We start from the raw sequence: 72,089 nt of genomic DNA on the forward strand, positions 1-72,089 counted from the left end.
ATCAGCTCTCCAGCAAGGAATGGATCTGTTTACAAGACTTAATGTGGAAGGGATCGATCCCACTGCCAGAGTAGTAAAACACACATTTGCTGCAATAGCACAGAAGCAGTTTGCAGTTTACCAGAAGGAATCATTTACTGTACAGAGCTGTTACATGCCTACAAATGTAAGTTGCAGGACCTAGCTCAAAATTTCCAAGTGTACAGAAATAAAATGTAAGTGTTGTGTTTATATTCCATGTTGGTCACTGAGATCACAAACATGATCGGTCACTGAAGAAAGAAAGAGAACAAGCAGGATATTTTATCTGCATTTTCATCTAGGAGGGCTATTGCTGTTTTGGGAGATAAAGAGCAAAACTGAAGTGTTTGAAAGTGGTCCCCAGGATAACTCTCTCTCTCCAGGTTCACTGAGCATCAAAAGGATGCACCTGAGCTGGTGCTGTGATTTGCTAACGATGCAGGCTGGAAATGGTTAACTAATAGCATGGGGCTAGGAACTCAGCATTCATCCCTGGCACAAGTGCTTCAGGAATCATGCCAGGAACCAGTAGCTGAAAACCTCACTAAAAACAACAGGACAACACTATTAAATGCCTGGAGTCTTAAATGGTTAGTTTGTCAAGGTGACACGCTTGTGGTCTTTATTGAAGTGCAAGCTGAGACACATCACATGTTATTCATAGAAATGTGTCACTGATGCAGTTTGTGAGCATTTATGTTGTCATTACAAGAACAAAATGTTATCTGCATAATTACAAAGTTATATTCTGATAGGGATTCTTATTTAAGCCTGTTACATGCTCCAGCAAAGCAGAAAATCCCTTACTGAGCACCGTTAATAATGGAGCATTAAGAATACACTGTTTTCTTTTCTTGCTTTATATATATATCTATTTATTTTAAAAACAACTGGGTTTTGGTGCTTTCTAGGATTTCTCTCCCGGGTGCTGGAGAGATCTTTTTCCCTGGACCTGGCTACAAGAAGGAATGTCTCTACAACCCTTTCTGGTAACATTCCCTATGCCTTCCTGGGACCAGCCCTCTCCCTCCCACCGCAGCAGGGCCTGGGACAGGGATTTAGGTGGGCGATGGAGTGAAGGGAGTTTGTTAGCTCTGGGGAAAGCGTGTGGCCCAGGAGAGGCTGATAATGTTCAGAAATTGCTTTCCATGAGGATTAAACTCAACTTTCTTGTGGAGAAATTCATGATATGATGACAAAGGACTAAAATACCTTTCATTTGCCCCCAGCAATCTTATTAGCAGAGTCCAGTGAGGTGGACATGTCCTCAGGTATGTCTCAAGCATGGTCTCCCACTTAGGCAGTGATGGTGGGGGTCTCCTGGGAGTCCTTCTTGGGGGCTGAGAGGCCCTTTCAGGCTGTGCCAATGTGTGGGGTCCTTGCAGCTGATGGTGACCAGCTGCTTGAGAGGTTCCTCCAGCAATGTCTGATGGCCTCAGCCACCTGAGCTCCAGACCCAGCCCTGTGCTCTCCAAACCCAGGCAGTAGAGGTGCACAGACCTGTGAATGAGTTTGAGAAATACAGAATGACGCTCTTTGAAATGAAAAGGGAAGGAATGGGGTGTGAACCCCACGAAGGGAAGTAGGTGAGAAGGGAGGCAGGAGGGAAGGGCAGATGAAGTAACCTCTGGCAATTAAGCCTTCCTGGAGGTAACCCCGCTCCCTGGGCAGGACCTGCCTGGCTGCTCCTTCCACTGCTGCTGCACAACAGATGCCTTGGCAGAACAAACAGCCACTGCTGATAAAAAAGATGGCCACTATCAATCAGGCTTTGCTTGTTGAGCCACTGGGGATTTGTATCTGGAAAAATTGTGGAACTGCTCCTCCATTTAGTGCTTCACTTAATGCAATTTGCTGCTTGGATCCATGGATGCATCTCCCAGTGCTGTGGGAAATGAGTTTGTCTCTCCAGTTTTGTTAAAGCACAGCAGTAAATTAAGCAAATTAAAATTAAGTAAATTTTGTGGTGTTGGTCTCTTCTCCCAAGTAACAAATGATAGGATGAGAGGAAATGGCCTCAAGTTGTGCCGGGGAGATTTAGATTGGATGTTAGGAAAAAATTCTTCACCGAAAGGGTTGTCAAGCACTGGAACAGGCTGCCCAGGGAAGTGGTGGAGGGATTTAAGAGATGTGTACATGTGGTGCTTAGGGACATGGTGTAGTGGTGGACTTGGCAGTGCTGGGTTAACGGCTGGACTCAATGATCTTAAAGGTCTTTTCCAACCTGATGATCCTATGAATGCAGAATCAAACCCTCTCCCGGGCTGGGCACTTGCAGAACTGGTAAGTGTAATGTTAGCATTGTGTGGCTTTATTATGGACACATGCACACTTGGATTTAAAGGCCAGTGGCTAGACTGAGCAAACATTTAGTGCGGATGGGAGGAGGGAAAACATGTCTTGATTTTGCCAGTACAAAGGATGACTAATTACACCAGGAACAGCTGTGGTGCACTTGAAACTACAGAAGACCAGCTGATTCCTACCATGCTTTCCCAGCCAACCAGCAACACCTGAGACCTGCCAGGTACAAACCAGGCTCTGTGCTTTGTCCAAGTCATTAGAGCTCCACTTGGAGAGAAGTGAGCAAGGAACAAGCTTTGCTTCACTGCTTAAAGAGTTACTCAAAAAGAACAAAAAAAAAACCCCAAAAACCTGGAAGAAATATTTCAGTCCAAAGTAATATTTACTTGGGTGCTTAAAACTTTGTAAAATGCCCTGAAGGTCACAAGCCATTCATCCTGCTGTGTATTTCTCTTTAAGAAGGTGCTTGTAAGTACTACTGGAACACATGTGTGATGAAGGGTTGCCATGGCAAACAGGTTTTGGCACTATTTAAGACAGAGTTTTATTGCGCAGCAGAATAAATAAGCATGTTAAAGCCACATACAGTAACTTGTTGGCACATACATTAATGCTCCCAAGGGCTGCAATAACTTAAGCACCCTCCCTTTAAACGTTTTTCAGCGTTTTTTCTTTTTTATTGACTACATGCATTTAGTATTAGGGCTAGGAATGTCCCATTTCCACCCCCTTTTGAAGTGAGTAATTGAGGCAAAAAAGGAGGACTGTCTAATAAATCATAAAGGGGCATTGTGCACAGACAAGAGGGGCAATTTTCCCTTTCCTAACGTACATGAGGATAAGCCAGCGTGAGACCTGGCTGGGTACTGAATCCTGACTTGCTCCCTCTAGACATGGGAGTAGATCGGCGTGTTTATATTTCTGATGGAGCCTGAATAATCAGAAATAGTTTCACACCATTTTCTGCAGTTTCTGTCTTGCTCTTTTGTGCCAAGCCAGTCTTCTACCACATCACAGCAGCAAGCTAGTTACTTCAGCTTTAGTCATTTTATGAACCACCTGTTCTGTTCCCAGTTTGGCTCCCAGTTCACACCAGTGAGTCCTGTCAGGTCTGGAAATGCTCCCAGCTTCGAGGAAGTGCTGCAGGGAGGCAAGAAGCAAATCTGTGCCTGTAAGAGGGCTCAGGTTTGCGGTGCTCTTAAAGGTGAACATAAATTACACTTTATAATGAAAGCTCTGGTTTAAGAAGAGTTATTAGTGTATTAGGCTGGGCTTTATTAGCTCAGAGGTTTTGGAGCCATGTGGGAGGTGTGACACTGGCTCCCTCTTCTGTGGGAAGCAGTAACTTTTCTGGTTTGGAGAACTTTGAAGCTGCCAAAAGCAGGCGAAGCCCCCAAAATCTTCCCCGTCCCCTCCCACCTCGGGGACATGAGGTACCGCCAGCTGTAAGGCAAGTGGCAGTTGTCCCCTCTCCTGGGGTGTGAAGGGTGGCTGAGATGTTCGGCCAGAGCTGGCAGGAATTGTTTCTTGTGAAAACCCGGGGAACTGGGGAGTGTGATGGACTGAATTCTCTTTGTTCTATTGGCAAGTAAGGACGTTATTGGGGAAAAGCAACAGAGAGTACATCTCACCCTAAAAGAAGACAACTGCAGTCAGTCCTGGCTCCCATTATGCTCAGAAAAATCTGGTTTACATATTCCCTATGGTTTTAGGATGAAAGCTGTAATGTCTTTTCCTCTTAAGGGCCCTTTTTGCCTCTTGCCCTGTTGCCAGGATGACCCCACGGCCTTCAGCAAGGCTTGGGCCGATCATCAGAGCTCCTTGTCTCCCCTAAACTCACCCAGCAATCGCTGAAGAGGCTCAAGCCTCAGGAAATGGGGGTGGAAAGAAGAGTTGATTGTTTTATGAAATGTACATGTTTGTAATATCGCATGCTGATAGGTTCATTATGAATTACAATTTGCTGAATAAGAGAATTCATGAGGGAGGGATAGCGCATGGAGAGAGAGGAAAGAAAAAAAGAGAGAGGTGATTTTTATGCTTATAAAGGCATCTCCTGGGCATAACTGGGAGTTGAAGACCTACCATTTCCTTCTAGCTGTTTGGATTTGCTTGCAATTAAAGCCTAGTGGAGCTGTCAGGGGCTGTTGACAAATATATTATAACCAACTTAGGTTAAGCGAAAGTTACTTAAAATTAATCCATCGCCGCACAATTCTCCTGTTTCACTTCAGAAGAATGTGCCAGGAGGAATAAGTACAATCCTGACCACGGTCGGAGAACCTCCTCAAGGTGGAAATTTGCAAATAGGGCTACTGTAGTATGTAATGAGAAGCTGCAGGGCTTTCAATTATCCCACATAGTCTGTCTCTTTGCAACTTGACTGACAGCTAATTATGCTGGTGCCATTTTTTTGGTGGTGGAATTTAATCTCCCAGATGGAAAGCAAATCAATCTGCCCATTGCTGCAGCTGAGGCATACTTTGGCTCAACTTTAATTTATTCTCCTAAGCCTAAGAAGGCTAGTCATTTCAAGGTACAAAAATATCAAATTTCTTCTGTTAACCAGGCTGGTGAAAAAGTGTGGAAGAGTTGGGATTTCGTAGGCTACGCTGTGAAATGTTGTCGCTCCTTCCTTTGTATTAGGAAACAGCAGTATCGTCTCCCCTTGATTCCTGTTTGTGGAATCTGACAAGGAAGAAGCATTTATGAGCGAGTTGCTAGTGATAATGGTTAAACATGAGTTGTGGAGGCATTAAGTAGGATTCTATGGAGGAATGAACTAAATCTCTGAAGAACTCGACGCGAAAAGGAATCGGTGGCAATTTTCAAGCACTTTAGCCAGTGTGCGATAGCCCGGTTCCCATTGGGTTTCATGCCAGGATATAAACACAATCCTTCTACTTACCTGCGCTCTTCAGGCCTATCAATTATGCTGCTTCCTCCGAGTTGCTGTTACAACTTTAGGTATTACCGTCCTCTGTGAAACCATCGTAGAGCAGAGTATGTGACTAGTTACCACAGGCTACAGACTTCATCTTCAAGTACCCTGGCACCTGCAGTTCCTCTCGATGTTATTTTTCAGGCTAGAAAACCCAATTTTAGCTAGGCTCAAGGGGAAGGGAGCTCACAAAAACTTGGTGTTAATGAATGCTGGAAAATTGGAGCCTTATCTTGCTGCAAACTTTGGTCTGTTTGGCTAATGCTCTTTCAGCCTGCATGTGGTACCTATGTTTTGTCTGTGTTGTCCCTTTTGGGGTACTTTCTCTGAATTCTTAATCTCTCAGATTATTGGATGTATATACTCTGGTTTTTGGAGAGTTTACAAATAGAAATTCTGATTCCCGCTGCGCCTTTTTACTGAAAAAAACCACAACCATTTCTAAAAGTGCTTTGCTCACACCTAGTGAGTCCGATCCCACTCTTCACACTTGTACAAACACGTAGTGTTCTACTGACTCTTCCTTTAGTACCTTTGGAGGCTGAAAGATTACAAGCTCTTCTATCTAACTATTAATATCCATCTTTTTATATTTTCATATATGCATTATGTTGATGCTGCTCCTAATGAGCCCTCGAATGACATTTTATAACGATGATGAAATCTTGTACATGGAAGCATTTGTTTGTGACAAACCTCTGGAGAACAGATGTTCTGACACCGTCCCATCAGCGCATTCACTGCTACAATGGGATGGTTAAGAGGGAGCCTGTGCAATGCCCTCGCAATTTGTAGCAGAGGCGAGAGATCATTCAATAGATGATCGGAGTGCTAATTCATCTAGTCTGTGAGACGAATGATCGGTACCTGGGGAAAAACAGCGCAGGAGCAACTGAACGTGGGCTTGGCAAGTAACATCCTGTGTGTCTTGTAGCTGACGGTTGAGGTTATAATGCCACTTAAAGATCCTAGCTGCAGGCGTTTCTTTGAAAATGTACGTGTAACAAATGGAAATCCAACATAATCTGGAAATCACCAGCTAAATGGAGCATTATGAGGAAACCCACCGTTCTGCCCAGATGTCAGACTTCTCCTTGTAAAGTTCTGTAGATGCTGGTGTGTCCCAATGGCCAGAAAATGGTGCTTTGTCCAGGGCAACCTTGCTTTACCCAGCGACGAGTTTCAGAGCACGGTTGTAAGTCAGGTGTGAGGACAGATACCACCTTCAGGGCAGGGACAGGGGCAGACCCCGAGGCTCTCAGACTCTCTAGGTGGATGCAATGGTTTTGAGGTTGGTACCCACGGGCAATCAGCACTGTCCATAAGCAGTGCAGAAGTACGCTAATGCAGAGGGAGGGGCTGTATTTGGTACACGGGCAGCTGCATTAGTCATCAGGTCCAGATAGTTTAAGATTTATTCATCTAAAGATAGATTATTTTTTAAAATAAATCCATAATTTATTCACTTTAATCAGTTAGAACAAATATTTGTTCTTAATTATTCGAGAAGTTTAAATACAGATGATAAAATATCCAGTAGAAGACCCAAGACCTCTGAGCCAAGCCCAAGGGCTGCAGTGCCATCTTGCGTAGTGCTTGTCCGCCTGGCTGAATGCGGGGGGCAATGGGGTCCCCAGGCTGCCAACAGGGATCAGAACGGGGAAACGGGGAAAGTCTTCACCGTATTTCCATACCTCCCATCAGGGTTGGCCCTTGCTAGGCCACCTGACTTTCACTGATGCCCCAATCTCTGCTGCAGGGTGCTGTACCTCTGAATTTGCCAAAATGCTGAATCTAAACTGAAAAGTTGACATCCAGAAAGGAGCTGAAGGAAACACAGCAAGATTTGTTACTGACTCTTACATTAATTGTGAAGTATGGAGGGCTGATTTCAATGGAATGTAACACGAGACTGAAAGTCCAACCTGTCCATCAGTGCACTAATCCAGAGGATGCATCCGTGTTACTGTTAGCAAATAATCTGCCCTTCCCACATGGTTTTAGAAAAGTAAAGGTTATACAGATGATGTTGTTTGTTGCTTGTGTTTTTTAGGATTAACAAAAATAGACTTCAGGAAACAAGGATTGAAGGAGGCAGATGAGCTACAGCGTGGTTATGAACTCTTCCTCTTTGGGGGGAAAAAATGACCCCAAACTTGCAATTTTTGCTGACTTCCTCCATGGGGCACAGTACCGCTTCTGTCAACAGCTAACTGTAGCTCTAACCCAGCCTGGCCATGACTGTGGTAAGGTAATTATATCAACAAATCGTAGAGGCTGACAACTTCAAATGAGGAAAACTTCGGGAGGATGATGGGCTGCAAAATTAGAGGGAACTTTGAAAGTTACACAATTTGGTGCACCCTAAGGACAGTATTACCATGAATTTTCTCTTCTACTGTGGAAAAAGTCAGTTAACTAAAAGCAGAGTATTAGTAGAAAGCAGGATTTGAAATAGTGAATTGAAAATGCTGTTGGCCACAAAATGCTTTTAACTTTTGAAAGTACTGAAACAGTTAAAGAGAGAATGTTTATTTTAACCATTGCTTTCAGAAAAGATCTGTAATGGACTCAGCAATAAGAGAACGAGCTGTAAAGGCACTTTCACTGAAATTTTTCCATACGTGGTCTTCCCAAACTGTGATTAATTTATTTTTTTGCAAATGGAGCTCGCACATTTGGTTGTAACAAGCAAAATGCTAGGGAGATTCCCAATGTACTGTTGTCCTGGCTGCACTGCACGTGTTAGCAGGAATTTCTTCTCCTGTTTTTCTTGTTATGCATGTAACCTGATATGGCACTTTTTAGGTTCTTGAATATATGCCACAATCTACTCAGGCTGCCCCACGTGGCCGAGACCAAGCTTGTTCTGGGATCTCTGGCTTTCTTGACAGAGCCTTCTGGATTTCAGGACCCTTCAGGCTGCGGAGACGTGGGCAAGCAGTGACCGAGGGGCAGGGCTGTGTCGGAGACAAGCGCTCTCCTCTGGGCAGAGTCACCTTGCTACGGGTGCGGTGGGGACCAGATGTGTGCTGCTTCAAGGCCACTTGTGGAACGGGCTGGGTCAAAGTGAGGGAATCATGGTGTTCTCTGGATGTGCTGAGGGTTTATGGGGTTTTGAATGAATGCCAGGAAAGAGGAGGATGCTCTGGTATTTGTAGAGAAGGGGAATGTAGTGATGTCCCCAGGAGACCAGCTTCAACACTGCAAATGATCTTACGCAGGAGCAAAACACAGTCCATAGTTACAATAATGAGAACAGAATTTATGAAAGCTCTCAGGCTGTGGCCCTGCCTGCTGTGAGAAGTGGAGCTTTTTCCTTCTTTGAGGCAACGTAAAAAGTCCTTGTAACTGGTTTTGGACACACTGGGACACGGTGGTGAGAGCTCAGAATCTCATCAGGTGGGAGATGTTCATGGCCCTTTATCTGCAAAAGAACCTGAATCCAAAGCAAGCAGAGGGCACCTCACAAGTGATCCCAGTGAAATCAGCGGAGCTGTTCGTGGAGCCAGTGGTGAAGCAAACAGATGAGCTATGAGGGTAGAAGCAGCAAGTCTGTGTGATTTCAATTACAGTACAGTTTGCTGTGGGATGTTCTAGTTGAAAGAGAAAAGTTGACCCTCCTGGCACAGCATACCAGTGTAAAAGACAGATTTGTTACATGCCATTGAGGCTGTACTTTTAACTACTTTGAAAATACTTGTGGACAAATGCTTTTTTTTTTTTTCTGCTGCCGACATTAAAATTTTGGGACTTTAAAAAAAGTGAGACTTTATATGGTATAGTAAATTCTACAGTGCAAAGAGTCCAAGAAGCTGTCATCTGTACTCATTTTGATGTGCACATTCCTTCTGTGTTAAAAAAATCCCCTTCTATGCAGGGAAAAATTAGAACCCTTCTCGCACCAAGTGTTTCCTCAGGTGCCTGCTCAGCCGTGCATTTTCCTATTTGTCAATCCTTTTAGTGACACCTAGTGAAATTTCTGGAAAGTGCAGTTTCAGTTTTCTTTAAGAATCGATGCAACTGCAGTAACACACACTGCACAATTAAATGCTGGAGTGCTGTACCTTATATCATTTATTGCCGCTTGAACGCCTGTATTTGAAGAATAATACCAGATGTATTTTGGCCATTTAAAAACTTCATGTTTGAGCCCATAGTATGGTCAAAGATGTTACGTATTTGAGGCACAAAATTAATTTAACTCTTTCTTCCTTCCAACTTTGTGTATGTGTTTAGAATAGCAGTTTTAAATTTTGTCTTCTGTTGTTCCTCCACAGCAGTTCACCTGAAAGCTGCAGGTACCTGGACTTCTAAACAACAACCTGAACTCTTGCAGGAGCTTAAGCTACGCATTTTTAATATTTGGTATTCCTGAGCTTGCTGAAAAGTCAGTCAGATTCGATCCACTCGTTGCTCTGGATCAGTCCGGCGTGGAAGTGAAGTACTCTTTCATCAGCAAGTGAAGTTTTCAACAGAAATGGAAAACGTATGCCTACTATCTAAAAAGGAGGTTAAAGACTTCAAAGGAAGAGCTTCCTCTTCAGAGCGAGCGTTCATATGCAATAGCTTTTGAACATGTAACCTCTTCTTTCTCAAAGCACAAAAACAAGTGGCTTCCGTAAAGGTTTACATTGGTATGGATTTCAGCTGTGCAAATGATATGGCAACCAATGCAAACCGGGCTCATAAATATTTGGGGGGAAAAAAAAACCAAAATGGCTTCAAACGGGCCAATATTAAACAACTGGAACTAGTTCAAAAAACCTTAGGCCTTGCTTGAGCTAGAAGCTCCAACCTCCTGAACTAAACAGCCAATTAAGTCAGATTCTGACCAGGAAGATCTGAAGCACCAACTGGAAATAGACCTGACCGTGAGCGTCCCTGGGCATGCACACCTCCGGCCAGCCCAGGTAAGAGGCCAGCAGCTCTCAACACGTTTCCAGGCTGCTGGTTCAGATCCGGTGTTTTATCATCCCTCTCACAGCTAACTTTTCAGAATTTAGAAAACAAAGGCTTAAAGGGAAAAATTAATTCAAGTACACCAACAGCAACAGTTCAAACATTTTACTAAATCAATTCACACAATTTCAAAATTGTAAATATAATTAAGGACAACAGGGTTTCTGTATTTTTCTTCCAGATTTATCATTAAGACAATAAACAAACACAAATTAGGTTTATAGCATCTGTTCTTTTAAAAAATGAAAGGAACGCCACTCGATGTATTGATAAAGCACCACAACACAGTTACAAAATAGGGTCGGCCTGTTTCTTTCACAAGTAAAAGACTACATACTCCTAACAGCTTTCTGCTTCAATCCATACTTCATTAAAATAAAACTATAAAATCTCCTAGATTACACTAAGTTCAGACGATGCCTGATATACAGTGCATTAACAGCAGTAATGCCAACTATCAGTGCCAACATAAAACATTTTAGAAAGTATAAACAAAACAAAAAAACCCCAAAACAAAACAACGAAAACCCCACCTTTATTCCCCTAGATGAGCAAAATTTAAAGTAAGGGATGCTCGGCTTCACAATGAGTTAAGGATTTGGGGAGGATGATGGGCAGAAGAGGGGGCTGGAACTGTAGCTTTCTAGGCTTAGTTGGCATCTAGTTTGGCCATTTCCTGCACATATATTCCTATACTCTCACTGTCAAAGAGCACGAAGTACACCGTCTTGATTGAAGAGGACATTGTTGACACAAAATAGCTGGAGATGGCTTTCAGGATCAGCTGAGCAGCTGTTTGCTTTGGGAAGCCGTTTCTAGAAGGAGAGACACACAAAAAAAAGAAAGAAAATCAAGACTTGCTGAACAAGCTTTTGATGGTACAACCTTGCAGGGAATGCTCCAACTTTCCTCTACCACAGCATGGTAAATAAAGCTACAAAGCCAGCGTTTACAGTCTGAATTAGAAGCTACAAGTCTGTTTGTTTACGCAAGACTTAAAATGTTCAAATAGAAGAAAAGCATTCCCAAAATATGAATGCAGAGTCCACACGCATTCTCATTTAACAAAGAAGTAAACCAATAGCCAGCCAGCCTGAAGTATTTGGGAAAGCAGCATATACGTTAAGAGATGTCCTGAAACCACTGAAGAAAAGGAGAAAGGGCTAGAGACTGTGCTAGACAATGAAGACACAATGTACAAAATGGTTTTGCCACTATTAATGGTTAATAACATGGCACAAAATTTTAAAAGTTACTTGTACAGCCTTGCTGCAGACTGAAAAGGAAGAGAACATGAGTTGTAGTAGTCCAGCAGTGAGAAACAACACTGGCAACACCGTGCCCCTTCGAACATGGCAGAAAAAGTGAAGCAGGCTGAGCGAAGGGGAGCAAGTCTGCTCTCCTGGGCCACAGCGAGCCTTGTCTGGCCAGGTCAGTCTGACTTGGCTGGGCTTGGGAAGCCAAGTAGCTGCGTCAGGGCTGAGGCCAGGCCCAAGGGACTCAATGGCTTTTCTAAACCAACCTCAGCAACACTTCCAACCCTCCTTGAGGCCTTTTTAATTATGGGCTGATTCAATGTAAGTACAGTCCTAAGAAAAATATCCTGAAAGACATCTGCTTGGTATCAACTGGAGAGATCTAAAACTGAGGTGCCTTTCTACTCCTCTAGCAATGCCTGAAGAGGCTCCTGCCTCCTTCTTCTGGAGAAGCCACAGACAAACAGAACAAACCTTGCTGCTTTCTCAGGTGACTAAACTGTGCAAGACAATGTCAGAGCTCAGTGCCTAATCTGGGGACTCTTCTTACAAGGTTTTTCACATTTTTATCCAGCAGCCATTGTCTGAAAGTTTCATCTAATCTTAAAACAGGTCAAGCACAAGTAGAACAAAGAACTGAACAAAGCCATGACCTGAACTGTGAGTTTTACAGGTCATGGCAAACTCCTGAAATTACACTTTGAATGTGGCCTAAGCTTTGCTGTGCTATTACCCATGACTGTGGTTTTGCCCTAGTCAAAGTCTGAGCACTCCCTGAGCTGCAGTGATCAGTCTGACAGCGATGGGACATGATCACTGTTGCGAGTAGGACCCAAAGAGAATCTGAAAGAGCCTGCTGCCTGACATGCACTTAAAGATATACGATGGTCAATGCTCCCTGTTATAAAGTGTGTACTATTAATACTACTACTAATTTACAGATTACACAGATGGCCGAGTTTCTCAGTTTCCTCAGCAGTTCAAAGGAGCTGAGCTAAATTCACCTCTGGCACTAACAGGTGCAACACCACTTAGCACTTGCTCACTGAAGCACCAAACTCGGATAATAAACTGCTGTTGTACTCTCCCTCTCATTACATGCTGCAAGACACAAAATGAGAAAGGCAACTGCCTGTGTCATGGCCCGCTTACTGCACATTACCTTACCATAAAATACACTCCGAGAGCAATTCTGTGGTAGTGCTGCCTGTAATGTGATATTATACATGCTACCTGAAGATAATGCTTGTGATATTTCAAAAATGATGACATGAAATAGCTCATGCTGTTTCTTTCTTTTCTGAAAATGCCCAATTTTTCCCTTTACTGAAGAAGAAAAAAAAGAAAAAGGCATTGTGAGAAAATTTTGTACTCTTCCAAAGCCAAATGAGCTGGTCAGGAAGAATCAGCTGTGTGACAAGTTAATCAACTGAGAGCATAGGAGCTACTTCCTACCGCCAGCTTACATAGAGAAAAAGACACAGGCTCAGCATGCCTCCACGTTTGATCACTTGCTAGTTACTTATGAATGCTGTATCCTGGCATATATTGAACAGATCTTTGAGGAATTTTGCTCCTGAGCAGGAGTTGTCATGCAGGCCAGCATCAAAATCAGGGTATACACCATTTCTGAATTGCTCACAGGGGACTCCGAAGTCATACAACTTCCACTTCAGTAGCGTTCTGGCAAGGTGGTGATGACAGGGCAGATGACAGAAGAATGGCCTGGTCAAAGGGAGGCATGCAGAAAGGGAAGCCAATTAAAGTAACTTGTTTAGGACCACTCTCTCAAAAGAAAGGAAAGGGACAGAGCAGAGCAAGCAGAAGAAAGGTGCTGACCCAACGGTCAGACGTGGGCTGCAAGAAACAGAAGCCTCTTGCATCGATCTACTGGTGTGAGTTAGATTCTTGTGAAAAGGCAGTTTGAGACTTTAGCCAAGTCAGAGCCCCAGAATGAAATCCCTGCTCGGAGGATGATTCTACATTCAACCCCTAACTCCCCTTTCCCTGTTCTCCTGCTGGCCCTACCAGACTGAACTCCAGGCTACCTTTGTACAGCACCCAACTTGTGCTTTCCACAAGTTGGCTGTAGCTGAGCATCTGGCCCACTGAATGCTACAAGCATGCTATTTTATTTCCCCCCGTGATTTATTTGAACTGCCCTCATGTAATCCCATTCCTCAACTATAAAAGAGAATGAAACTGTTTATGTGGGTTTATTGGGTGATGTCTGCTTGACAGATGTCTGTACTAGAACAGCTGCATACATGTGGTGTCTTTGGCATTTGCAGTCTTTAAAAGCTTTACTTTTATTTTTTTTAACGCTTCTGACTTCATAAAAACAAGTAAAGAGTATTGTCAGAATATATTCTGTTCTCTCCAAAATTAATTTATGCTTGAATATCTGTAATTAAGAGAAAAAAGGGAAAATACACCACCTCATATTTCTCAAGGCCTGTTGATCCCTCTCCATCTTTTAAAAGCACCACTTCAACTGCCTTGAGTGAGAATGACGTGCATATACCAAGTTGAGAACTTAGCCACAGACCTTGCCTGTCAGTAACCAGGTTTCATAACAGAATGTGAATCTCATGATTACTCAGAGTTCACCACCTTCCAACACCAATCAACTACTTCGCAACAAGGGCTGGGAGCAGTTCTTCACTGGCAGCTCTCCAGAGAAGAAAGGGCTCTGTGGAAGACACTTCACATAGTCTCTCTTCTACATAACCAATTCCATCAACACTCTACAGTCTGTGGAGGCATACAGTTTCTCCCAAAGAGCAATTCAGAGCTTCTCTTCGTACTGACAACCTGTGAACCTGGCGGCTAATTCAGCAGGTCACTATAAACCCTCCGCTATATTTCTCTACTGTTCTACAAAGTAGGCTCACATTACCTCCTTAAAAGGACACCCATGCAAATTCACCTTATCTGGAGCTTTGTCTGATGCAAGTCGCTTAAATTTATTATCCGACTGAAACTTCTACTTCTTTATTGTCATTCACCCAAAAGCTCAAATAGCGCTTTCTGCCCTAACCCACAGAGTATGCAGGAATTAATCTAGTGTTGCAACATTGCACAATGGGAAGAATATTCTTGCTGTACACCAGCCAACTTCTTTCATGGCAAATTCAAAAGGGGCAGTTGTTAAACACTCAACTGTGTAATTCAGCCTAGCTTTGGCCCTTGGTCTTCATACTGAGCCATCATTAAGGGCCAAGTGTTGCAAATCTCCCTCCCCACTCCAAACCCAAGAGCCCCAGATTAAAAGCGCAGTCAGTATTTAGACTCTTAAGAACGTGATCCAGCTTTCAAAGGCACTGAGCACCCTGTACAAAGCCAGAGGACCTTAACTTTAGACTTTGGCTTTCAAAAGCTTTGGCAAATGCTTTTAAGGCCTTTTTTTTTTTCCCCCCAAATGAGTCCCACTATGTAAACTGCATGGAATTCATGTTACAATTTTGGGTGAAAGCTTGAAGTGACTCTGCAAATCCTGAGAATTGAGACACTTCAGGTTTGCTGCTTAGGCAAACACTAAGACATGTCTTGTGGCCATCCTCAGACATACATTGCAGTAAGTGTAATTATGCACTAAAACTAGGTAAAATAGATCCCTTTTCTTTATGTTCTCCTCCCCATCCCCAATTTATATGAACAAATTTTAAGTCTGAAAAAAGTCTTTTTAATATCCTCTTAAAAAGTTTGTTTTATGCTCTTTAAGCTATTTGCATGCTTTAAGATTCTACAGGGATCACTACTAGACCTGCCAAAGTTGAACTAGAATTCAGGAGAATACTGCAGGCTCCACACATGGCTTGAACGAACCTAGAAGAAACATTTTTATTCAGGGAACCGATTTAAACGAACAAGAATAAAGTCAGCATTGTAGCAATGGCTTTTGTACATGAGAAGGGACTGGAACATATGAAGTGGCACTTAGAAAATGTGACCTATTTGGCATCAAGTATCAGGTTTGTGTCCGAGCCTTACCTGCCACTGCCAATTGAAGGAAATGCAATTGATTTCAGCTTCTTTTCATCAGCCAGAGCCAAGCAGTTCTTCACCGTCTTTTCCAGCAGCTCCTCGCATTTGTCCGAGCCCCAACCTGGGCTATTACAGTGGATCACAAATTTTGCAGGCAATCCATGGCCAGCACTGACAACAGCTAGTAAGAACCGAAAGTGAAACATAAATGCTTTCCTCGGGATTAAAAGAGTGCATATGTGATTAAAATAGCAAACAATTGACAGACATTCCTTTAGCCCCTGCGAATGTTTTAGATTACAAATCACACAGCCTTCAAATATAACAACATGATTACAGAGACTTTGTATTTTCCATTTCCAGCTGCACTTTGCTGTGGTAATTTATAAATCATAGCTATAATCGAGCTTATTTTAGAGAGAGCAAGAATTCATGGCTGACATCAAAAGAAACACATTTATATTGGGGATCGTGCAAACTTGTGTAATGTGTAAGGAAAAAGGCAGTAATCTGTTAGAACGTAAACCAGTTCAAGGGATGATCTTGCTTTGGTTCAGTTTATTGCAGAGCTCCAGTAAATATCAGGATGCTGGACAGTCGCACAGCGTTACGACTTGTGTGACCTTCGGCTACTCCTGCTAAATACATAGTTTGTTTAGCTGGCTCCTGATCACACTGCTGCCCAGACTGGATCAGTTCAGAGCTGTTAGTGCTCTGCAAACTGGTAAGGAAGGCTGGGAAAGAAGCAAATTAAGATTTTTGCTTTATTTCCAGCTTTGTCTCTGAGTAACTGTAACGACAACATTTTGTGTGATTTCAAGACGTTACGCCTGGTCTTATTTGGGCTTTTTTGTGTATGGGTCATCCAAGACCACTTAAACAACACTGGTTTTACTTTATCTCCTTCATCACATTCCTGACAGATGGTTGGAGAGGATGCCTTTATAGATTTAGAATGTTTGATTCACACTGTTGATATACGAACAAGCAACGCCTTGTACGTACAAAGACACGAAGAAGAATTTTTACCATGCTAATCATAGATTATCACCACAATACTACCACGGATGTGCGGGGACTGTGCTCTGCCTGCCAGAAAACAGGATAAGAGGATCACTGCCACTTCTGAACTCACAGCTCTGTGATCGCAATTAAAAACTTGTAACTTCGGTTTGTTTAAAAAAAAAAAAAAAAAAAAGAAGGGTAGAAAACCACCCTAATCACAAACTGAGGGAGGAAAAACACCTAGTTGAAATCTCAAGAGCATACACTGAACCTTCCCGAAGAGGCAGCCCCCTAACACGTACGCTTTGAGATATAATCATACAATGGCCACGAAAGTGTAGGTATAAAATGGCAGCTTATGTCTTCAAAAACAATAATAAAAATACTGACTTTTTTTAAAAAAAAATTAAGATCAGGTTTGTAAAGGTTCTTAGAGGCCAGAAACCCTCTACTCTATGCTGGAATGTTTATGAGGCCTTTTGTTATTTAAGTATGGTAGAAATAACTCTTGGAGTACAATCATCGCATATGGATACTATCCTGTAGCTTCTGCAGGAAAGAGAAGACAGACTTTGTCATATGGCAATCTGACTGGAGGATAATCAGACGAGTACATTTTGAAGGACAATGGAAACACAAGCATTTATGTTCTTATGGGTTTGTAGATTCTCAACATGTTGAATAGCCTCACTGTTAGGCAATGCTAATTTGTCATAATGTGCAACTAAAATGTTGGCAGATTCAGGATACATCATAAATCCAAGAAAAATCTATTAAAAGCAGCTGACACATCTCTAGTCAGATGTGAAATGTGGGTAATATCTTCATCCTGAAAGAACAAAATACTGTATTGATATGCATCACCAACTTTAATATTTCTCAGGGAGTGTTTTCTAGGGTAGTCATTAATTAACTCATTAGGATTCTGTTGAGGACAACTGTTAATTACCAAGAGCAGTTGTCCCTTACTTCAAATGCAAATGTTCTGAAAGGGGAAGTAAGTTACGCTTTTGCTGTAGAAAAACAAAGACAGAACCCATAGACACATTCTGCACTAGTTACGATTATATTCCCAGTAAGGATCCTGGTTACTGGTAGATCAAAGGGATACCTGTATAACTGAGAAATTTGGAAACTGGGTATCTGTATGATTAAGAAATTGATGTGGATTGATTATTTTCTAGAAGAAATACCTAACAGCCCATTTCTGCCAGTGTAGCATAGAGGTCCCCATGGGGTAAGACTGCCAAGAAGCCCTCGGAGGCACTGATGGCTGAGAAAAAAAATCTTTTCTCCCCAACTTGCAATCTATTGGTAAACAGTTTGGTCTGGGCTGATAAAGAATACTGTACAGAAGTAAGAAAAAAACCCAAACCCCTCAGTAATTGATTCTACATATTTTTGCAGAACAAGAATTCCAAGAAAAACTTATTAAAAATTTCAAAAAGCAAGGGAAAAAGCCAACGTATTAAGCACCAGAAGTAAACAGTTGTAATTTTCCCTGTCAGAGCTGAAGTCTTACATCTCCTCTTCAGCTTCAGTCAGAATTCGTTTACAAAACTGTGCACGCTGTATTTATTTTTATAGCATAAACACAGATGGCAGAATCAGCCTTCTATATGAACAACATGTATCAGCAATCTCACAGATGGTGTAAAATTATATATTGTCATTACCAAACTTTATTACTCATATAGTAGATTTTTCTCAGATATTACATAAATTTTGATAACTAGGCATCAAAAAGTCATAAGCTTTTATAGTGATGATTTTGGCACTGATTAAACAAAGTACCCAAGCATATGCTTAACTTTAAGCACGTGCTTAAGTTCAGTGAAAGTCAGCGGCACTTCAGCAAAGCAGATGTTTAACAGAGTTGGACTCAACTGTTCTGAAAAATAAGCACCTAATTAATTGCTTTTCTGGACTGTGCCCTTAATAATCAACATTCATTGTGCATACGTGTACCTGTGAATAGACTGATTTTACTTGTAAAATGACATCCCTACACCATTTCCCAGATGCTTTGGTAAAGGTTACTTAAGATGCAACGTGTGTATTTTAACTGGGGAATACAAATGTCACGTAACCCATAAAAGCTGCCTGCAGACAGCATGAACCCAGAGTTGCAGGGGAATGAGCTCGGCTGGCTGACTGTGACAAAGACTGCCACAGACAGCGAAGCCAGTGCCTGCGGTGTCATGTTTGCAGGTTTCCGAAGCGCAGAACCTCACCTCCAGCTATGTCCAACGGCCCGTTCTTTTTGCGAAGCTCAATGACAGCTTCCACAAACTCCTTGCCGCCTTTCTTTTCCAAAGTGCTCCCTGAACAGAGAATTGTTATTTTACTCCTCTGATCCCAGGTATCCACAGCAGACATGTGACTCATCATTATTTTTTTTATTACATCATTCTAGAGTTTTCTGCCCAAACATTTTTTGGGGACTGCAAAGTAAGATCTAAACCTTTTGGGACTTCAGAATTAGCTAGTCATTAAAAACAACAACAACAACAACAACAAAAAGAAAAAACCAAAAAAGACAACCCTAACAACCCAAAAACCTCACATCGGTATCCCTTGCTAACATTCTCTGATTTTAATGTCAAAACATCTGACATGACATCCCTACCTCCTTCCTTATCATGAGCATCTGTTAGTGTGAAATGTTCCAGAAGAAGGTGCTAGCTGAAGCGTGGTTGAAGGTTCATAACTCCTTCCCCTAAGATTCATTTCCCCTCTCTCTTACAAATTGTTTTAAAGAGCCATTTGCCACAATAAGAATTTGAAACTCACCTGATCTTGGTCCCTGACCCCAACAGGTGGCACCAGGAATGAAACAGTCTCGTGAGTGCAGCGGGCTGCTTTACTTGGTAACTGCCCAGCTTGTTGAGCCACCTTTAACCAAGAGGAAGAGCCTCAGAAATAAGGAGAATCTCTAAGGAACATATTCCTCCAATGAACTTCTCTAACTACAGCTAAGGAGCTGGACAAAGTCATTCTGGGAGGAGGAGAGCTGTGCAGTGTTTCAGGGCAACCAAAAGGTATGCTGTTTGCAAAGGCAGTCCATCACTAAATGGTTTAGATCTTATTTTGCAGCTCTGGATTTAAATATTAATGTATAAAAAACAGCCCAAGAAAGCATTTTCCTAACTACATAAGCATCCCACACATAATTTTGCACTGTGCATATTAATTATAAAGGTAGATAAGTAAAAAGCAGTGATATCATAAAGGCTCTGATTTGAGATATTACTTTGGAAACTGATTTCCAAAAAATTCAGAAGTAGGATCTCTAGACATTTATTTGGTGAAACCCCTTACTTTCACTGATGAAGAAAGAAAAACCGCATTTTCTGATGGAAGTGCACATACTGTATGCTCAAGGAAGCAGAGCCTCTCCTCCAAGACTCAGTAACTAAATAGGGTTAGAGCTCTCAGAACTAAGAGGACTGCAAAATGCTTTTGTTTTCATACCATTGCTAAATTTCTACCAAAATGAAGATTAAAAGTTGAAAACAATGCATTTGTTTGTTCATTCAAAAACTAACGCTGTGACCCTGCCTCTATTTTGCTATTGGCAGTTTATTGCTTTTGGGGTACAAAAGCTGAGAACAATTATAAAATGCATGCCTTTTGTTTTTTTCATAACCAATTCACAATGGGTGTTGCCAAAAGCTGGGTTGCAAGGTCAGACCATGTAGATCAGTGTCATTTGCTCTTTGTGCTCATTTAAGCTTTTTTTATAGAAATACTTCGGTCTAAGTTTATTTAGACAAACTCCTCACTAAGAATTTTCTGAAACTTGAAGTTACCTATCCCTATGCAACTGAGTGGAAGGCACCATCCTACGAATCTCTTCGGTAAGACAGTAATGGCTTTATTTGTGGCAGCAAGGTGTCTTAGGAGAGTGTGCTAGGAAAGGAGATGCGCCTCAGAACTGAGGTGCCTGGGAATGGGCTGCCCTGAAAGGCAGTGACAGGGCAGACAGCAGGACATGCGGTGCCCCTGGCTGAACCCGTCCGGCGGTGGCGGACCCAGGGTATTATCAAATCACACGACAGAGAGGGGCATGCAGGGAAAGGAACAGTCTTCTACTTTAGTTACATTCTTATTGTATGTATTTCCATATCATTCCTATGTATATTTGTATATATTCCAGTTATATTCCCCTTGAGTCCATGAACTCGGATCAATCCTAAACCCCATGACATTCATAATCCTTAATTTCTCGTTTCAAGGGGAAACATAATTAAGCCTTGTGCAGAACCTAGGAACAGAAAAGATCTATTAAGTAGGTCATTTCTTTGCCATTGCAAAGCCGTTGTACATTTAATGGAATTTAGCCTAGTTTGGTTTAATTCAGTCCAGAAGGATCAGCTTTTTCCCTTCTACTGGGAATTAATTTATAATTAAAAGCAACGAACAACCTTGTCAGTTTATTTCACTGAGTTCTCTTCTTGCAGATCTGGTACAAAGAAGAGCAAAAGTAGTATTTGGTATGAATCGGTGAGGTTTTCTGCATTTACTCCTCAATTATGTTGTTCTTCTGATTAATAGTGAAGGCTTATATTGAAATTTTATTTCAGAACTATGTTGTAAATTAGCTTCATCTGGGAAAGGACATACTGTATTTAACCATTTTCCACTACATTAGCGAGTTTCTTGATGGAAGTCTTGCTTCACAGCCTCAAGGTTAGTAGCTTATTTGCTCACAGGCATAAATATGTGTCACTCCCATGAGAATAAGATCATTATCTCATGCTTTCCAAGCAGGCATTGGTATCAGTGTTGAAAACAGCGTTAGCAGAAATTTAGGCTCTAAAATTCTCAGGATAAGCCCCCAGTACATTTAAATTGTTAGGGAAAAAAAAAACCCAACAAAAATAAAAAAAAAATTTAGATGGGTAAAAGTTAATCATTGGAAGCTAAGCATTTGTGCACTTCTATTCTTTCTTACAGCAGTCAGAGGCAACAGGAACCTACGCTAAGGAACAAGCAGTACAGCTTCAAGACACCATTTTCTTTGCAGGGTAGCAAAGCATTTCTTTGTCAAAGGGTAGAAGACAAGCACATTAGCTAACTGGGTCCGACAGACTTTAGAAGTATATTTTTCAGATACAGGGTATTATGACACTTCTATTTGAATGTCTCTGCACACTGTTTAGCCAGCCAAGTCTCAGCTGTTCTTCCTCCAACAGGCTATCCGGGGCTACATCCGCCTGCGTGTTACTCGGAAAGTAGCCCCTTCAGAAAAGGCGGGCAGTGTAGGACATGCCAGCTCTGCAGCAGGACGTGTGTCCCTCCGAGCCGTACTGAAACAGGGCCTGGGCATGGAGGGAGACCATTCGCATAGCGACGATGAGACTAAGATGAGTGTAGAACAGAGGCTGGGATCAGGTGACTTTTTTTTTTTTTTTCCAAGCATGGTGGGCCATCACCCTTACCAGCAACTTCTGTATTCAGCCCAAATTCTGATTTGCCTTCTCAAATTACCAAGGCAGTTCAGTTAAAGTACTGCTACCCTTTTACAAAACCCTTCAAAATACTGTACGCAGAGAGGGGTATCACTAAGATAAGAGTTACTCAGGGAACACTTGAGATACTGAATTAAGATGTCCGTCATGTTTTCTATCATGCCTTCTCTCATCGGTGTAGCTTAGATGAGTGACTGCCTGAAAAATGTACATAATGTCACTAGCCGCGTGCTTGTGGGCGGGAGGACTGTTGAGCTGGGCTATGAAGGTAATTGGTCCGTAAGGTAAAACATGAAAAAACTGACCAATCTTAAGAGTTCAGAAAATACAGATGGGCTAGATCCAGCATGTCAGATGTGAACATCTGAAACTTGGCATGGAGAGGGTGTACTGGAACTGGTTAGAAATCTAAAGATCAAGACTCGAACCACATTCAAAACAGGCATTTAACACGTCAAACAAACAATGCAGTAATTAATTTTCCTTGGTCACATGCCTGCATTGAACGTACTGTTCCTGCACTTCAAATTTTGGTGGTGCATTCTACTGTTACTTCTGAAAGTCTGATTTGGTGATAAAAATCAAAAATGCCTACTGAGTTTGCAATTATTCATTTCTTTTAATTATCTGTCAGGACTGCTGGAAGTGAGAAATGAATGCAAATCTGCATAGCTACAACAAGCTTGTGGCTGCTGATTGACCATGCACACACATACAAACTCCGCAGCACTGAACTTTCCATTACCTACTTCACCACCGGTGTAGAAGTCAGAGTTTGTCGGGTGAACGACAGCATCACTGTCGATCGTGGCAATGTCAGCCTGTACAACTTGCAACTACAACAGGTAAACAGATGTATATCAACCACGTTGGACAGAGACCCAGCACAGGCTCTACATTTACACATGTACCAACGTCCATATTTTCCTACCTTTACATCTCCAAACCTTGCGCCAAAGGAGTATGCTGAGTTGTGTGTGCAGGTGTGTGTAGAGAAAGGGGTGTAGGGAACAGGAGGAGGAATATTGAGTATGACATGATCAAATAAATGTTAAAATGACAAGTCAGAGCAATCACACGAGATCATTTCCAAAGTTTTAAATTCAGCTAATACCCCATTTCACTTTGCAGAAACCTAAAACAACCAGTTCCCCACAGAGCATGACACTAAAATATGGAATCTGTTTAAAAAAAGAAATTCAGGATCATCAAGCCAAACAAAATAACTAGTTTCTCCATTTTGTCAGCATCAATAAGCTGACAGGCACTACGATTCATCGCTGTGTTTCTAAAAATGACAGTCTCCTTCACGTGGAGGAAACCATGTATTCGCAGGCAGGGTTGTAATGAATTTGCTTTAAAGAATACAAATGACTGATCTTGTATTTTAAAAGTAAGGCATATTTGCTAATTAAGTGTTGGGATGGGTGAGACATATGTAAAAATATACATGTTTTTGATTACCAATTTAAAAATTAGCCTTCTTAAATCCTTTTCTTGTTAAATTACATATGTACATTCCCATAGGAAATGCAGTAGTAGAAGAATTATGCGTTGTATTCCATTAAGGAAGTTTTTTAAAAAGACAGCAGTGGGTATGATCAAGGGAAGGCAGTAAGTAATGCATAAAAGTTAATTTTTCTTCTACTTTTGCTGAAGAACAAACTTTTGTTGATGAAGGATTTTTTTTTTTTTTTTGTCCAGTCTGGAACAAGATAGGAGCTTTAAGAGCAACACACCTTCTATGACAGTATCTACAAGTTCAGTGTTGGTATAACGTCAGTACTTGTTTTCAGCTGCATGTGAAAGTTACAGGGAGTAATTTAAGCATAATGGAAACAAATTATTTGACTGAATTAAATTTGAATGAAATCAATGCAGGAAAGATTTTGGGATAGTTAATCATTTAATCATTTCTCTTTAAAAATTTTATGTCTAATTCTGAGTATCAGAAAAAACCCTGAGATTGCAAATAGAATGGAGAAACTGCTTATTTTGAAAACAACCTGACAAAAAAGTATTTTAGTCCTCAAAGTATTCAAATAAGAAACCCCCCAAAATAGCTAACAGTCACATATGATCATTATGGAAAAGAATTTAAAATTTTTGTTTTAACTGAAATCAACTTGAAGACTAGCAATAGCTGCAAGCATTCAGATTTGGTGAAAAAGTCTTTTGAATACAGTTCTTCAACAACACAGAACCTGCAAGATTTCAATTTCTGCTCTTATTAAATGTCTGAAGCCCTAGAGAGTAAATTCTGGGTTCCATAATTTCCATGTGACCGTTAGTTGTGTCAACCCATGCCCCATTTACCTAGGTCATCTTTAAGGTCAATGTCAGCATTGGTAGGATTGATAATGGCCTCCACCTCGAAGCCGGCTAAATTACTGATTTCACTGTGAATAAGGTTCAGCTGAAAAGAAAAGCATGAGGTGGGAAATAACAGGACAGCTGGGAAATCACAGAGAAGCTGCAGAAAAGTGAGCTTTGCAACACAGATGGAGATAGCATCACTGCAAACAAATATGCAAAATAAAAGGCAGGTCTTAAAGGAGGGTTATTATCCAAAAAAAATTCAAACACAAGACTCAAACATTGTTCACACTGGCAGGATATGAATGTACCTACTAACAAGCTCTATTTTGGCTTTATGCGGACCACTATTTGGGGTTCTTTATTGTGGCATTATAAGACAGCATTTGTTTCTCCTCAAAGTATAGATGAAGGACACCCTAATCATTTCTTAAGCAGCAACTACAGGAATGTGCCATGACCGTTCAGCACTGAAACTGGATAAAAGATGCTGCTCCTCCTTCTTTAAGCCCACAAACATGAGCACATCTTGGAGAAAGCACACACTTGTGTCCAGTGATTCCTCCCTCCTCACAAGGGGACAGGTTTCTTTTTCTTTCCTTATTAGTGGTCACCATATTCTGTATTGCAGGCACTTCCGTTTCCATCTGCACAGCTCTGCTGCCTTTGTGAACGGCTGGTGACCTACTGTAAGCAGGCACTATTATGTGGGTATTGCTTCTAGTTTTTATTTTACTTGCTTTACTTCCTTTGGTCATTTATGAAAACAGAGATTTTAACCCCACCCATTAATGCCTATTATCTCCTCTCATTATCATCCATGTATTTAAAGCACGATTCTCAATTGCTGTCTGAATCATTACAACATCGGGCTTTCTCATGGGCATACAGCAATGTGAGGAAGTTAGCACAGGTATCTAGAGATGAACTTCACATCCGCACTACGACGTCTTAAAAGAATAAGAAGAATTAGTGAAATATGAGGAAGTGCAGATTTCAACTTCTAGCAACACATTTTGAGCAAGACTTACAAGCTAGTATATAAAATAAGAAGTCAATGAAAAGACCAGCCATGGTAACAAACTGATCCTGCCATGTCATAGTAGCGAGGACTGTTTTTTGGAAATGCTTAGAGGTGTAAAGTGATAGTTCAGTTTGCTTACTACTGACAGTTTGGGTGTCTCATCATAGTATGTGACCCACCCCACAGAAACAACTCCGTAATCTGAGGCAATCTGATGTGAATGCCAAACTGAGCAAAAGCCAAAACTGCAGAATGCTGCCAGGTACGTGACGAAGCTTTTAACCAGGGGTGTGTGACACTGCTTCGTAGCTGATGCTGGGAAGTCTGATTCCACATGCACCAAGTTTACTACTGCCAAAACTTAAAATAATTTAAAGTGCAAAAAATTTTCCGGACTCTTTCATATGGGAAAATACATTATCTACTTCATAAATTATGCATCTATCTACAACATGCATTTTAAATGATCGTTTCAGTAGCTGATTAGGCAATATGGAGAACAACTATTAAAGAGAAAGTTCTCATTCATTTATGCAAGTCCTAAAGCCAGCTGCAGTTAAGCCAGGGTTTCCTTCTAATCCGAAGCCCCCTGGGTTCAACACATATACATTCAGCCATGGCAAGTTATTTCATCAATAACTGAATTTTGTCTCTTCGTTTGTAACCCACATTTTGTAAACTTAACTCTTCAAATCTTCTCCTTGCGTATGTTAGTTTGTTAACAGGGAATATGAGCCAATGCATGAAACCAATACAAGTGAATGGGTCATTTAAGGAGGCCAACATCCATATATTTAAGTTTTATGAAAAAAAATTATTTCCATTTCATTCATGTGATTATATGAATTGACCTTCTTTCTCTTTTTAAAAGCCTGCAATTTTATATAATTTGCATATGTTGCTTAAGCAAACTATGCTCCCTCAAAATAGGGTGATTTTGGCTAAAAATGAGTGTAATTCAGTCCTGTTTTAAGTACGGGTCTGTTCGGGAATTTGTAATAAAATGTAAGAAAGCTTGCTTTCCAAATAGCTTAGAATCCTTTACTACTTCACACATGGCGAGTTATTCATACTTGAGTTTGAGTCTTGAGTTTGACTACAAGCAACTGCTGTTTAAAAAAAAAAGTCAAATCAAACTAAAATGTTAAAGAAACTTTATGAATTTTGAAATAAAAAACCAACAACAAAACACATGCACACACCAAAAGACTGTTTTGTGGAGATTTTAGTATGTTCCTAAGCATATTTTGTTCATTTTATAGGTGACTCCCTTTGATCCTGCATTCTGTGTTCAACAAGTTTTTGCCCCAGATCTATTGGCTGCAGACCATTTTGGTTTCAGACTTTTAATCTATCTCTGTGCCTACTCAGCAATGGGATTTACATAGCAACCAGCTGGTAATTAAAGTTTCAATTTAACAGCAACCACAAAATGCTTAAAAAGCTGCCCATCATTGATAGCATGTGTTGGCAGCTAAGCATTATTTTGCTAAATTTTGCATTTACTGTTCAATGCACTGTTAGCTATCTGATTGCCAAAAACAATTAAAAAAAAATCAGAAGTATTCCCATAGAATGAAATCCTCCAATGAGTAATTGCTCAATTTTAACCCAATAGCATGAAGTGTGTATTAGACAGAAGAAGTGATCCCCTAAAGGGCCACTTTAAAAAAATAAATAGGCACAACTTGCATATACACGTGCAACAAAGAATGGACGTAACTTTAGGTAATATTTAGATGAAATGTTAGTTAGATAAAATGCAGATGGCACTTAGCACATCCATGAGTATTTTCTGAGCCAAGCCTTGCATTTCTTATTTCAGACAAAATTACCTTTACAGTCTTGGAACTTTTTCTGGTATGAGTTTCATACAGAAAACTGAAGATGCCTGTTGCAGACAACAAGCTGAGGTTTCTCTGAAAGTCCAAACCCTAACGCTTAGGCTTGAGGTCTTACAACTCTGCCTCATAGTTGTCTCGGGAAACAGAAACTAGTTATTGTGCAGAATACCACGTTTCCATTGGGACGTCACTTGTAGGATGTGCAATCATTAAAATCTTAACTAGATTTTAATACTTAATTAGCGTAGCACTGATACACTTTTACAGGTATAACTGAAGGGTTCTTTGCCATTTCCTGACCTCTAAGAATTTCTAGCTCAATGTCAGCAGTTACCTAAAGATTTAATGCATAACAGTACATTCTCAAAACTGAACAATACCCAGGTTTGCAACATTCTCATTTCTGTTTTCAGTAATTAAATCTGGGGATATTGAAGAATGAAGAGCTGTTCTTGCTAATTAAACCCTTCCCTTTCCCTTCTGCAAACATAGAGCCATGAAAAAGATTTTTCCCATTAAGCACTTATGAATGACGTGATACTAAGGACAGGATTATTTTCTTCCTTCTCTGCATCTAGTAAATTATTTTCTGATCTAGCAGCTAGTGGTTTTGCAGACCAAAGAGGCATGCTGTAAAGGTGTTCGAGGATGTCACAGGAGGTTCGAAAGATACTGATTGTTGGTTTGGGTTTTTTGGTTTCAGGTTTCTGTGTTTGCCTTGTAGTTTATTAAGAACACACAGAACATGAAAAGATACTGAAAATCTGTATGTACAAATTAAAGAAAAATCAAATAACTGTGATTAATAGGAATATTTTTGCTTTTCAAATGGAACAGCTCAAAATGTTTTAACATATTAAGCTTTCCTACCATCCACGTGAAGAGTGTAACTGTACGTCCATTTTGCAAATGGGGAAGGCAACAGAGAAAGAAGAGGTGATTTACAGTATCTCTGAACCAGCTAAAACCAGAAGCCAGGAGCTTCCAGGCCTCCAGCTGAACCGCCTAAACACACTGTCCTCCCTACCCAAGAGGCTAGCAGATTTTTCCTTCCCTCAAAATGCTGTTTAAGGGGAGTGAGGCTATGCTGAGCGGCAGAAAGGTCCTCCTCCCCACCGGCAAACACCTTCTGCCCTCACACACTTTGGAAAAAAGCAACATGCACAAGTCTAAGGAATCTAACTGCAACACTACTGTCCAGAATTGCCACTGAAGAAAATTCTTGGTTCATTATGTTTATGAATACCATGTGGCACTACTTTAAGACAACTATAACAAAACAGATTTTTTTCTGTTAAGCATCAGACTTAAACTTAGCTAAATATTTTAAAAATCAGTATTATATTTTTAAACAGCAATTGCATGTAGAAATGGCTAAGCAGAAGCATTTAACTGATTCAAAGTCATTAGAGTTTTTATAGATAATCGTTATATTTAATTTGTAAATTTCCAAAATAAATAGCAATTATCTGAGACTTCCATGTGTCACTTAAATAATTACCAACCACCACCATCAATGAGATTGCAGCCTGCTAAACCTGCACATAGCAACAGACATCCTGTCATACCCAGGAGCCTCCTGGCCCATGCAAAACACACTTCAGGTTTAGGAGAGAGGATGCATTCAACTCCCACCGATTCTCTAATTGAAAGTTTTATCTTTGCTTTTTTATCACAAGAAAATCAGAATTATTTTGATAATTTTGAAAATGCATATTTTGAAAATAATTTCTGGGGAATGGTCTGAAAATATTTCCAGGAATAAGCCAGCATAATACTTTTTTTTTGTTGTTTTAATGCTGAATAAAATCTCTTTGATCACTGTAGTACAAAGGTTTTTTTTCATTTTAAGCTTTCCACATTTTCAGTCTTAACACAAATGCTTAAAATAATTTAGGTTGTTCTAAATGTGCTATTTTGGGGGTAAATGAGAACAAAGACATTAATATATTATTTATCAGCTCAACTAAAGCAAGAGTTTCATTTTTAACTCACACATAATAGGACATGGAAAACTCTTATATTTGTTAGACATAGCCTACTTTGCTTAGATTTTTACCATTTACTGCTTCTGAAGACTGTTTCTCACAGGGAATCAAAAGCAAAATATAATCTGTGCTAGACACATCTCAACGGCACCTATGCAGTCTCTACCCCTCAGAAAATAATCCATTTCATTTGGAGTGTTCCCTCACAGGAGACAGGTTTTCATTTTTCTTTTCATTAATTATGTGTACTGTGTTACAAATAAAGGCTAATACCTGGCCCCACTCATGTGCAGGGCTAACTGACAACAAACCAGTACAGGCATGACCAAGTCATACCAGTAATTTTTTTCAGGGGGCTGAATGAGAAAAGCCAGAAAGTCCATTTCCCAGTACAAAGTACCCACTGGAAAGCTCTACCACAGACCCTGGCTTAGCTCAGCAAAGCTTAAAGCAGTTCTGGAGTTCATGATTCTCTTCCACTGAGCCCAACAGCAAAGCCTCATTGATTTGCTGGGTCAGTCACTAGGTCTGATTACAGGTTTCCTATGGTAACTGAAAGGAGTTCAAATTCTGGTCCAAAAGTCTGACGTTACTCACTTTCTTGAAACAGTAACGTATTTTATAAATTTTGGGTTCTAATTTAGTCATCAAAATGTTTTTTTTAAAAATATTTTCAAAACCACCGCCCTAGCAGTAGTCAAATAACAAAAAACCCTACCAAACCAGCAATCTAGCTCTAGCTGTAAAATTAAATGTGGAAAATCAGAAGTCTTGCAAAAAATAACGTTACTATCATGCATGTTAAAATTAGCAAACGAATTGTGGAAGGATAAATGGAGAACAACCTCAGTATGAAATAAAAATGTGTCAGAGGAGATACATTCCACAACGGACAATGGCTCATCTTTTATGACTTGCAACACAATGATCTGATTACTGAATGATAGAAGAAAGATGCAGTTTTACTTAACAAAATTTTGTATCACGAACTAAAGGCAGGTTTCAAGATAAAAGTCCAAATTAATTTAATGATTTGTCTCTTTAAATGGATCCTCTCTTTAAGCAGATATGTGTTTGTAGTAAACCACCCCATGTCCCAAAGCATATTCACAGGGAAAAAAGGATCGCTGACTTCTAGCTTTTCATAAATGCATCATTCATTATTACACAGCATTAACTTTTGTAAATAACAAAGCAGAACAAAACATAAAACCACTATTATGAACAAATGTCTAAAATAGGTTTTAATAAAAACCTGTAAATCATTTACATCAGCAATGAAGTGGGCTGTCCATTGGAAAAAGACATTTTATCCTTAGAATAATCTCATCTTTGGCAGAAGCTTAGCTGTAACGATTACACTGTTTATGAGTAAGGCGAGATTACAAGCACACAGGCTTTCCTTCTATTTGAGTATTTAATTATGTAGCCATATGAAGACTCATTTTGTATTTTTAAAATGTTCTAAAAGTTGTTTCAGAGAATTTCTTTGTTCAAAAACTAGTATCATACACCTCCTCAAGTGCTCAGTGGGGAAATGTGCATTGCACCTAGACGTTTTGGAGAAAGGGTGGTGGTGGGAGGGAGTATTCCCTAAGCAGTGCTGAAAAATAGGTATTAATTTATAAAAATGCAGGAACATACCTTCTGGCCAAGAAACAGACTTTTGGTGGACAGGACTGTGAAACCATCTGCAGGAGTTCCCTCTGTTGTACTGTCAGCACTGGCTGATTTGCTCACTTCTCCCTGCTTCTTCTTCCAAAAAATATAGTTAATTAGTTAACTCAAGACTGAGAGAAAAACACCGTTTAATAACACTAAGATATATGACATGCCATAAATGCTTACCAGGCTATAAAACGCCAGTACAAACACTGGCATTTGGATTTTATCCTTTAGTCTAACTAAAGTGACTGATTACAGCTGAAGGAATCAGTAGGAAAAATGAGCTCAACGTCTGCATAGCTACATAAGCCTTTTCTTGCCCGGGACAGTGCACAATTCAGATGACAGTTGTCTTAAATGTTGGAGAAAAACATATAAAGAGCTAATGGTTTGTGTGGAAAAAGATAATGTATCTATTTATATCTGTGGGCAGACATTCATTTTAAGGTAAAAACTGACTTGTCAGAGTGCAAATTTTATCCATTTGTGAAGGGAGGTGCTCCCAGATTTCACAAACTTATTTTTAGAAATGCTGTTTTGAAATCTGGCCATCCTAACAGCCAGTGTCAGAATACATCTACTTTCTACCTGCCTAGCAGTAGGAAATGGGCTGAACAATTTTCTCTGTCTTGTTTAACATGACCACCTTCATCTGCAGTAAAACTGTAGGGGGAGAGGGAGTTCCCCTCAACTACCATTCCTTTTTTCAACTGTATTACTGAAAAAAAATTATAGGTTTCAGGAATGAATTGATTTACTGAATAAAAATGAGAACAAGGAACGTTTTGAAAAGGATGCTTCATGAAGATAGGGAATTGACTGCTATGGTTGTAAACTCGATTGGTGCCAAAAATAATTTCATGTTTTCAATAAAATTACTACTTATGTTTTAACATAAATATTTGGTGCCTTAGCAATACCTATGCTAAAGCTAAAAAAGCACACCTGGAATATCAAGCAAGCCACTCTCCTCTTATTGTCCCTTTCCAAAGTATATAAACTAAATCTGTGGTTGAGCAACTAAAACGACTTTGATACAAGGGTATATTGGTGCTTCTAGAAACTGTAACCATGCTTTACTTTACACAAATGTTTTGAAAATTAGATTTTCATGGGTCCTATTTCTATTCCCCAGGAGTTTACTGTTAGCCAAATACCAATATAGTAAGCAGACAATACAGTTTATTGTGTGGAAGAAAAACAGAACCCCACAACAGACTTCCTGCTTTTGTAATCAAGTAGGGGAAAAAAAATTCCAGATTTAGGGAAATTATTAGTGCATGGTTATTAGAAGCACTGCACTTGAAATGTCAGCTACTAGGTGTTCAAAAAAAAAAAAAAACCAACAACAAAGTGAAACAATCAGAAAAGTGACCAAATAAACAATACCAGAGACACACAGGCTGACTACAGAAGCTTTGTTTGACAGGGAAGGCAGCTTTTCAGATGTACTGTCCATTCCATGTGAAATTCGTGTACTTTTTTTTTTCCCCTGCTTTCATAACCTACTGCTTGACTGTAGTTGTTTTGCAAAAAAAAAATCCTTGGTTACACACGCACACATTAGAAAGATTCCCTACTCCTACAAACTGAACTAAAAAAAGGAATGAAGGAATGTTCTCCTTAGCTTAAAAAAATTTCCTGACATAAGAAAAATCACATTTTGGTCCTCTTGTTCTTCCCCTCACCTCCACACTTCGTTTTGAATGAGTTTAATTCATTACTAGGAATTAAAAAAAGAAAAAATAAAAGCCTAAACATGGAAGAATCTCATCTATAACATACAAAAAACAGAACGAGACATTTGTGGGTCTTTAGCTCAGCCAAAGAAATTCTGTGCAGCCACAATACAGTTTCTCTGATGCTGCAAGAGATTCAGATATCTGCTCTAGCAGGATTGCATCCTACTTTAGGAGGAGTATTTCAACCGCTTTGGATTTCATCAAATCAACTAAGAGGAATCTCATACTAAGCTGGGACAAAAAACCCCCAACATTAAAAAAACCCAACAAAGAACAGAACAATCCAACACTTGAAAACAGGACTCTGACATGCTAACAGCTGAGGACCTGAGGACATTATTACAACACAAGTGACTTAGGCTGTTGTTTTTCTTCCATATTTACAATTGCAAAACCCTGCTTTAGTGTGACTTCACTTTTGAAAAAAATATCCAGATTCCCTGTTTCTTGCAGACACACATCAATACTTGCACAAAGTCCAAGCAAGCTGACTCTGCCTAGCCCAATGCCAGTACCTGCAGCCACAGCAAAGCTACTCCTCCAGTTGCTACATAAGGTCTCGTTTGCTCACCACTAAGGCATGACTAGTACAGCCCCCATACACCCTCTTCTTCCGCCTCTTGGTGCCTCCTGCCTGTGCCCACCTAACGACTGTTTCACACAAAGAATATTTATAAGGAATAGACTATTTACAGCTTGCCTGCCTGTCCTGCAGGCCTGTGCCATTTCTGAGGGTTTTCAGACTTGCACCCGCACTAACAAGAGGGCAGCACTCCTCCTTCAGCATTTGCTTATGCTGCTACTGAAATCTCTCTTGTTAACAACACATGGAACAGAAAGTCTACCCTACATGATGCTCCCTATAGCTACTACTAACAAGCTTGCTTGGGTTTAAAATAAACAGATTACTCTACCTTGGATTTCCTTGCCCCTTTCTTGCCGCCTGTTTTCTTTGATACAGTTTTTTTCTGTGACGGAGACTTTGCCTTCTTTGCTGGGGGTGGAGTGATGATGGCTTCCAGTTTTCCTTTTGATCCCCGCTTCTTTGCCAACAGCTCTGGGTGAATATTGGGCAACACTCCACCACTGGCTATGGTGACCCCTTTCAATAGCTAATAAAAAAACAACAACAACAAAAAAGTGTTGTAGATGACAAACCCCAGCATTTACTCGCCAATAAATAGAAAATGGCATTTACTGCAAACTTTGTACATTGCCTTGAGTTTTAACTGGTTCTTGTATGTTTCTCAACACATTATCCTTGAAGGAGAGAGACATGAAATGTATGAAACGAAGCCAATCACGTACTAGATTTTAACTATAAAGGGAATACGTACTCTTCTTGCACATAGGCTTGTCACTGTCAGTATGTCTTGGGCTCACACAAGATCTGTGCGAAGTGAAGACTGTTACCCCACTACTAGAAAACAGGACAGCCCCAGCCCAAGCAAGGAGGGCTTTGCAGGGCAGCCTGTGTGAGAGAGATGGGACCCCAAAGTCCACGGTACGGGACCGCAATGGGTACCACGCTGTGGAGAAACCAATATATGTTCCAATTGCTGAATTTTCTTAAAAGTGCATTTTTAATACAGAATTTTTTTCTTAGAAAAAGAAATTTGAAATGGAGGGTAACAAATCCGTATACCTGGATGTCTGTCTTCAAAAAAATCTTTATGTAGTTGAAGAAAAGCAGATCAATATTCAAAAGTGTGCAGTTCATTCAAGCCTTTAAAAGCAGAGGTGAAATATATCATGTTCTGTATTTAAAACCACTTTAACCCATTTTTTATACATCTAACTTGGACTAATTCACTATTTGGGAGGATACAAACGGTGACATCAAAGTCCCTCAGGTACTCCCACCTTCTGATTCGTGTTTACTGCTCCCCAACCACAACTCAGTGAGGGTCCAAGCTTACAAAAGAATGATGAATGGAAAGTATTATCACATTTCAGACAAAGCCAGAAGGAGGTTGGTTTGGGGATATTATTTTTTTTCCTGCCCCATCAAGATACATAGGTTTGGAAAAAGTATCTTTTCAGACGTGTTTTTACAGACACCTCACACAAAGGTACATTAATCCTAGCCAGTGCCTCTAGCTGACACCACAACACTGTTATAATAATGCCAAATATTTTTTGGCTAAGTTAAAGGCATCTGCAAAGGACACAGCAAGAGCTCCGGGGCTCTTAATTCTGTGGTCACAATGACAGACTTCAATGGGAACAGGATAGGTCCCACCAAGCCCTAAGTTGCTTAAGGGGGAAAACAAAAACAAAGAAAAAAAAAATCTATAAGATTTTCTTCGTGTCTCTGTAGAGTTTATGACAATGTCCCACTCTAATAGAAGCGGCTGTAATAGTGCAAGTAAATGTCATAGTACATCTCTGTTGCATTTTTACACATTTTAAGAGTCCTGAAATACACAATTAAACTGAGTGCTGTAGTTAGTTACACGGGCAGCGTGCTAGTGAGTGAATGAGCTGTTTCCTGGTGGGCTACTCAATAAGCAGAGGTCTTGAGTTACAATTCAGCTATATGGAAAGACAATTTAAAAAGCCCTAAAGGAAATCCTGGCCCTCACACAGTGGAGTTTTTTCTTACCTGATTTAATTCTTCATCATTTGCTACAGCCAACAGGATGTGTCTAGGAGTGACTCGACCTTTCTTGTTGTCCCTTGCTGCATTTCCAGCCAATTCAAGAATTTCCGCTGGGGAAAAAGTAAGCCCCTTTTAATTACATTGTGATCATTAAGAAAAAATCAATGTGTTATTTAGCATCCATGCAAAAAGATATCTGAATTATATCATATCATTCCTGTTGTAGAATACCCTCAATAGACATCTAACCCTAAATTTATGATTTTCTTTTTATATGCCTAATCACTGAAGGGCAAATGCACACTTGAAGTCCTGTGGGCTAAACTATATTTAATTTTTTGTCCTTTTAAAGCAGTTCCCCTAGATTCCAGACTTTTCAGTGTTCTTCTCAAAGCTACTGTGCGTTCATCTCCTAGCATCCCTCTCCCAAACTCATTTTTAACATTATGGAAGCATGTAAGCACACATCCAAGTTAGGACACTAAAAATACAAACTCTGCTGCTACACTGACCTAATGATTTTTTTCTCTCTTTGAGAAGAAGTTTCTGTCCAGAAGAAGTAATTGATGACTCATATTTGTTTGTTCCTAGTAAATTATCTCCTTAGAAGAAATTCCAAGTCCTGACAAAATACATTTAACAGCTGTGCATATGATGGCTTTTATTGGAATTAGGAAAGATTAACTTGCTCCCTTGCAAGGATCTATGAAGTGAAAGGCTAGAGCGTTACCTGCTAACCTATCTGTCTTCAACTCAACAAGCCTTAGGCAAAGAATGCAATTAATTACAATAAAGTCTGGGGAACAGTTAAAAAAAATGACATAACATGTTTATCTGACTATACGCTACTTCTGTCTCTGTTATACAAAATCTTTCATCTCCCTCTGTACAGACTGTGTTTCACTTTGGTACTTTTGGTATATTTCATTTTCCAAACCTGGTAATGTTTGGAGAAAAAAAGAAAAAAAGAAAATGAAAATGCCTTTTTTTACATCTATGGCACACTAATATATTAAAATCTAACATTAGATTAGGGTATGAGATTGATTTCACATTTAACAGCTGACTATACCGTGAAAGCTCTCCCATAAGCTTGCTTTAGAGGCAACTAGAACTGAATTAAGACATTAATCTGGAAATTAAAAAGACTAAAATCAAAGCTCACATGACCACATGCCTTTACCATAACACATAGTAAATCTTAAGTAATACTATATAGCACAGACCATGGCTTTTCATTAGGCTGAATTTAACATGAATCTTCAATTATTTTTCATCGTAAGTCCCATAATAAGCTAGTTATGACACCTACTGGAAAACTTACAGCTGCTTCTGGATGTTCTACAGTTAGGCTTCATGGAGGATTCTGGTAACCTTTCACTATTTTTGTGTTCTTCAAAGTGCACAATTAACTTTATTATAGGGTGAGAGAGAATATTAAGTCTAAGCCCCCAAAAGTAACTCAACATTTCATGCTGACAACAATTGCTTTAATTTATTTTTAAAGAAGGATTAGCAGGGTAAGGTCAACCTGACTGTGCTTTCTACACCTCCAAAAAACTCCATTAAGCTGGCATAATCCTTTTCACATACTTCTCAAAAGCCACAGCTCAGACATGAGGTTTAGCTTGCGTTCAGCACTGCGTACAGCTGCCTGTTGTGACTGAAGACCTGCATCACCTTCCAACGGGCCAAGCTGCGCTCTCAGTTACACCTCATGCATCCCCACTGACCTCAGTAAAATTCTGTGTCACTGTAATAATGCCAGCATCTCCACTGCTCTAGATCAGGAATTGTTTTTTTTGTATCTTGGACTTTATTACTGGCTGAAAAGCATGGGAAGGACTTGCCACAAACAGCAGACTACTTTTCGGTTTGCCTCTGCTTCCCCCACCTCTGCTTCTTTACTACATCAGGCACTGCTACACAGTTGGGCCGTGTTATTCTCTGCATCTGATCAGCATAACTATGCAGACAGGTCATTTGGTAACTAAAGAGTCTAAGAAAGTGTTATGCCTGTAAAGCACTGAGGAATGTTTTATTTGTTCCTCATAAAACTAAAATGTCTGCCTTGTACAGTGGAGAACTGTTCTTGTAAGTGCTAAGCCCTCTTCCTTGGACAGGAAACTCATTTTGAAATTACAGTTTTCTAATGGTCCTTTAGGGAAGTTGAGGTACCCCACTTCCTTTTCAGGAACAGGACGCTTTGCACTGGCGTTGAGGACCACAAAAGAGGAGCTTGGGGAGAAGGAGAGAGGAGGAGGAGGGCATGGAGGGTGGAATTTTTCTTCTGGCCTTCTCCTCAGCTCTCCAATAATAATCAAGCATTGCTCCTGCATGCAGAGAGACCCACAGCACAGAGAACAGCAAAACTCAGCTGTGCACACAAGTTTGGTCAAAGGGGGACTCTCCCCTATTTAAGAATAAAAGATTAGGAGGTATTCAAGCTGAAGCCAGCATAGGCAACAATTTTTTGATTTAGCCTTGACAGGGACAAACCTAATCCAAACCCAACAGATCAGAGCACTTATCAATGTCAGAAATTAAGACTTTTGGGATCTGGATGGGATCCGGACTACTTGCAAAATCTAGATTTTGTTTGCAGCCAGCTTTACTTTTGCATCTGGTTTATGCTACTTTAATTCTAAAAATTTCAATTATGTTTCATCCATGTTTTAAACTAATTTTAAATTAGATTAAAATCTAGTGCTCTCTGTAAGGGAGCTGACTCAAATTTCCAGAATAATCACTCTGGATTTAGGTGTGGAGCTAGAAAGAATAGTAGGTGGGAAAAGGTATTTAAAATTGAGATTGGATCTGAATTCTTAGGTCAGCCCTATCTTTGGAAGTGCCATTCTACCAAGTTCAAAGGTTTGAGTCACTGAAGAGTTCTGTTTCATTAAAGGTAACCTTCCAACAGTGGGGAAAAAATAGACATTTAAATATCAACTCCTGGAACTGGACAGGGTCAAGAGAGAAAGCTTTGCTTGCAAGTGTTGAGGCAAAAGAAAGTGTTAAGAACTTCCATGACATCAGGATTCACTCAGCTTGTATTTATCCAGCCAGAAGACCAAAACAAGAACATTTTACAAAAATGAGGCCTCACAAAAAGGATGTAAGTTGCATAATGTCTCTTCCATTCCTTTCATAGATTTACTCAAGGCATTTCCCCCCCCAGAGAATAATTACACCACCACCACTCAGGCAAAAGGCAACTATGAGACACACTTTACAGAACTACTGAACACAAAAATCTCTGTTTGTTTTTTAAATGATGAAAATATACAAGTTATTCAATATTATAAGCTTTTGAAGGTGTAATTTTTCAATTACTACATACTGAAATCTTAGGTTAATATGAAGAGACACACTTTGTATTTGTACAAATAGCTTTTTTCTGTGCTTCTAATTTCAAACAAAAAAGGCAAAACAACATGTATTGCTTTAACTGCAGATATAAAGCAATCCAGTGAAAAAGCTATGAGAGGTATATAATTACAAAAGAAAAAATTAAGTAGGACTGCCATGTCAGCATGTGATATATTCACGTATGGACAGCTGTTATGTAGCACGGAAAGGGATGGATGCCTTAGAAGTCTGACTATAATATGAACACATTAATTTGATTTCAAAGACATAGTTGTGATTAACATTTTTCTTCTTTTCAGTCATCTTTGAAGTAAATGGTTAAAGTGGGAAGAGAGTTCTAAAAGTTGAGATTCTCTCTTAAGAATTAGCCTAAATGTAGTTCTCATTTATATCAAATGAAAAAATCCTCTGCAATGTTTAGGACTAGGCAGATGGATATGGGTAGTAAAAACTGGTCTAAGCCTGTTCTCAACACTTGAACCAAAATTGGCTTTTTTCTGCTGAGGTTTTTAAAAGTTCAGCTAAATATTTTTAAAGGAGAAAAGAAAACAGGTTGTATATCTTTGTACTTAAGCCTGAGATAAGACCACAGGAAAAGCTGTTCTCAAGGCATTTCCTACTCAAACACAACCAAAAAGTGTTACAAGTCTCCACAGAAACCTCATCCTAAAGTAAGTTTTCAGAGCGAGTTCCTCATCCTTTACTTGCAGAGATTCTAATCTCTGGTCATCTCTTGGACATCTACTAAGTTCCCAATTTCATTATTTGCATTTCCCTGTTTCACAGTGGTACTGCTCTGCCTTCGATACCGTTGCTTTGGTATTTCACAACACTCGCAAATTTTGGAACAAGAACTCAACACAAGGTTAAAATGAAACAAATTGCTGTTAGACCTAAACAAAGCAGGCACAGTAGCAACTGCAGACCTGGATGGAAACAAAATCAAATGCATTCTTCTCCCACTCCTGGAGAACACTCTAGTTCATTCATCCTAATTTTCAAACAAAACATTACTGGTCATTACTGAATAAAACTCCTTTAAAGCCTAAATGACAAGGCGTTTAGCTTATCATGCATTCCCGGCTATAATACTTTCTAAATGTAAACACTCAATTCAATCTGGTCTGAGTTCATCCCCAAAATGTTTTGGATTTGGTTTTTGGGTTTTTTTTGGTTTACATCTCAAGCTAAAACACTGCTGTTGCATTGAATCCCTTTGTCCACCTTCTCTTCAGGGAGATGAAATCATCGCTTTGAAAATTAAATTCTTAACAACTAACAGGTGATGTGTTGACACAAGGCCAGTTTCTGAACACACAAGTTCCAACAGGAACAAGTCAAGGGTTTCTAAAAAATTCTGAAACCTCCCCGCAAAAGAAAATTGAGAACAATATCCAGAAATCAAAGAAAAATGAATGTTGATACAATTCCACTGAGAAAATATGTATTTGCTACAAAGCCAACTACATGACAAGGAGTCTGTTTATTGTAGTTTAAATTAATCATCCTTCCATCAGCATTTTATTGACTTCAGAATCATTTTACATGATTCCGGAAGGTTTTAACCCAATCAACCCCAATCAACCAAGACTGTTAAGAGTTTCCTGCATTCTTCTCTCATGTATTCCACCCAATCCCCCTGGAATCTGCAGTTGTGAGAGTGAAGGTAGAATCATTTAACAACACTTTCCCTCTTATGCATTCCAATAAAACAGTTCTCAGCCTCGGTTCAAAGTCATGGAAATTTGATGCAGTGAAAATCAATTCAAGAAATTTCACTGCTTTGAACAAGCCTTGATGAAACCTCAACTCTCAACAGGGCAATCATTCTCTTAGGATGCGATAAAAAACCTAAACCCTTCAGTCTTTAGTGTCTGAGCTGTATCAAAACTAGGCCCCTTAAAGGAGAAACTGTTAACTTTGCCAAGTTATTGTAAGTTTGGCATTTCTGTGAGGCAGATGACAGACTGCTGTTTACATAAAACTCAAGTTCAGGCCACAAAAGCCACTTCCACTTAGAGCCTTCTGATCTGACTCACACTTCTTTTCAGCTCTTTTCTACACTTTAATACCATCCATTATTTTTTTTGTAAGAGATCCAATGTTATTTAACTTCCTAATTTTTAAAATTTCTTGGTTTACTATTGATCTGTAAAAGGTATGTGAGTACGCTTTCCAGGGAAACCTGAAAGCGAATTTCATCCCAAATGCTATTTATTACAACAGTCACACCCCAGGTACTAATTTAAAAAGCGATAGCCTATTTCTTCTCCACTGACTTAAAGAATCCTGATCTAACACAAATGAACCTTTTTTTCTTTTTCAGTGGAGCTTCCTCTACCTAGCGGTGTACACTTTGCCATTATTCCTAACAGTTTACATATGTTTTAGAAATGCACTCAAACATGATTAATATAACTGCTGCCAGACGTTACTTGATGAAGTGCAGCATGTACACTTTGGTCTGGCTGTTACAGACTACAGGAGACTACTCATGTCTTAAGACTTGGTCCTAGCTTAGTCTTTGACCTTTGGAGACACATGTTAGGAACCTGCATTTCCAAACATTAAAGAAGTTCAAGTGGCAGATGCCAATCACCTACTGAAGTTCAGTGAACGTTAATAACATTATTAACAAAAGAAAAAGGAGAGGACTTCGTACTGAAATTCTGGAATTTACTAAAGTGACTCCAAACCCTGGGCTAAAAGAGGACATGGATACATGTACCAAGGGTGTGCATACCCGTGCCCCTACAAAGAGGAGCAAGATATACAAGTTAGTGTCAAAGACTTTACTAAACAATGACCAAAGCTGATGCAATCTGTATATGCTGTGGTCTAATTTTTGTAGTGTACTCATTTCAATGTGATCTGGCAGATGGTGATAATGGTTTTATTAGATACTGCCTCTGACAGTGAGGGAAGTGAGACTCAGTGTTTATTACTGAAAATATTATGACTCATTAAATTGCTGTTGTCTCAAAGCCCTTCCCCCACATCAAGTCTTTTTGACTCAAGATAGCAATGGAAGCCATAATAAATACAAGTATCTGTAGACAAATACAACTTCTTATTTAGAAGAAAAATATTTACCAATATTTTTCCGCATTACTTTACAGAAGCAATATAAGAGTGACTATATAGCATGTTCAACACCTTTTTTTGGAAAAAAATCTATGCCTTGAGAACAAAGGATGTAAAAAAAAAATAAATCTATTACTTTGGGTGTTCTGTAGCAGGTGAATGTATGGACTAGTTGTAACTTCATCAGAGCAAAAAATACATCTAGCCTGACATCCTGTCCCCAGCCAGTGCCCAAGAGCAGATGCTCAGGAGGATTAAAGGACCAGGCAAACCTAAAATGCTATTTTTTCCAGAACATTCCCTCTGATTTCAGCCATGTGCGACTGAGTAGTTTCCCAACTTAGAAATGCCATCTTTGTATTCAGTCCCCCAATTAATTTTATTTCTATGAATGTGTCCAGTTGTTTTCTGAAACCAGCAGAATGGTTTGGTATCCCTTTTTGGTATCTATAACATCTTGCAACAACAAGCCTCAAGACATCACAGACATTTTTGCAATTTGGAGGAAAAGTACCTCCGGTTTGTTTTGAAAATATTGTATTTCACTGTGCACCCCCTAAATTTATTTTTCCCCAATGAAGTTTATATTGAGGATGGAGCATTTAATCTGACTGCAGCTAAGAACCCACATGGAATTTCATCCCTAGAAGAAATTCAGCAATAAATGTACTGTGGAAAAAACAGACTGAAGACCAAACACGTAGCACGATCTGAACTCAGGCATTCTTAAATAATCCTTATGGAAAAAAGAAAAGGGGAAAAAAGTCATGCTTACAATAGTTGACGTAAGAACTTCTAAAATTTGAGAAAATCTGAGAAAAGAAACGGCTTGCTAAATACTGCACACTAGTCTAGAAAAATAGGATGTCTTTCTACTTTCTAGTGCTTTTTGCTGCAACTGTCAGTCCCAAGAATAAAGGGCCAAAGAAGAAAAGACTTAAGCTTTATAGAGTCTTTGTTCTTCTCAACAAGAGCTACAAGTTAAGACAAAAATAAGGGTAGAAAAAAAATGCGTAGCAAAACCAGCCATATTTTTGTTTTGCACCTCACTTAAACTTAATTCTTCAAAGCAAAGGGTGATATCTATATTAAATTGAACAGCAATTTCTAGTAGAAGTCATTACTTAGCCAAATAAATAGATGTAATGACTTACTAGAATAAAAAGTATTTAATTCTAGATCTAAGGATATTAAAATAACTAAAATTTAACATTTTCAAGGGAGAAAGTAATTTGGTGAGTATGATGTAAAAACCAAACCCAGCCCAGCATTTAGCATATTATCACAACATGACATACATCACAATGCAAATTCTGATGCATATTTACTGGAGGGAGTGTCTATATTGACATATCAGTATGCACTGTAAAGGATTTTGTTATGACAAAATGCTTTGGCTTTTATGTTTTTTCATCAAACCTGATCTGTGTAGCTTGGATAACAGGTTAGGACCCTAATCAGGTAAGTAATTTTGTATCGACTTAGCTTTTGTAACTTGGAGATCCAATGAAGTTTATGGTACTCGAAGATAAGACAGGCATGGGTTGGAGCCAAGGAAGGGCTTATCAGTGAAAGAAAACTCTTCATTTATATACATGTGAAGCAGACCGATTCATGCATTTATAAGTTCAGAAAGAAAGTTGGCCATTCAGTTGGTAACAATGCAAAGTTTTATATCTAAAGAGGCACTTCTTACAAGTATAGCAATTTTAAATTGTGAAAATCTCACTTCTCTTAAGAACATGACACAAGTCTCACATAAAAGAATGTTACAAAGGAGCTCTGCCATGCTGACATTTTCAAAAGGTCTCTGCTTGTGAGGCTATTGCCATAAACAACCCTGCTGTATTTTAGGTCCAGTATTAATCCATATTAAAAGACACACTAGATCTCAAGAGGTAGTTTCATACTTGTTCAAGTAAGGCACAGGTCCTACAAGGCCCTAATTTATTTTAAACCTCTTTTGGGACACAGTTTGTGGCACAACACCATAATATGGATTAGTGTTTCTAAAGCTGCCTGTTTAAATAGAAGAAATGTATCTTGGTAGCAAATGCACATTCCAACGGTATCAAAAAGATACTGTCAATTAATTCTCTTCCTAAACGTCATTATTCCTTAAGGACTATTATTTATGGTAGTCTCAGAATGCCTGGAACTTGAATCTGCTTTTATCCTAATGCCTTTTTTTTTTTTTTTTAAACTGTGGACCTCTGAGCTACCCCTCTGCTTCCAAGTAGAAGTTCAGCAGCACGTCTGTTTTGACAAACAGGACATATCACTGTTTTCCTCTGTGACCCTGTAAAAATTTTCAGCAGCAAGCAGAATGCAAAGAGGTGAACAGCAGTTCAAGTTGATCAGCTTGCACATCGGAAAGTGAGCATCTGAAGTGAGCAGTTAAACTTACTGCATTCAGGAAGGACTTTCATTTTGCAGCCAATCAGCAGCTGGCTTAAGAAAGTTTTCCACATCGAAAATTAATCAAGATGAAAATGCAACGAACTGAGCTCCAGCACGTGAACCTCCATTAAGGGATTCTGGTGACATCAGAAAGCCTGAAAACAAAAACTCAGGTAAGCACCAGAATGCCTCAGATGCAATTCTAACCATGGGATTCACGAGGTGCTCATTTTACCTTTTAACAAAATACATGATCAACAGTACACAATGGGCAATAGAAATCCAGTTGAGAAAAAAAAAATCTAATGGAGAAAACAGACATTTAACATTTTCTCCTACCTTACTTCAGTATGTACAGAACAAATATAAATTGAAGTCTCATTTCTTCTGTATTCCTGTTCTCCTGCTGTTTTATAAACATCTCCTTCTCCCCATTTGCTATGACATTTTGGCAATTGAAAATTATTTACAGTGTAGAGAAGACTATAGGGGGCAGGGGGAGCAGAAATCACTTGCAGGCCTGGTTCTTGCTGCCTTTAAATATGCTCACGAGATTTCTGGGTTTTTAAGGGCAAAGGAGTATCTTTTTCAGTTAGTAAGAAAGTTTGGACTACATTATAACTTGTACAAGCTATACATCTGAAGGGAACACATCTGATTCCATGTCTGGCTGGACCAGTTCTGTCAAATACAAATCATACAACTTCACCTGACTGCCTGCAATGCTCAAATGAAGTGTGTGGCCATCCTCTTGACTGACCTAGTATTTGTTTTTTTTTTTTTCTTAACATAAACTGATACTGATGCACTACTTTGCAGAGAAAATAAGGATTGGATTGCAGTTTTCTGAAGCACACATTAGGGATGATAAATAGGTAATGAACCATTCTGAAACATGTGCCACAATAAGGAAAGAAGACAAAAGGAATTACTAACACTGAACTTCTTGCCAGCTTAAAGTGGTTGATAATGCTTAAAATTAGTTCTGCAGCATAAGCAGAACAAATTAACAAATATTAACTGACTATTAACAAATATTCTGACTATTCCCTGCAAGACAGGCATCACTGCATGAACTGCTACTGCAAAGAAGGAAAATAAATAAGAACCAAGCACTATAGTTCTTCAGCATCCACACTATTCTTCCAGAGTAAAGAAAGGAAGTATATCCACTTGCTTCAGTATAGGTAAAACTCAAAGGTACTTTCTGCACATTCACCCACACTTGCATACTATTTACAGTGGACATTACACATCATTTGCCTAGAAGAAAAGCAGGAAAGAATAAGCAGGTGGTATACTTAAGAAACCAAACTGCATACACTGGGTGTGCTGATGGAGAATTACTTTGTAATATTACTTGTAGGTAACAAGAACCTTTAGCAAATAAGTAAGAGAAGGAGAATACTTGCTGTGCAACCTGTTTATATGTCAAGTATAATGAAATGTAAGATAAGGAAACACACTTTATTAGCTGAAGACCAGAAGACAAATTGTAAATCTAATACCAGTTTTATTTTTGTTTTTAAAGTTACTATAACAGACCACACAGGGAAGATGTACTCCAGCCAGCCCCTGTAGAAGAAGTTGTCAGAAGCCAGGAGACTGAAAAGCAGCACAGCAAAGATGCACAGTTTTTAGTTCACAGCAATTGAAGCAGCCAGACTAATTCCTGTGTGCTAAACCAATGCGTGTTCCTGCTAGTGGGGCTGTACTGTGTATAAACATGCGAATACGTAAGTATGAGAACAACCTTAAATGTAGTTTGAAAAAGCGCTTTGTCAGGCACAGACTGAAGAAGGGCTTAAATTACAAATGGGCCCATACACTACAAGAAACTATAGATATATATTAAAAATATACATATTACTTTCTGATGAGCAGCGGTACATACACAGTAACAGTAAGTTACCTTCAAAGTACAAAGCAGATAAAGTCATAACTATAGATGGATCCAGAACAGAACTCCAAGCCTGAACAGCTGGAAGCATTACGGAAGTTCAAATCTCAAACTGAACCAAACCAAAATCCCAGATCTGAGCACATTACAGGCTAATTTCAGATTTACATCAGAGTTAAACTTTATCAAAGACCAGCAAAATTTAGCACCTCATCTTCTAAATGATTAAAGTCAGTGCCATATTCTGCACACACATGAACTAGTTTTCAAACCTTAGCAGGTTCCTTTCTATTAGGTCACGTCTCTGTCATTTCCCCTCTGAGTCTTTTCTGAAGTTCTTCTTTCCTACAACTGCTTTTGATATTTTACATTTTTCCTCTCCTTCCTGGATGCACAGGATTGCTTTTTTGATTTAGCCAATTTATTAGCACGCCACTTCACACGGTCTCCTTCCTATTATGTCACGTTCTTACTTTTATTTTGAAATGGTTGAAATGCTTTGATTTAGTCTCAGATCATGTGCTGACATGAGCATCTTTAAAAACTCTCCTGGAGAAAAGTCAGGATTTCTCTGGTTTTGTGAAGTAATAACTGCCAAGAGGTAAAAAGACTGCAAACCAAAAATCTCCAAACATCCCATTTCAAGGGAATGTTTCTAAATTATACTGAAAAAGATGAATGACCTGAAGTTCAGAAAACATACTGAACATTAAAGGGTAAAAAATTACACTATATAGAGTATGAAAAACTTATAGAAAGAGAAGGGGGGAAAAAAACTCCACAGAGTGAAACAGTCATCAAACATAAAACTATTACTAACTCAGTAAGGAAAGAAAAAAATATCTGTGCTTTTAAGATGCATCTATGTATAAGGATGAAAGAAAACCCTGAGATACAGGACACTAGGACTATCTACCAAGCCCTCAGAGAAGAGGAAAAAGAAAAAACCCAACCCAGCTTGAAAATATTTAAAGGGAGAAAAAAAAGAAGGTAGTTTTCCCCTTAGCTCTCCTTCTCCTCACCCTTTTTTCTTTTTCCTACAGAAGCAATGTGTGAATATATTTTTTTAATCCTCTCAGTTTCCCAGGATGCACAGCAGTTAAAGAAACACCTTTATTTCCCCAGCCTATTCTTAGCTGCCTAAACCATCACTGCCTCAGTAAACACTTTATATCAAACAGTTAACCAATAACATGTGCTGCTCATTAGCAGTGCCTTAAGCTCACCTGTATTGTTCTGTTTCTTTAGAAGAGCAGCGGTCAAAACACCCTTCACCCTAAGAAGCATTTTATTTGAGTTGTTATTGCTGTAAGCAGGAACCTAGCTGAAGGAAATGTTAATTTTTTAAGGCCATCTATGAAGTTTAAAAGCATTCTTTTTAAAGAAAAAGGCCAAATAAAAACTATGAATAAGTGAGGAAAAAAAAGGATATTTGATGGCTGAGAAGATTCAATAATGTGATATGAATACTTTACAGAAAACAAGCACTCTATTAATTATTCTTAATGTTACCAATCTTCACCTTTAAGGGAGGAACAAACTTTACAGAAAAAAAAAAGTCAGCCTTTTTCTGTTCTTCAATGTTGATACCCATTATAAGGTGTAACTCTAAATCGCCTGAAGAGTCAGGTCACATTGGTTTTAAATACTCCCAGCAAAGTTAAATCACACACTTTGCTACTTTATGCTTAAGTGAAAGAAAGAAAGAAGCGTATCTCTTCCTCAGAGACTCAGTGCACCCTTATAGCTTAAAGTCTACTGTGCCTTGAAACACTTCTATCTGCTGCAACCAGAACACTGACATAAGCAGACGAACAGTAAAAAGAAACGCTGCTATGAGAAATGAGCTCCAATTCAAGCTTTTCCTTAATCATGCTAATAGAATCTGTCTCCAAACACTAATCCATCTAGTACTTACACTTTCTGCTAGATCCCTAGCCTACAGGTATATGCTTGTAAGTCAATCTGGCCACACGAAAGTGACTGAACTGGTGGTTTACTCTTATCCATTTTTTTTAATTCATTTTAAGCAAACCAATATTGTGAAAAGCCCATATGTTGATGCTATTACAGTTGGGGTTAATCTTCCATTTACTTTTGTAATGTTGTTTGTGGGGTAAACTTGCAACGTTTTAAGTCTCGTTTGAGAGAACTGCTATGTAAAGGTTTTTACTTCCATGTCTAGTTGTGTCTTTGGGTAAAGCATTTTCTTCCTTTGAAGTTTCTTTCTAAATGGAGGATAATACTTTCTTCCTCCAAGAAGGTACTGTAAAGATGAGATAGTTATTTAAGGTGTTCTCATTCTGATGCGATGAGAGGAACAGAGAAAGGACTACAAAAGTAAACAAATAAGCTATGTTGATCTGGGGCAGATGAACTGAGTGTGCATTTATACACAGACTCAACCAAACAAATAGCAAACAGCATATGTAGTCTCAAAAATAATCTGTAAATTGAACAAAAATGTTTAAACAACACTGTAAACAAGCTCAGCCCTGTGTAAACACCGAGAAGCTCTCTATTTAAAAGGAATGTATATGCATAACAGACAATTATAACCCAAACAAAGCCATCAGGCACAAAATTGGAGCAGGCCGGACTGCAACGCTGTAGGCCCAGTCCATACGCACTGATGTTTATAGGAATCCTTCTAACTGCCTACATGGAAGAAGACTGTTTACAACAGGTCAAAGCAAATCCAGTGCTGCAATGCACAAAAGCCATCAAAGCTGCAAGGCAGGGGTGGGGGTACCTTGATTTTGGCTTAGATGTCTGATCAGCGCAGCACCTATTTCAGCTATAACTTTTTTAGTCATCTATAAATCAGAGGATCTTTTTCGGGTTGGTTTGTTGGCTTTTTTTCTATGAAAATCCAATTTGTATTATTACTTTCTCTGCTGTTATTTCACATTGTTCAGCAAAACCTACCAGTCAGATATTCCAGTACAGCAGCCATGTACACAGGAGCACCAACACCAATTCTGTACTTCGGGTGACCTTTCTTAATGTAACGTAGCATTCTTCCAACAGGGAATATGACCCCAGCCTTTGCGGAGCGGGAAGTCTTGGTTGACTTCTTCTTTCCACCCCTGCTGGACATTTTGTCTGTACTGGGTCTGGAACAGCACTCTGTATATTAGGAAGAAAAAAGAAAAAAAAAAAAGATGACAAAAGGTTATCAATAAGGACTGATGCTGTAATACCACATACCGAATTTCAAGACAGATCAGTATTTTGCACATAAAACATACAGACAAGTTGCCTTTTTAGAGTGTATATATAACAAAAACCTAAAATAATTTTACCCAGAATGTTTACTTGCCATTGTAATCTTGGCATAATTTTATACAGTTAATATAGAAGCCAGAGAATTATTTCAATCTGCTTTGGAACTACTTTTCTGCAATTCCTAACAGACTAAACCCGGTACCATTAATGGAGTGAAGTGTGAGAATTACCTAATGTAAAAGAGAGCTTCTGCATTAAAGCAGAGGATGCTTTCCGCAAGGAGACTGACACAACCCTCTGCTCTCTAAGAAAAACTCTCAATTGGGCATTTGAACAACTGTAGTAGGACTGTTACATTCACGAATAACCATGTTCCTAACTAGGAAAAACTTCATCCACTACAGGTTTCATAAAGAGTATTCACCTTCCTTAAAGAACTAGATTTTCAAGCATGTGTGAATTTACAGAACAAAGGCCTATGCATGGCAAAATACATCTCCTGTACACTAAATGTTCTATTTTAAGAAAGATTTGAAATGAACCCCTGGAGATTTGAACATACCACAAACCAGCTATCTCCACGTCGAAGACTGTACTGCTTCAATATGCCTCTAGGAATCTGATGAACTTCAATCTGCCACCATTCTGTAACATACCAGTGGTCTAAACACCCAGCAGATATCTGGCAACTGTATATCAGTTTATCTCGGTGAAGAAACCTACTGCTGATACAGCTGTCAAACATACTTTTTTCTCTCTTTGATTTCTGCTCAGGCTGTGAATAGAAGCTGACAAATCCAAAGAGGCAGAGGGTTTGCAGGCTTTCAAGGTATCTTTGAAGGTTTAGGCAATGCACTGGATTTTGACATTAACTCCGAGGAAAGGAGACTGTCCCCATCTACCCCTCCCTCCCTCCTGCATGTCTGAACTCTAGGGAAACCAGCAGTATGCATCGGTGATACCTCTGTGCATCCTAGTTCTTTCCTTGCTGCACAAATCCTACCTAATACAAATGCAAATTTTCTAGTGTGTTTGTATACTCCACAATGAAACCTCTTTAAGCCTGCTTTCCCGTCACACCAGTTCTCTGCTTCCCTCTTTGTTTTTCTCTTGCTTGTTCTGAATTCTGTCCTTGGCCTTATGAACCTAACTGTATTTGCCATACATTTGAATCCATGATGACTGAGCGAGCTCAGAATTAGACAAAACAGGTTTGCCAACCCCACTTCTAAGTTTTGCAACTTCTGTTCTGTGCTGACATGTCCTGCAGTGTTTTAAATCTCAATGAATCACTGAGATTCAAATACATAATTATCAAATGAAGATCACTCAGGATAACTAAAGAAACATGAGTATCAAACATTTCCTTTCCACTTCCACACTCCGTTCACCAAAGAGTCTATACTTGTGTAACATATTAAGTAAATAAATGCAATGGGTTTACTGCTTGTTAAAGGTAAATGAAATAATCCCATCATATTAGCTGAGATGGAAGTCACACTATATTTATGAAACTGATGTCAAAAAACAGACAGGAAACTTTGGAAGAGGGAAGCCATCAAAAGGGCTCCTTCCCCTTTCTTCTGCTGTGAGCTCAGCTCTAACAACTATTATTCTGCAAAGAAGAGGACAAAACCCAATTTTCTTGCCTTGAGAAACTGCCTTACTGGAGCTCACAAATGATTTCAAAAACCTTCCACTTAATTGCATTTTGTCATCTAGTTAGCTCTGTTAGCAATAAGGCTGGGCGTTGCTTTGAGTTGGCCATGGACTTTCTGCCAGAAATTATTTTCATAGTTCATAATCCATTTTCATCAATACTACAAATGTTTAATGTCACAAATGTTAAGAAATTCACTGAACCAAACGCCTGGGAAAGTGGGCATGAGAAATACCTGAAGTTCTAGCTTTCCCCATAACTCCTTTGTTTTGTAACTGACAGGTGAATGATGAAAACCATATTTTTTCTAGGGAAAACCTGCAAGCCTTATGCAGTAAACTTCTATTAATCATTTGGCTTATGAGTTTATGGGACAGTCAGAATATCTGGAAGAGAACATGGAAATCCTTACTTCCCGATGTTGGGGTTTTTTTTTTTTTTGGGAGAGTGTCATCTAGCCATCAGCTGCTGTAACATTTGGATCAAAGTATAAGTAAAGTATGTAGCAACACAGAATTACTGCCAAAGAGGCTTTGAAAGCACTGGAGTAAATACAGATCACCCAATCTAAAAATCCAAATGGAAGACACACATGGATGGCTGCGCTGTAGCTGGTAACAAAGAGAGATGAAAGAGCACTGCCCTTTCATTTTTAGTTCCAAGAAAATGACTATTCACAGAGAAGTGAAGGAAGTGGATCCTTCATATATTGAAACAAATGGGTTCTGTATATCACTGTCTCTAGATACACATCATCTATCCAGAGCGATGCTAAGTTTGTTGTTAACATACTGTCAATTGTCATCGGTCACACTAAACCAATCTCCCCCATATCATCACCCTTGAGCAAAATACTTTGCTGTTAGCTTCCAACCTCTTTCACCTGGCGTTCAGAACATGTTCTTCCCTTTAATGTACAATTTCTACTTAATACCTTCAAGTCTCCCGTCATCTGCAGCTATCTAACACCTACCTATATATATTTTTTTTTCTTTCATAATAAGCTTATTTTATCGCTTCTGCAAATTCTAGAGGTTAATGTCCCCCTTTATTTTATACTCCTGGTCACGTTTCTCTCATTAGTATTTAGGATAAGCCTAGATCTTTCTTGACAATTAACCTGATCCTCTCATACTGTACATTAAAGAGCTTTCTAGCTGTAAGTTTATTTGTGAGGGAAAACTTTGCCTGAACCAGGAAGGGGGGGGGGGGGGGGGGGGGGGGGCCTTGCATATTGATAAAAGCAAGAACTTCTGGACCTTTTAGTATTAAAGATGAAATGCCATAAAGATGAGTTTCAGAGCTTCCTGTCTCAAGGATCCCATTCGTACAACATGTAGTGAATCACTGTACCTTTAGAGGTTGGGGGTGGAGGGAGGGAAATTCCAATTAAGTTTCAAGTACCACTTTTAATTTTGCCAACTATGTAATTTGGAATGGGAAAAAGAGAGCCTGGCATGGAAGACCTTTTTGGGGCTTAATTGTGGATTCAGGATCATTGCTTTGCAGAACCTGTTTGTCCTGCCTTTGAGCCAAGGGATGGCCCAACAAGCTCTCAAAGCATCTTCTCTACTTCTAGTTCTCCATAGGAAAAGAGAAAGGAACCAGAGATTTCACTTGCAACAGCGACAAAAAAAAATTACTGAAGTTAAATGTAAAGAGCATGGCAACAGATCAAAAACCAAAGAAAACTGTGTGCCTTACATGTTCTCAAATGGTTTATCTTTGTAACACCAGAGACTCTGGAATGCTGCCAACATTAATGAACCAGAGCTGTTTGCTGAGTCACTGCTAGCCAGCAGATGAGGGAGGCAACCAAAGGGAACCTTATCACACGTGCCATAGCTCAGACAAGATTTGAGCAGGATAACTAAAAAAAAAAAAAAAGTTTAAAAAACCAATCACAGTCAATGACAGTCAATGGACCAGTCCTTTCCTTTCTTTCCAATCTCCTGCCTTTGCAATGGAATTATTGGGAAACTTTACCAGATACATTGCAAAGTCTTCAAGGATTTGACAATAAAATTATTTCATTTCAATGTGACAGTTCACAAAATTAGCACTGGGATATCATTGAGGAGTCAACTTCTTTAAGTTCACCTTTGACTTCAAATCAAATTTAATGTTATATTCTTCAATGGCTCTGCTGTGCTTGGATACAGATTGCCCTAGTTGCAGAATTTAGCACCTGATTCATAGCCTTTTGAAATCACTTAAAGATTGCAGCAAGGTTCATACTGCTTTCTTACCATCTCAAAATTCATAGAAATGAGAATTTGAAGGTATATTAATTTGGCCCACAGCAAAGATTCAAGCTACAAGGCTCCTCTGCTGTCGGGTCTTTGCAAGCCAGAAATACAGTTTCTAAGAAACAAAATAATACTAAGGTGTAGCAATGGAATCAGCATAATTAACATTTTTCTGTTTGAAATTGGCTGTAGTAACTCTGGTTGGCCATATTTTTCTGTGTGAAGATAGATACTCCACTAAACTACACTTTCAAATACAATCTTCCTAAAATGTGCATAGGCATCTGTTTTTTTCTGAAAGGTTTAACATCATACAACTCTGAAAGTACAGCCTGCACATCCTGGTAAAGTGATACCTAATTTCCAAATACCAGTAATCTATTAGCTCAGTCAATTTGACACTTTCATCAAACAGCAGTAATAAACCCCCCCTGCTATTAATAGTTTTCAGGTACTGGTTCTTAATGACTTAACAAATTACTATGAATGCTACTGCTGCCAGGCAGGGACCATTCTGATCATGGGCTTACATTGGTGTATTAACTGCACTCAGCAAACAGATGATTAAATTTAGATCTACATCATCACATCAGTACGTGTAGTGGAATCCAGGAGACCATTACTACAATAGGATAAATTCTAAGATTTAGTAATTATTTTTCTCTTCTTTCCAGTACAAAGACTAAGCTGGAAAGTTCATTTTTGTATCACGAGATTAACTGAAATGCTATTTTCTTTCGTTGTTTCAAAAGATTAACAATGTAAGTGCTGCCATTGTCTCTTAAGTCTATTTATGTACTATAACAACAGCCACTCGCTGAACTCTTTTTGAAAAGGTGCTTTTGAATTTGCTTTGACAACTAACTTGTTCTGTTCTTGGCTAATCAGAAGCTAGTCTGGCATATTTATACGATGCACTGCTTATGGAGTTGGTATAAAATGGTCTCTAATAACACTTGCCTAGCACAACAGTGTCTCAGTTTGTGACTGTGGTTTCTAGGTACGACGGTAATAAAAGAAGAGCTAATCGCTCAGTTATCGTTTGATCTGATGTGATTTCAAATTTTAGCTTAACTGCTTTATCAAAGCAATAACTCTTTGTGGTCTGAAACAGACAGAGGAGTGAAACCGGTTGTGAAACAGCCATTCCAGCACTACATTTTCTGTTCTCAAAAGGTAGCACCATACATACGTTTATTTTCGCTTGGAAAACTGAGAACATCCCTCATCTAGGAATGCCCAATAGGCGTACTTTCTGTTTTAAGATTAATAAGACTAAAATTCCCATAGTGATAATGTAAAGGATGGAAGAAGAGGAATAACATTTTCACAAAATCTGTGTGCAAAACAAAGTACTGTTGCACAATTGTATTCAACTGGCAAAAGTCCCTCCCTCCCACAATAGGCCTGAAACCCCAAAACAAATATCCTGTTAACGCGCAAACCTCCACTATGAACAACTGGGAGTGTGACAAGAGTTTTAGCTGGGCATCCTGCCACCAATAGTCAGGAAAACATAAATACAATTGTCTTCACTGACCACTGCTGGGAGTACTAACATGAAATCAAGCCCATTTGTGCATTATAGCTTTTTATATACTAGGTAGGAAGCATAAAATTCAATACAGGACCTTAAATCACTGGACTATTTATGAATTCAATGTTCAGAAAAACCGTTCTAAAGAACATTTTGAAAACTTCTTTGCCACTTGATGTTTTCGGAAGACAGCAAAAACGCAATAAAGAATTCACATGGATGCTTCCAAGGCAAAATCCAGATGTAGAATGAAATTTAAGATAGATGCCATACTGCTGAGGGAAGGGAGTGCAAGAACTCAACCCACTGAGAAGGCCATGAATGGTGTGATTCTAGCACCACTCCTTTTGGAGCAAGGACCACAAGCTGAATTCTGCCTGTTCTCTTTAAGGATGGGTCTGGGTAAAGAACTATAGCTTCTTTACGTGTCAAGCACTGCACTCCTTCCACAAATACTACTTGTTTCTTTTCCGATTTTATCTTTAGGAAGCACTGAGCTGACAAAACCTACTGCTGACTGCATTGCCCACTGGGTCAATATTCCCTCTCCCATGGGAGGCTCTTCTTCCTCTTGTGGCATCGCTTCCAGATTCCCACTCCTTTACCCCTACCTTATAACCTTGCTGTGGCAGAACTACTTTTTATGCAGAACAGACAACAGGCCTTGATCCTGGCTGACACAGTTGTACAAAAATATTTCTGAATTTCTTTGAGAAAGCAAGATTTTGACCATCCTTTAGGAATGTGATATCACCTATCTTATCAAGTAAATATCTCTTATCAAAGCTCATTGCTGTGTATTGGAATTTTACCTGCAGAACCAGGCAACTCATAAGGACAATTTTAAACATGCTGATTTATTTTAAGACTAAGTTTGCAGTGGTGGATTTTTCTTTTTTGCTAATGCTTATCTATAAAATAAGCAGTGCTTAAGCACTCCTCCTATATTATTCTCATTAGGCCAAATTCCAGTCTTACTACTAGTTTTTAGATCAGTTGTGGCTTAATCTACACTGTCAATATTTGGCTTTACTGGCAATCAGAAGGGTATGTCTTAAACACAACAAAACAAAATTATTCTTTAGGAACACAGAAGGCCTAGGAGATTTCAGTGTGAAAGGTTATGATGCATAACATGACAAAATAACCTGCAACCATTACTAAGCAGACAACAGCGTAATTCCTTTATTTCAGAACACTTAAAAAACTCCCACAACAAAACAGATCACATTGGGGAGTTTTCTAGAGACCGCTGGATACAAAATCTCTCATACTCAATTGCATCAAAATATATTTTTCAAAACAACTGTAATTGTCTTGTTCCTGCCTCAATCTTTTAAGTCCAGGTTATGCCTAAGAACCTGGGTTCTGTTTTTATTAATTGCTCACTTGCTCCTTAGCTCATTTATTTCTTCTGCTCCTAGGAATGGGGGAGGCAGTGGATCCGCAAAGTTCCCTACAGACCTGTTGCTAAGTGACAGCCACATTCAGTCCTGGGGAAAAAATGGTTGATCGTTCCTATGGTCAAGAGATAAATAACAAGCCTCATGCAAGTCTATTTCAACAACCAGTCTCCTTCCATCAACATAAATGAAGCAACCTCAGTTTTACACCACCCTACTTGCACATGAGCTCGTTCCAACTGCTGTCTTCAGATTCAAATGCATGGGACTTCTGCAACTTACTTTTAAAGATTACAGAGGAAACAAAAGATGTAAGTTACAGAAACAGTTTGTTCCCCTTACTGTCTCCTACGCGCACAAACATGTCAGTCTTTGGTCTAAATCCCAGCACTCCTGCATTAAATCTTGTGCCGGGTCTTAGGAACCTGCATTCACCTGCGTCTTGCAGTACTTGCAGTCCCCTATGAGAAACACCCACACCCACAGACAGTCCGTATAGGTTGCTCAAATCCTGCAGGCAGACATATTGCAAGCTATACAAGAAGTGACAGTTCTAAAAGAAATAAGGAACCCCGCGTTTTGCTGAACATTTATTTTTACCATTCTTGGAAGCCTTTGCTCACAGTTTTAAAAATATCATTTGGCTTTTTTTAATTAAGTCATTCACATGCGGCAGGTAACTTTCATGCCACGGTTTCTTCATCCCAAAGTGAAGCACACTGAAAACACGTTCTGCTGCTTTTCACTCGCGCTTTTTGCGGTCTCTCTAGATTATCTTCTCCTGCCCGATGACCCGAGGTAGGAAAGACGAAGAGGAGTCCGTGCGTGCGTATGAAGGCAGAAAGACGTGAGGAGCCGCGGCTCGGCACCCCCGGCCGGTCCCCGAAACCTCCGGGCAGGGCGAGCGTCTGCGGGGCGCCCGCTGGACTCCTTCCAGCCTCCGTACCGGAACCCAGATGCAGATTCAATAGAAATAAAACCCCGCTGCCACCATTTCGCTGGGAGCGCGGTGAATCTCCTGGCTTCACCCGAGGCACAACAAGCAGAGGCTGAACCGACACACGGCGCGGCCCCCGGTTTTCCTCAGGGAAGGGCGGGGTGGTGGTGCAAGGACCCCACCTTCCTCACAGCCCGCCCCGGTTGGCTCGGGGCCCCTGGCACCCCGGCCCAGGTGCCACCCCGCCGCGGCAGAGCCCCTCAGCGCTCCCCCCTCCCCCTTCTTCTTCCCCACACGGCGGGCGACCGTGCGTTAAGGCGGACGCCCCTTTCGCGCCGGCCTGTGGGCGACCCGCAGCAGTGACTTACGGCGCGGCCTCCGTCGGCAATATGTCTCTCGTCGGCCGGCGGCGGCCCCGCTCCCGCTGCCGCTGCCTCCGCTCCGCCCGCGGGGCCAACGGGAACGGCTCGACGGGCTGGCGGCGAACTCCCACAATGCCCCGCGCACCCGCGCGTCACATCCCTCCCCCGCCCCGCCGCCCCACGCGCGGTCTCCTCCCCGCGTGGCTCCGCCCCTCGCCGCTCACGGCGGCCGTTGGCGCGGCGGCTGCCTCGCGCTCCCCTCACGGAGCGTCGCCGCCCGCTCCCGGCCCCGCTGTCCCGGGGGGAGAGGTGGGGGGGGCCGCGCCACGGCGGAGCTCTGGTGGCCGCTCACCTCGCCGCCTGGCAGCGGTGCGATGCCTCCCGCCTCGGCGGCCGCCAGCGCAGGCCCGCGGCTCCCCCCAAACGGGGGGCGCGGCTCTCCGGCCCCCGTGGCAGCTGGCTGCCATGCGGGCGCCCGGCCTGGCTATTGAAAAGCCCCGTCCCTGCGTGGGGCTGGGCCTTGGCACCGCGTCCTCCACAGCTGCTCCCGGGCCTCCTCTCCCCGCGCCTAGCCAGGCCATTGTGTACAAACGCGTTCGCTCCTGAATCTTCAGCGGGGAGGACAAAGCGGGGGGCTTAATGCCGCATTCCTCCCAAAATGAACTTTCTCCTTTAGGGAGGGAAGAGACAGCGACTGGGTCGTTACCGCTGGTGCGAGGCATACGTGCACTTTCTGCTGTCCTCATGCTGTACAAAAATGGCTTGCTGCCATTTTATAAAGGCCCCAGATGGAGCTTTTGGAGGAGTTTCTGCACAGGAGACGCAGATGTCTCTGAGCACACCTTGCTGGGTTGGGAGAGCCGGGTTCCTGCTGCCCCCCGCCCGCATGCCCAGCCAACAAATGGAGGGCGCATCTCCTCTCCTCCCTTCCATCGCCTCACCCACCGGTGGAAGAGGGTACCTGCCACAGCGGGTCTTGGCTGCAGGGCAGACAAGCCATAACAGATTGCCTCTGTGCCTACAACGGTGGGACTAGGGGCAGCGGGAGTTTTGCACGTCATGGAAGACTCCTGGCTTGCCAGCACTGCCAGGTCTTTGTGCTGCTCCCACCTGAACAGAGCATCCCCTTTCTTCAGTGCCTGAAGCAGGATGCCAGCCCCCAGCCTCTGCCCCAGTGTCCCTTGCTGTGCTTTCATGGCTAGAGCTGTGACAAGGGACAGTGACGTAATACCATTGCAACTACCAACAGCTAATAGAGACAAGGAGTTTCTCCCACTCTTCTCATCAGCCACCCTGAGCTCCAGCTCTCCTTATTTTGCTCAGTATCAGCACATACTCACAGTACCTTTGTTATACGAAACAGAAAGCAGAAAGAAAGAAAGTGGTTTAGAGGAAGAATGAAAAACATGGAACTGGGGACAGCCCGTATAAAACACTGGGCTGGGCCGAGAAACATCCCTTCAGAAAGTGTTTCTGAAATAAGGGGCTGTGTGCAGTGCATGTGGCCAACAAAAAAAAGCAATGCTCTGTGCAATTCCACTGGCCAAGCTCGGGCACTGTAATTGTGGTGTTCTTATCTGTATAAATGGCCAGGCTTGGTCTGGTTTTTAGCACAGCTAAACCCTGTGTCTCCCAAGACGTCTCTCTGCATTTCTCTGCAGCACACGGTCCAATGCAACCTTGACCTGACTGCGCTCCCAAAGTGCTAATTGTAACCTGGATGCTCTTCAGACTCCCGGTTTTGCCTAACAAAGACTCCCTGCTAAGTAAAGTGCCCTGTAGTCCCTGACTGCCCTTACCCCAAGGATATGGATACAGTACTTGCTAGGCCATCTGCTATGGCTGGTCTTACACAGCCGAGGACACACTCTACTTTCCCTGTGTTCCCATCCACACACACCATCTCCCTCCCACCTCCTCCTCCGTGTTCACAGCACAGCCGAGCTCCGCTCCCTTTTTCCTTGCAGGTAGTGCTCCCCACGCAGTAACCTTCCCGCCTGCTGTGCAGAGCACCGAACAGAACTGGTCCTCCAAAGCTTGGCTCTTCCCACTCCGTTTAGCTGTCACCCACACAAGTTTTATTTAAAAAAAACCCAACCAAACACCACAAATATTTCTGTTAACATGACGAGCTGCAAAGGCCTCTGTGGAATTTAAAGAACCCACAACATTGTCTAATGGGGTTGATACAAGGCTACAAAGTGAAGGGAGCTGACCTATAAGGATTTATCTGGGAAACCAGTGTAGGTCGCTTTCTGTCATCTTCTGCTATCATCGTTCATTTTGTCTGGTTTTTAAGGGGAGTCTCTGGATTTTCTGAAGCCTTCAAAACACAATTGGTGAGAATTTCTGGAGTGAGAGCTGCCTGAGTTTGCAGAGAGCCTGACAAATTTGTCCACTCAATAGGATGCTAGCACAGAGACTGCTGTTGATCATTTCAATATTGACATTGACTGTCTCACCTCCCACCGAAGCATAGATTTATCATACTGAACATCTGCTGGGGCTGCAAAGAGCACCCATTTTGACAGCACACATGGTGTCACAAATGTCTAGAAGGGAGCGTTGCTTCAAAAGTCCGTGAAACTACACTATATAAACTACCTTGCTAAAACAAACCTTCACTTAGATTTTATTCCCTTTGCCAGTTCAGTGATGTATTTATTTATATATAGAATGATAAAAAGCACCTTTCCAGAGCTCTGCTGTCTTTATGATTAATATAAACAGTTCATATTCCTGCATTCTTGTATTCTTACTTCATTTTGACACCCTGACTCTGTAATCAATTTTAGCAACCTCAAGGGACTATTTGCAGAAGATAGTTCTGAGTGATTGAGAATATAAACACCTAATTTGTTTATGCAGCATAGGTGGTGGAGAAGGAAATATTACTTGAGAGGGGGCAGAGCAGTGTGGGAAGGGTTGTGGCCGACGGTAATCCTCTTAAACTTAGATAAGCGTTTGCACTTTGGGATAGCTATCTTAATTCTGACTGCGTCACCTCATTTGTCATTGTGTGTTTATTGTATTGGATATTCAGAATGCACGTCCTAGGTTTCTTCAGTTTGCTGAAATACCTCTTCAGGATGCGGTGTGCCCAGCCAGCAGGTCCCTGCTGGTTTCCTTCCATCTTCACATGGTCAAAAGAAAGTACAGATTCCTCAGGCATGACCTGCTACTCTGAAGGGGCCATCTCAACCTCCTTCAGCTGCTTAGCCTCCTCTCTTTTTGCAGACTATACCACTAATCCATGCTTAGCTAACTCCTTACAGGCAGGTTACAATCACATATATGTACCTGTAACATGCGTAAAGCTATTGACATTCTTGCATTCTCCGTCAGATGGGCTCAGTGACCTTGTACCAAACCCAGTTGGTGCTCATCATGCTCTTCATGCAACCCGCAGCCCTAGTATCTGTCCCAGCAGAGTATTAACGTGATTTCCAGAGGGGTGACGCTGACCTTCCTGCGGATTGCTGTAATCCACCGTGGTTGTTACCGTATTGAGAAATTCCTCACTACAGTACTTGACTGTGTGTGGGACAGGTGTTTATGTTTCTTTTACTTTGCTCTTGTTTCCAGCCCCCATAAAGATATGCAGCTTCCCTGTTATTCGAAATTAACCCAGCAAAATCAGGAGCTTCTGCAAGTGAGATCCACCACAAACTCATGCTGGACCCACGGTGCGTTTTGACACATTTTGTGCAGGCTCGGAGTCACTGATCTGAATGATCTCTTTTAATCTTCAGTATTCAGACAAACAGAGAACTGCAGTTTGGTTTCCAGCACGCTTCAAAAACCGACAGCTGACTTTATCGAAGTGAGCTGCCGTTTTCCCCTCAGGCTTTATCTACCGCAGGTGAACAGAATTCATTCCATTTTCAGATAGTCTTTGCTTTGACATCCAAGTCATGACAATTGTGAAGACATTCCCCCTCTTCTCAACATGCAAACCAATTATTGGTTCCTGCCTCGACGTTCTCAAGGCACCGTCAACTCTATATTATTGCCAGGCGTGTTGTCCTACAGCAGAACTGCCAACTGCTGCTAATATGTTATGGTGAGATTAATACTTTCAGGGCACAAGAAGTGGATGTCTGGGATTCATTTCCCAGGCTGGTAGACAGAGATAAGTTAGTAGAGATAATTTACTTCTTTTGTTCCAATTTTTTGTAGGCAGGCTCCCTTTTATTTTTTTCCAAAAATGAAATTCATTCCAACCAAGTTTTTCAAATATCTATGCCATTTTAGTAACTGCTTTCTTCTAGAAAAATACCAACTATGGACATTTTTATCAATGCTTATGCCCTCTATCAAAAAAATGCTTAACTGCTTTGAAAATGGTTTAAATAAAATGTCACTTTTTTTTCAAGGCAGGCAAACTTTTTCCATTTTAAATCTGGAAAATGAGAGCCACTATGATAACTGCACTTTTTAACCCAGGTTCTGAAGTCATTCATACAGCTGATGGATGCTGTGACTCAAAAAAAAAGGCAAAATCTGTAAAATCGTAATTAATCTGTAGATTAGGGATAATATTAACCTCTGATATAATGCATTTCAAAACCTGCTTCTTCCAAATAACTCCAATAATAAAAGCTAAATGCTGTTTGGAGGTATAAAAGTGGTAGCCCAACAGCAGTACGACACAGTGACATCAGGAAACGTAAAAGCTGGTTTCCCAGCAATATGGAGGAAGCATTCTCTAAAATATGACGGAAGCACCCTGGAGCACGCAGAGAACAGGCACCCTCATCCGCCTCTCGTGTAGCCAGCCCTCTGCTCTGAGCATAACCTGATTCCAGGTTGTGCATTAAGCAAAGCAGTTCGTTCTCTTCTGGTATTCAAAACAGCGTCTTGCATGACTGCATTTTTAATGTCAAGTGGCTGGGGAAAGTTCTGTGTTATTGTGCAAAGAAAGCATTAAATCTAAGAGCTATGATTTATATTATTAAGTCAGAGGATTCAAAATTACATCCCATGATGATCTGCTCAATGGTTCCTGGTAGCTGGTGAAAAGCTCATGTAGTAATAACTCATATTTCTTATTTTTAGTTATTAAATCCCATTGCTTCCCCAACATTAATTTTCCATGTAAGCAATAGCTATAGTTGCCAGAGGGATTTTATATAATTGCAGATGGTAGGAGACATAGTTGGTAATTGCAGAAATGCAGAGGGAGATGTCCAGGAGATGATCTTCTATTAAGATGTGGCCGTTGCTATGGAATACTTTACTAACTGCTGTTCTGCATGACAGCGCTATGATACACCATTTCAAATAAGAGGTTATTTTTAAAGCAGACCCATTTCTTTGCCTGCAAAAGCAAAATCAGATCACCTCTCTGAGGAAAATTAATTTAAAAAGCTCCTGTGCTGGACAACAGACATTATATAGAATATTGTTCATGAAGGAGTCAGGAGTATTAGAGTCCACCATAACATGAGGCAGCAATGAAATCAGGGGCTTTCGTATCCATATCACGAGACAAGCCCTACTCTTTAAATGAAACAAAACTTCTCTTGCAGATATGAAGATCACCAACTGTCACAGCAAACAAAAGCTTACTAGAGGCTAATGTCCTCCCTTTAAACTGAACTTCATAAATTCATTCTGATCAGAAATACCATTTTTCTTCTGTTTATTTTGAAGTATGTTCTCTGTGCGGAGAGAGGGGCACAGAATGAAGAAACGACGGTGCTGGATTCTTCTTGTGATGGACACAGAAATGTGCCTGCGTGTCCACGTCAAAAGCAGTGCCAGGTGATGTCACCCTGGGCGTTGCTGAGGGACCCAAAGAGCCCTGTAGCACTGGGGATGCAGTAGCTGCGGTGCTTCGTGAGGATGGTTTCAGTCTCCGTCTCTCTTTGGGAAATGTTATAAGGATAGGTTAAGAAAACAGTCATGAATTGTAAATTTAGTAATGCTGGCTCCACAAGATTTGCCAAGTCACTCTGTGACAGTCTATCTTTAGCTCTTTGTGGAGCAGAAATCTGAAGAAAAGCTGCATCTGAGGACAATGGAAAAAATTTAATTGAGTAATAGAGATGAATGACAAGTTCTAGTGCATGCTTTGCTCCTCTTAAAAATCATCATGTTGAGAAGTGTCTGCACGATGAGTGGAGCACATGAAGTTTTTCCCATGGCATGGACAGATAAAAACTTTAAACCAAGGAGGAAACAGAGCAACATCTCCCTCTACGGGAGTCCCCTGCATTGCACCCCCAGGCTCCCGGCTGCTGCAGTCTCCTGGCTGCCCAGGCTGCTGGGCCAAACCTCGTCAGCCGCTCCTGCTAATTCCAGGTAGGCTGTGTGGGCTGACAGTGAGCAGATGCTGAGGCTGTGAACCATTACTAATTATTTCTAACTAAAGTCTCGGTTTCTTGACAACTACTCAGAACTTGGGCTTTTAAAGAGTTAACACGTGTTAATGAGAAACCCAGTTTCCTAAGCAGGCTTTGCAATATGATTGTGCTTACACGTGCTGCTTTTGGTAGGGTGACCAGCGTGCAACGAACTGTACGTCACCAGGCGAACAGGTCCATCCTTCTGTGCTTTGACAGTCCAACCCTTCTGCACAGTCTCTGGAAGAAGAAACAACCACATCGTTTTACCGGTTACAGAGGGAGGAAAACGTCACTATGCTGAACCCAAGCAAAAGTCTAGAGATGTGGGACAGACTTTTTTTCTGTCATCTTCAGAGTGTGTCACTAGACACAATGAGAATAAGCAGGTGCCTGTAACATAAAAATACATTGTTATATTTTTTTTGTGGAAAAAAATATTCCTTATTGCTTTATTTACATAAATCCCTGCAATTCATTTTGGGATATGTTATTTCCTTCTACTTGCTTCTTGCTAATTCATCTGATGACATTTTTGTCCATTAAAAGAGGCTTACGGAAAGCACTGGGATGAATATCAAGGCAAAATATGCCAGGATATTTGTTTGGAAGTGCTTAGAGGGTCATTCTGAAGCTTGTGGATCAACCAGGCAAGCAGAATTAGTCTCAAGTGTCAGTTGACCTGTCCCACAAATTGAACTATGGAAAGTAAAGCATTCTCTGGGTGATAGTTGTGGTGAATACTTTCCAAACAATTCGTGCAATAGAAATACGGTCACATAAACTGTTTATTGGATAATAAATGAATACGAAATATGAATATGAAACAAAATGAAAATCTAAATCTTTCTATGTTCTATTTTGAGAAGAAAATAGTTGGTATTTGGTGACTTCCTGAGTGTACTGATTATTGTGAATAACCCCTATAGCTTGGGAATATGCCTCTTAAATTAATTTTTGATTTCCCTATATGCTGTGCACTGTATTCTCAGAGGTTTCTGTCTCATTAATATCGTCACATTTTTCTAAGGTCTGGCCAGTTTTGAGAAAATAAGAGATGTGTAGTTTATTGCTAAATTGCCCCGATCACACATGGAAGCATTTACCAGTGCACAGCATTTCTCCTGAATGCACCTCATATTCTTAAACTGCTCTGTGGATTGTTTTTCCACTGAAGTTGCTTTTTAGGTACTAAAATAAAGAAAACAATATCCAAATTTTCTTTCAACATATGATTTTGTAAAAACATAGGCATGCAGGAATCCCAACAGAAGTAAATGTCAACTCTCTGCACCAGTCCCATTACCCTCATTACCATGTGCGTGCATCGTGTTCTGCACGTGTATGTACAATTAGTGAAGTCCACTGTTACACAATTACCTGAAATATATCTCTGGAAACTGGATTTGGCAAACAAAGCAACATCTGGTCACTGAAACCACTATCTCAAGCCTTCTTCATAAAATAGATTCCCTTTTTTGGGAACTGGAGGACCTTTGTTGCTTCTCTTAGACCCAACTGTGTTTCAGAATATTTCTGGGCTGTTGTGGCCAACGTCTTCAAGTGTGATTAGTGATTTTGCCAATCAGATCTATTAGACTTGTATCTATTAAGCAGAGCTATAGAGATCATTAATCACTTTAGAAAGCCTTGCCTAGTATTTTTCTTAATGGGATGTATCATGAGATCTTTCTTAAGCCCCTTACCACTAAAAGGGGAGCAGCCTCAAGCACCTTTACCATCTGTACGTGAAGACATGATGCCATTAAGGAGCTCAGCCAGCAGGTGGAGTTTAAATTGCATTTAAACAGCGGAGCTTTAGACTCTGAGTAAGGCTTAGCTGGATCTGTGCTACTGGAAATGCCTCTTACTGACAGTTCTGGAAGAGTGTTGGGTCGTTAAAGCTTCCATCGGCTGTCAGACTATTTATATGTAGGCCACATCGCTAGTGCAGAGATGGCACGTACAGTTTATTAACCTGCTCGCGTTGACTTTGGAGTAATGTGGAGGAGTGCTAAATAATTGTCACTATGTGTAAATTAATAAAAAAAAAGTCAGCTGTCAATTTTATATATACTTGAACAGACAAGAAGGGAGAAGGAGCACTCAGATGAACTGATTTCCCAATTTAAGCTTTTTTATTTTTTGCCTTGATGGCAAAAAATAGGATTAGGATAGAATTAGGGTAGGATTTGATGGCAATGCTTCACGAGAAGCTGCATTAAGCACTGAAAGAGATGAGAGGGTCAAGAAATATCTGACAAAAATCATAGTGCTGCTTTGGTAGCAATGGGAGGTAGATGAGAGAAGGGTTTATTGCGTCTGTCACTAAGCTTTGTTGTGAATCTAGTGCTGAACAACAGCCAAAGCAAGAGAAACGAGAGCTGGCCGACCCTTCTGGGCAGGATATGGTTATGGTTGGCATCTGCCCGGGAGTGAAGCCAGACTCCAAAGCTTATACCTCCATCTCAGAAATGAACTATGTGGTCTGGCACCACTTTATCTTACACTGTGCGTTCTGGCTTAAGGTTAAAGACAAGATCTGATTTATAAATGCTGCTATGATAAGCTATTCTGTTCTGGAGGCAGTTTCTGCTGTTATCCAGAAATCAGTGTGAGAAGTGTGTAAGACTGTGAAGAAAAACAATGATGGGATTTGCTTTGGCTAATAGAGACGTAAGCAGTACTGGCATCCAGGGAAGCCCTTATGGCACAGTTTTCTGGGGGGAAAAAAAGAAAAATAAAACGTTACACCATGCCGTGGTGATTTGAAGAGTGAAATTTTGTACCTTCCTGACAGGCATGGCTTGCAGAACCTCATGGAGATGCAGTCTACAAAATCTAAAGGCATGTTGGACACGAAAACAGGCAGGAGCATGCAAACAGGAAAGGGAAAGCGAACCAGACAGGCAGATCAGGGCCTGCCAGGTTACCCTGACTTCCTCCGAGCTATGCAGGAGAAGAAAGGGAATTGGCAGCCACTAAAAGCACATGATGATACAACCCAACTGCAGAGACAATGTGAATTACAGGCAAAACACTGAAGAAAAAGATACAGGCTGAAATTTCAGTTGCAGAGGCTACAGAAAAACTACTGCTTTAACCTAAATCAGTTCTGTTCCTGAACTGGTGACACTAAACCTGTGACAAAGGACTCAAAGCAGAGGTGCAAAGCACCACAAAAAACATGTTTGAAGCAGATGACACAGGCTGCAGAAAAACTGCTGGAAAATGCCTAGGTGTTTGGAGGAATTGAAATGTCTTTCAGGTCCTTGCATCTGCAAATGTGCTCGTATACTCCAATCAGCCAGGCACCTGCTCAGCAGAATGCCTTAGAAGAGAGAAGGAAATAACAGGAGCTATAAAACGAGCATCTCGGCACCCGTAAAGGATGCAGCAGCTAGGGAGCAGATGGACATACTGCATTAGACCCAAGTAACATTAAACAAAGCCCTAGCAAGAATTTAATACCAAATACCCTCCCTCAGTTCTGTGAATACGTTCCACCTGGCAAAAAACAGAATTTGCTCCATACTAAGTGCCAAAATAAGGGAAGTTGGCAACTGGTGCTGGAGAAGGAGAGCCGCCGTGGCCACGGAGGCTGTCATAAATAACGCCGTGAAGCATTTCAGGAGGCAGGCCATCCCTCCTGGGTGGTCTCAGACAGCGAGCCCCGGTTTATTCCCGCTGTCTCGCTGGCTGCAAAAATTAACAGTATTTTGCTTGCCACCTTAGAAAACCTCAGTAATCTAAAGGCCTGGATGATGTGCTTTCTGCCATAGCAGAAGATTGGCTTTGCTGATCTAAGGGTCTGTTCCAGTCCTGGGTCTAGTGTTTCAGTTTCACATCATCACGCTCTCATAGCTCGCCAGGAGGCAATGCTGAATCAGCAGCTCACTCCAAGAAGACTTCTTAAAGAAAGCTACAAAAAGCAAAGAAAATATATGGCGTTCCACTCTTGAAATGATACGCTATAAAATGCTTTTCCAGTCTCCCGGTGCAATGCTTCATGCCTGATGTCAGCATACTTGTGTACTTTGGTGCTTACAGTCCCAACATTATTATACCTGCCAGTATGGAAAGGAGTTGCAGACATAAAGGAAGAGGAATGTGCAAAGGATGAAGGCTGCAACTACTGGCAAGCTATAAACCTCCCTAAACTCTAAGTGGGAAATTCTGCCAAGATCAGGTTATTTCTTTTTTCTTTTTTTTTTTTTTCTTTTTAATTAAATAAACTTTTGTCATATTATTCGGCTTCTTAAAATCTAGCTGCCAATGTATGGGGTATGAGGTCAATGGGATGCACCTGAAATCAGATGGGATCCCACTAGTAATACGATGCTTGGATTCCCAGATATTAACTGCAATATTTCCAGCACACTGATTTTTATTTCAGACATCAAAAGAAATGAACAGGCATTAAAAAAAGAGAAGAGGGCAGGAATTCAAAGTCAAGGATGGTGATTTGCTGTATAAAATTAAAGAAAGGATGGTGAGGTAACGCATGATTTTACCTTTTGAGTTGCATCTGAACCTCAGTCAATCAATTCTGACACGAACTGCCGTTTTACTCGGGTTCGCTGTATATTCTGTGATCTTGTCCTTTACTGCCAGCATACCAACCGCTGGGAGAGAATTTACTATTACGGTATTGCAAAACTGGCTCTATTGTAATGTTTTTCAGTGAGGCTCAAACTAAGTTGGGGGTTTTTACATTTGCCAGGGGTGAGGAGTGTTTGGACAGTCACCCTGGGACCGTCACAGAGACTGCTACAAGCGGCCAGTGGCATTTTATACGTGTGCTGAAAAAATGGCAAATTGCACTGAGGCTGGGGAGAGCAAGCCTTCACTTCATTAGTCAGTAAATTACAACAGATGGTTTTAAAATGACTTCATCGGCAGTGACTTTTTGTTTTCTGCAGAGATCCATGCCATCACCTCAATCTGAAGACAAAGCAGACAGTGGGTGTTTTATTATTATCACATCTTTGCCCACTTCTACCAGTCAGAGGAGGGAGGAATATAAGATGGGGAACTGGCTGTGGGAGAGGATTATAGAAGATCATCGCCTTTGGTTTCTGGGAAACTCAAAGTTTTTTGTTAAAGGACCCCTGTTTCTGTGCGGGAGCTGTAAGTGTGCAGGAGACCTATGGTAGCTGGTCGCCAAGGGCTATTGCTTTTTTTAGGTTATTCTCCTCAACGTGTGTTTGTGAAATAAGTGTTCACCTCCTGCTGCAAAGAGCAGTGTTTGTTACTGTGGCTGCGGCGTGCGTGCGTGCTGTTCCTCTGCAGATGGCTGTGCTGTAGTTGCTGTGATACAAATGCAGCTCTACTTTGCAATGCTCCTTTCTTTAAATCCGGGAAATAGCTCAACGGCCACGAAAAGCAGTTGTTCAAAAGGCAAGGGGAACCCCCCAGTTTTTCTGTCTGACTGGGTTAACTACTGAAGTTAAAATGAGGAGGTTGTGATCAGTTTGCAGTGTGTGAGAATTGCCATCGACTGTTTAGAAGAGGGGATTATAGCGTGAGAAGCAAACGGATATAACATCGCAGCTGGAATGAGCAGGTTTAAGCTATCGAGGCTGCAAGAGGATTCATCGGAAGAGAGTTTGCTGATTTTATCAAATAAAGACCTTCTGTCAGATAGACATCCTGAAGATGTGTATTTTCTCATTAGGCAGTACTTGCTGTGTATTGCATGAGGTGTTTATTATTTTGCTTTATATTAGTATTTGTCAGTGCTCTGGATTGTGTAAAACATGCTGTAGTACCACATTCTCCCTGGCTCCTGGACTCCCGTTATCCAGACAGCATTGGCTGGGCTACATCTGTTCCTCCGGAAGGTATACAGGAGACATGGTGCTGTATTAAAACACTTACATGTACAACCCCAATGACTGTATTTTGGTTATCAGACAAGCTAACAGCTATAAAAGCAGGGTTAATGCAATTAAACAAAAATTCAGTATTAGAATAATATAACAACTTGCAGGGAATGTAGCAGAATGTGAAGACAGCCTCTGCACAGGGTGGTGATGTAGTGTGATTGTGTCTAGGACTTAGTCTGTACTTTCAAGAAGAAATAAATCCTGAACGTAGCTGCAGAGCTGCCAGGGAAATGGGAATGAAGGGATGCTGGAACGGTTTCCGCAGGGTCTGGCAATAAATAGTAAGAGGGTTAGAGAAATTATGAATAAGTCCAATATTTTACTGCAAGTTTAAGTGTGCAGGAGGGGGAGAGTGGCACAACAGAAGGTCATGTCCCATGCACAGCCAGCGTGACAGGAGGCCTCTGGTTTGCTCAAGAGCTTAAAACAGTTGAGTCCCGCTCAGGTCTTTCTCTTTTTCTGCATGAGCACCAAATCCGGAGAGGCCTCGCTGCAGGAGGTTTCGAGTTTCATCCATTTCATACTCTGGTTGATGCCCATATATGAAAATTATTAGGAATATGAGCTGATGCTGTCCACATCCAGCTGGTGAGTAACAGAGGTGGGATTTTTATTTTCTATCAGCCTTTCCTCGTGAGCCAACTTAATTCCAGCCTGTGCAATTAATGTTTGCATCAAAGAGGTTCAGATACGAGACGGAGCTTGTGCCTTTGGCATCCCAGAGACACTCATTATGGTTTAAGCAGCCGATAGCAGGATAATACATGTGGAGCAAAGATTTTCATATAGGTATCAGGAAAATACAGGGACAAACTGCTTGGTTAAAGAAGGAGATTTAATCCAAGCCTTCTCTTTGTAAACCTCTCAGCAGCGCCGTCATTCAGAATGATAGTCTAAAGCAAGTCTTCCTCTGGTGCCAGGAGGGAAACCAAACTGCATTTTCGTAATGAGAGAGTCATCTCCTCTGTGAATCTGTGAAGACATGTTGCAGTTCCACCCTTCGGGAAGCAATGGTTTCAAGACACGGCTTTTTTATTCACTGCGGGTTGACAGCCTTGCCACACATGATTGTGTTTTTCCAATTTGGACTCAAGAAGGCTAAAGTAAACCAAAATAAATCTAGAGAACAATGACATTGTTTTTCCTTTTTGTTTTTTTGGCTCATTCCTTCCTAGAAGCATTTATCGTGTTCTGTAGAAAAAGCAAGCTGTAGCAGAGAGCTAGCATTGCTTCAACTTCAGTTAAAGGCCTTTTTGTGGCAAGCCTGTACCGCCGTGCCAAGCACTCATACGCAGCAGTTAGCTGCCTCCGAATGGCATTTGAGCATTAGCAGAGGAGTTACTTTATGATATATTTCTTCAGATCAAATTTGACCCCCCAAAGAGACCATTAAAAACCTTAAACCCAAAACCTGCCGAGGTTTACAATAAATAATGGAAGCAACTGAAAAGCGAAGCCGAACAACATGAAGGTTTCCTCTACATGTCTGTAAATTAATGCTCCAGAATCCCAACGACTGGCCACATGTGCTGTCCAAGAGGTGGATCTTTGCAGTTTAACTCCAAATTTCCAACACATCAAAGTCTAAAGCTGTTGTACAAATGGCAACAGAAACAACTAACTTTGGTGTGGTCTCATTTTCAGGCTGACAGCAAAGAGAATAAACAGTGAAGAGTAAAGGATGATTTGTCTTTGATTAATCGAATCTGGCTTCAAAAATATAAGCAAGCAACTACGCTAATTGGAAATATATGGCACCGAGTAGTCCATTGGGTAAACTGGTACAGCTTCACTGAAACGATGCTGCTGCACCCTTTGACACCAGAAGACAACGTACTCATGGCATTTTACCCTGGTGACACTCTGAAGGTTGCAAGGAGATGTTCTGTGCTTAATATGCTGCCGATTGCATCTACTCCTGTCTTCACTTCCCATGCATGACCTGCAAACGCTGCAGATTCGGTCCCTGCTCAGTCACGGCTGTGAGTCCGTCACCGTGGTACGGAGGGACCGGCAGTGCTGTACATCAGCTAGTAGGCATCGGTTCTGTAAGAAGAAAATTACAGCTGTGATTTTTATTATCGCTTTACCACAACCTCTTTTCCTATGATTCATATTGCCTTAAGAGATTAGTTTTCTTTACCATTTAACCTTTCTCAATATTGCTGCCTGAACCGAATTTATGTCTAGGATAAAGCTATGTCCTCTTTTTATTGAATCCAGGTACTTTTCATAATGAAACTAAGGTCATGTGATCTTTGATTGTGGTACTTTGAATTCTTTATTGAAAATGTATATTATATATTTTTATGACATTAATTAAATGTCTCAAAATAAATGACAACATAAAAAATAATTAATGTCTCTGTTTGGCTCATTATCTCTTTGGATTTGATTTGTGTTCAGAGAGCTGGAAACTCCTCTGACCCATATAGATTTAGATATTTGGGAGCACCGCCTCATGGCAAAATTTAGGACTGAAGAGAGAGGGCTCATTTCATGAGTATGGTACTGTATTTTTTTATTTGCTTGCAAGTTCCTTGGGTAAATTGCATTCTCATCTATACAGGATGTTATTCCACCTTCATCATCAG

The 72,089-nt window shown here is 40.6% G+C and overlaps 1 protein-coding gene across 11 annotated transcripts; it reads right to left on the bottom strand.

The window, feature by feature from the left end:
* Positions 1 to 10,318: 10,318 nt before the first annotated feature.
* LOC129212673 (core histone macro-H2A.1) lies at positions 10,319 to 57,405 on the bottom strand. 11 transcript variants are annotated; one of them, XM_054841600.1, is made up of 9 exons: positions 57,267 to 57,405; positions 48,813 to 49,013; positions 35,135 to 35,241; positions 33,444 to 33,641; positions 30,767 to 30,874; positions 22,696 to 22,786; positions 18,711 to 18,800; positions 15,478 to 15,652; positions 10,319 to 11,043 (listed from the first exon to the last, which is right to left on the bottom strand). In XM_054841600.1, exons 2-9 carry the CDS (start codon positions 48,982 to 48,984, stop codon positions 10,878 to 10,880), a joined length of 1,107 nt encoding a protein of 368 aa, XP_054697575.1. In that variant the 5' UTR covers positions 48,985 to 49,013; positions 57,267 to 57,405; the 3' UTR covers positions 10,319 to 10,877. The 11 variants fall into 11 exon arrangements, 10 of the variants coding, with proteins under 10 accessions (XP_054697575.1, XP_054697573.1, XP_054697574.1 ...); XM_054841598.1 differs by lacking the exon at positions 22,696 to 22,786 and adding an exon at positions 24,267 to 24,366; XM_054841599.1 differs by having other exon boundaries at positions 30,767 to 30,877.
* Between the last annotated feature and the right edge of the window lie 14,684 nt (positions 57,406 to 72,089).

Source organism: Grus americana, chromosome 14 (assembly GCF_028858705.1).
Source record: "Grus americana isolate bGruAme1 chromosome 14, bGruAme1.mat, whole genome shotgun sequence".
Classification (NCBI taxonomy): domain Eukaryota; kingdom Metazoa; phylum Chordata; class Aves; order Gruiformes; family Gruidae; genus Grus; species Grus americana.

Bases quoted from the DNA above. Each gene is read 5' to 3' on its own strand.
- LOC129212673 (XM_054841597.1), bottom strand. From the start codon at position 48,984: ATGTCCAGCAGGGGTGGAAAGAAGAAGTCAACCAAGACTTCCCGCTCC. The intron at 35,242-48,812 runs GTAGGTTTTGCT...CTTTTTCCCCAG, and splicing joins TGTACTGGAATATCTGACTG to CGGAAATTCTTGAATTGGCT. The intron at 18,801-24,266 runs GTAAATGGGGCA...TTCTCTGTTCAG, and splicing joins TGACCTTAAAGATGACCTAG to GGAGCACTTTGGAAAAGAAA.